This window comes from Chionomys nivalis, unplaced genomic scaffold (genome assembly GCF_950005125.1).
Source record: "Chionomys nivalis unplaced genomic scaffold, mChiNiv1.1 scaffold_28, whole genome shotgun sequence".
NCBI lineage: Eukaryota > Metazoa > Chordata > Mammalia > Rodentia > Cricetidae > Chionomys > Chionomys nivalis.
In genome coordinates, this window is record NW_026646922.1 from 7003205 (window position 1) to 7075293 (window position 72089).

Below are 72089 nucleotides of genomic sequence, written 5' to 3' on the forward strand. Positions count from 1 at the left end.
TCGGGTTACTTACAGGAAAATTGGTGAGCGAGCACTTACAGTAGAAATGACTCAATAGCAGTTGGTACAACAAAGCCCACCCCAGCATGGTTAATAGTTCAGTAAGGCTGAGAACCTGAAATTCACTGTGCAGCCTTGAGGCAGATCAATGATCTGAAGAGTGTTTTTTTTTTTAATCTTTGGCTCAGTTGATCTGAGCCTCATGTAAGCATCTCTATTTGTCTGTGATGATTGCTCGGTTATATATTTACTGCCAATATACTGTTTGGAGGACGTTGCCTTGTGAATCTGCTCAGGTTATCAAACTCTCTATAGCTAATTTGAGTTGTTTGCTTCCTATCTAAGTAGCTTTCCTGCAGGATAGAATCTATCAACCAAAACTACATATTGGCATTAAAGAACTTTATATGTGGAGATGGAAGGGTCAGAGTCAGATAAGAAAGTAAAATTATGGGTTCACACAGGAGAGATAAAAGAAAAGGAGAGGGAGCATGAGAGCACTACCCTGTAGGATTTCAAAATGGAAGAGGAGACCTGAGCTAAGTAGGAAACAGCCACAGCGTTTTCCATAGTCACTACTCCTGTTTAGGCCACAAAATCTCCAAGCAGCTTGCCCAAGCATTGGAAGTTTCTACTCTGAGAGGGCCAGCTAGAGTGTGGCACAGATGACCTTTTTCCCTGGAGTTATCCTCACCATTGGCAGAAGGAGGCATATCTCTCTAGAGTCTCAACAAAAAGTCTCACTGATGTAACAAATGGCTTATGAAGGACACTTGGGGAAGATTCAAAACTAACATAATTGGGAAAAAATGCATCTTCCATGATGTTATGATGTCAGTCTACACTGTCACATCTGCCTTTCTTCTGATCATATGAACAGGATGCTTGCTGCTTGGGGAAGCATCTCATCTGGCATTGTAATACCAGGGCATCAAAATGTCCTCTTTGCTCGTCTTCTCCCCCAGAGGAGTCTCTATCTCAGGTACAGTGCATTGAACCACTTGCAGGAATAATAAAAACAGATAGAGCATCCAGCTTGAGATATGACATACATGGCCACAATCACATTGGCAGCAACAAGAAACAGATGAAGAATTCTGAGCATCAATGGAAGCTGAGGACATAATACCAAAGCTAAGACATGTAACACCATGGGGAGTTGCAGAGTTCCAGAGAATATATTCAGTTACATTCTGGAAGAAGCTAAGACTGCAAAAGATGGCTTTCCTAATCAGAAAGTAGAAAAACTGAGACTATGCGAAATATAGGCAGTGATGAGACAAAGGTGGTAACTGAAAATGAAGAACCCCATTTCCCAATTCGAGGAAGATAATGAAAGCATTTTTAAAGGTTAATGAGCCACAAATCCTGGCAGTCAAAGCTCAGGAGATGGAATGCCATTTCAATCCCATGTAATGAATCTCTGCCTTAAGCATCTAAAATGATGTATCTCTGCCTTGAGCATCTGGAGCAATATTTCTTTGCCTTAAGCATCTATAACAATGCATCTCTGCCTTGAGCATCTGCTGTCATGCCCCTCTAATGAGCAGAAATTAACATCTGCTTTGAAATGCAATATACTACTGGGATAGACCAACCATAGCATGCTACTCTGGATGTACACTTTTATATATTTACAACCTAAATTTGATATCAAGACCTGAGCCCAAACAGACTTCACAGTTCGGCGTTTCCCCATGCTGTGATAATTCAGTAGCCCTCTGGACACATCCACCAGGAGTCTTGAGGGGAGGAAGCAAAGGCATTCATGTTTTAATGTCTCTCATCTCAATCTCCCCAACATTTTTTTAAGGTCACACCATTCCCTTTTCTGATTCAGAATATTAACTCAGAGCTCAATACTTTTTAACCAACTGTCTTGTTCTTCAGCCATGGCTCAGTCAGTAAGGTGCTTTCCATACAAATGAAGAACATAAGCATCTTCAACAAATTGTGCTGGCAAAACTGGAAGTCAATCTGTAGAAGAATGAAAATAGATCCATATCTATCACCATGCACAAAACTCAAGTCCAAATGGATTAAAGACCTCAATATCTGTCCAAACACACTGAACCTGATAGAAGAGAAAGTGGTAAGTACTCTACAACACATGGGCACAGGAGAACACTTCCTATGTATAACCCCAGCAGCACAAACACTAAGGACATCATTGAATAAATGGGACCTCCTGAGACTGAGAAGCTTCTGTAAAGCAAAGGACCCTGTCACTAAGACAGAAAGGCAACCCACTGACTGGGAGAAGACCTTCACCAACCCCGCAACTGACAAAGGTCTGATATCCAAAATATACAAAGCACTCAAGAAATTAGACCATAAAAGGTTAATCAATCCAATTATAAAATGGGGCACTGAGCTGAACAGAGACTTTTCAACAAAAGAAGTTCAAATGGCCAAAAGACACTTAAAATCGTGCTCAACTTCCTTAGCAATCAGAGAAATGCAAATCAAGACAACCTTAAGATAGCATCTTACACCTGTCAGAACGGCTAAAATCAAAAACACCATTGATAGTCTCTGCTGGAGAGGGTGTGGAGAAAGGGGCACTCTCATCCATTGCTGGTGGGAATGCAAACTTGTGCAACCACTTTGGAAAGCAGTGTGGTGGTTTCTCAGGAAAGTCGGGTTCAACCTACCTCTCGACCCAGCAATACCACTATTGGGAATATACCCAAAAGATGCCCAAACATACAACAAAAGTATATGCTCAACTATGTTCATAGCAGCATTGTTTGTAATAGCCAGAACATGGAAACAACCTAGATGTCCTTCAATGGAAGAATGGATGAAGAAAGTATGGAATATATACATATTAGAGTACTACTCAGCAGTAAAAAACAATGACTTCTTGAATTTTGCATACAAATGGACGGAAATAGAAAACACTATCCTGAGTGAGGTAAGCCAGACCCAAAAAGAGGAACATGGGATGTACTCACTCATATTTGGTTTCTAGCCATAAATAAAGGACATTGAGACTATAATTTGTGATTCTAGAGAAGCTAAATAAGAAGGTGAACCCAAAGAAAAACATATAAGCATCCCCCTGAATATTAACCTTCATCAGGCGATGAAAGAAGACGGAGACAGAGACCAACATTGGAGCACTGGACTGAAGTCTCACGATCCAAAGGAGGAGCAGAAGGAGAGTGAGCATGAGCAAGGAACTCAGGACCGCGAGGGGTGCACCCACACACTGAGGAAATGGGGATGTTCTATCGGGAAGTCACCAAGGCCAGCTGGCCGGGGACTGAAAAAGCATGGGACAAAACCGGTCTCGCTGAACATAATGGACAATGAGGACTACTGAGAACTGAAGAACAATGGCAAGGGGTTCTTGATCCTATTGCACGTAATGGATTTGTGGGAGCCCAGATAGTTTGGATGCTCTCCTTAATAGACCTGGATGGAGGTGGGTGGCCCTTGCACCTCCCACAGGGCAGAGAAAACTGCTTGATCTTTGGGCTGAGGAGGAAGGAAGACTTGATTGGGGAGGGGGAGGGAATGGGAGATGGTGGCGGGGAAGAGGCAGAAATCTTTAATAATTAAATAAATAAATTAATAAAAACATAAAAAAAATTGATCCCTTCAACTTGTGCAAGAATCTCAGAATTAAAGATAAAAACGCACCACTCAGTTCTGAGGAGAGAGCCCCACCTGGGTCTCTGAGTCTCACTCTTTGGTCAAGGGGAATTGGTCAGCTCCAGGTTCAAAGAAATGATGTATCTTAAACATGACAGAGAGTAACTAAGAAAGACACCCATGGTTAATTCTGGCCTCTGCATGCATGCATACACATTTCCATAAAATGTTACACTCATCTTTTTAAACAACTGTGTTTCCAATTTATATTATACACATTTCAGTGGCATAGCTTTGACCTTAACTTTGACTGCTCTTTGGTGTTATAGGAATAGCCAGCTGCATCCTGCCACCTGTCTCCAGCTCTGGCTAGCTTTTCCAGAAATAATTTTACAGAAACTGTATTCTTTTAAATACTGCTTGACCCATTATTTCTAGCCTCTTATTAGCTAATTCTCACATCTTGATAGAGCCCTTTCAAATAATCTGTGTAGCACCATGATCTGCTGGCTTACCAGGGAGATTCTTAAGCTGCTTCTGTCTCAGAGAGGGGTGGCATGGCATCTGTCTTACTCAGCTTCTTTCTCCCAGCATTCTGTTCTGTTTACTCTGCCTATCTAACCTGCTTTCCTATCAAAAGGGCCAAGGCAGTTTCTTTATAAACCTATAGACATACAGCCCTACTCCATCACTTTGGCCTGCCTCACACAATGACATTAGAAGAAATCTTTCTATAAGAACCCTGTCCACTATCTCATTTGGCCTTTTGAATCCTGTCTCCTCTCTTCCTAAGACATAAGGAAGCTAGGCTTAGACATGTTACACAGTCTAACAATGTTCCAACAGAAAGGAAGGATGGAATCAAGATCTGAATTTATTGCCAAAGTCTAAAATCTTAACCAAGGAACTAAGTGCATGACCATACTTTTCTTTCCACTGAGAATGAACCCACACTCTGAGGAGCTGAAAGGCAAATTCATACTGCATCTATCCCACATTGGTCCTTGACAGATGTGAAGAGCATTATGATGGCCCCTGATACAATGACATTTTATTCCTCTGGAGTTGACTGGCCAGTTGGCCACCTACCTTACTCAATATTTCCTTCTGTGATTGGATTTCCAGAATCCTCCATCCCTTCACATCATTGCTAAGTCACACACTTCCCAATGCCGCTTTCAGATTTTACATAGAAAGACTTTGCCACCAGAGTGATGGGATGAACTGTAGTATGTGTCCCATTATTTTATAAAAGAGGGGCCCTGAATAATAACCTTTCTATATTCCTGCAAAATCTAAACCAGAAAATCAGCATGTAAATGTGATATCCCTGCACCCCCACAAGGAGTTAAACTGGTGGTGTAGATTGCAGTGAACAGGATTGACATTCCAATGAAGGGGCATCTCTGCCCGACTTAAGAAAAGTCTCATAGGAAGTGAAGTAGATCTGTGGCCATACAACCTTGGAGGATTTTATGAGGTAGAAATACAGATTTCTATATGAATAGACAATATATTCATAATGATGGGATGGCTATTCTTAGTTGTCAACTTGACTACATTTAGAGTTAATAAGTATTTTAATGACTGGGCATATTTATGGAGGGGTATTTCTTCTTAATTTCAATTTTGAAGTGGTAAGACACACTCCTAATCTGGATCTTTGAGATAGGACTCTTTTGAGGTGGGAAGAGGCATTTTTGTCTGGGCCACACCATCTTCTGGCAGCTTATATAAAGGAGATGGAAGGAGGAATCTCTTTCTCTGCCTGCTTGTTCTCAAAGGCAAGGCTATTCCCTCACCAGCATTAACACAGAATTCTTTATAATTCTGGTGTGTACCAAAGACTAGCTGACACATTCAGAGTCTCAGACTGAATACCTACTTTGCTTTTGGACATTCCTTTCATAGTGGGATTAACAAGGCCACAACCTATAAACCATTGTGTTAAAACTTTTTCTATGAGTTCTGTTACTCTAGAAAACTATGGCTAATAGAAATGTTACTGAATTAAATAATAGTAACATTAATTAACTCATGGGCCAGGAAGTTGGCACAGTAGGCAAAACACTTGCCATGAAAGTGAAAGGCACTGTGACTGAATTCTCAGAATCTACTTAAAATCAGGATGTGTACAAGTATCTGCAAGTCCAGTTCTCTTAAGATGAATTGGGAGGTGGAGACAGGAGACTCTTTAGAAGCTTGCTAGTGAACTAGCCTTGAATAAGCAACAAAAACAACAAAGACACCATATCAAACAAAATGGAAAGAAACCACTGATATGCTGGGTTGTCCTCCCCTCTACTCAAGCCCACATGCTTACTGTGGCAATGCCCACTTGCACTCACATTCATGAATACACACACACATATATACACACACACAAAGAATGAAACAGCTTCCATATGTATGAAGGCACACATACACATCCTTAGGCGCTTCTGGGCCAAGTCTGGCAGTAAGCTACCTCTCTTTGATCTAGAGTCAACCATATCCATACTAATACACCAATTAGACCACCTGTTCTGGAAAAATCAGTAACCATCTGGTTCAATGAGATAACCTGTCTCAAATATATGGCTGTGTGTGTTTCCATGTGTGAAGATATGCATTGTCAGTCTGTCTCATATGTACCTATCTCCTAAACTCAGGTTTTTCTTGACTCCTAATATGGAAGCCCTTACTTTGTTTAATTTTATACCTAACGAGCACAAGGATTGCCAGGAGTTCTAAGGCAAGGCCATATTATAAGTATTAAACCAGCCCAGACCCAGAAAACAAAGACCCAGAGAGTGGAAGGAAGAACATGAGTCTAGACAGCTGTCTTGTAACCTCCACATTAACAGATGAATAATATAAGTTGGAAAAGCCTAAGACCAGGTCTCATTTCACCTCTCAAAAGAAGCAGATGAGATGTGAAGAGCAGGATCTTTGGGTGAATTTAATTATCCTACACTATCTGAGCCAATTGGAACTGGGAGCTCTCTGATTGATTAAAATATAGAACCTGTTTTCTCTGCAGTTTCTGTAAGAAGAGCAATGAGCAACCAATATGCAAAGAAAAAGGGGGCAACATAAATACTAATTTTTAAGATTCTTGACAGAAAGTAAGGACAATGAAATTTCCAGAAGTTTCTGAAAGAAATTGGAGTCAAAATATTGATCACAAATGAAGAGAATTGTTTAGAAGTATCCCATGTCCAGATATCTCAAATGCAATATGGGTGTTACTTTGCTGGTATTCAAATTAAGCCAGAATGTGCATGATGAGACTTTTTATTTTAATAGTCTTTTATTTTAATGTATATTAATAAAATTTTAACTCATCAAGCTCGTGTGTTTTATTATCTTACATTGACCCCAAATTAGTTTTAAGCCAAAGTAAAGAGGGTTTAATGGTTTGAGACTTCACCCAGATAATGCAGACAGCTGCTGCAGGAAAGTAGGGTACATAAAGAAAGCTGACTCAGTAAATAATTCAACTAGGCATCGCCAGTGGGTAAAACCTGCAATGATATATTGGTTGCCAAAATAAAGGAAGCAGCCCACTTAAGAGAAAGACAGAGAGGAAGGAAGAAGAGGGAAAAGGGAAGAGATCATTTGTTGAGACCAAAAACCAGCAAAGGAAACAAAAGCTTCTTTGTTGACAATAATCTCCTCTTCTGTAAGGTCATCTCCATTGCTTCAAATGACAGACATTCAGACAGAACATGCATGAGAGAGAAGTGTGAACATGGTGAAGGTGAAGGGAGAGAAAAAGAAAGAAAACATTCTGGAGATTTAAAGACAGATAGAATGAAACACCAGACATGAGTGTTTCTCTGGTACCTTCACAAAATCCTTATCAGGCCACCAGCATTCCAGATACTCCAAGACATCCAACACAAAATTTTCTTCTTGAACCCTATGACGTTTCCAGGGAGGATGGTGTTGTTCAAGAGTTCTGTGTCCTAAGCAAGAGAGAAAAGGGCACAAGATAGCAAGCAGGTGACAAGAGTGAGAAGGGGAGGGAGGGCGACTGAGTGAGTCACCCACCACCTGGACTCCTGTTAGGACTACAAAATATCCTCCAAAGGTTTTGGTGGTTAGGCCTGTTAGTAATTAGGCCTTCCCCTGAAAGGGAACTATCATTCTTGCATGAGAGAGATGGCTCAGCATTTAAGGTCACTTGCTTGTCTACCAGAGGACAGGGTTTCAATTCCTCCCACTCATACAAACATCTGTAACTCCAGTTATAAAACATCTGACCCTGGCCAACACAAGCACTGAATGCACATGGTGAACACACTAATGTGCAGATAAACTCACACTCATAAAAAGAAATTTAATCATTTTTATTAAAAATAGTAGTCACTCTTTTACTTCAAACAAGCAGGGAACTATATTCAAGAGCACAATGCTCTTACAATGGAATTATTCAGTTCTGAGGTAGCATGACTCCCAGTTTCATGAAAAACTGCCACATTGATTTCCCAAGTAGTTGCACTAGTCTGCATTCCTGACAACAAGGGATGGGTGTTTCTCTACTCTACATCCATTTCAGCATAGTCTATCATTGGTGTTTTTGATTTTAGCCATTCTGACAGTTGTAACATGGTATAGCAGAGATGTTCTGATTTGCATTTCCCTGATTGCTAAAAAGGCTAAGCATGACATTGTCTTTTGCCCATTTGAAAGTCTTCTGTTGAGAATTCTGTGTTTAGTTAAGTACCCCTTTTTAATTGTAGTAATTTAAGTGTTAATGTCTAGTTTCTGGATTTCTTTACATATTTGGAGATCAGAATTTTGATTACGGACTGGTGAAGATTTTTCACATTCAAAGGGATGCCTTTTTGTCTTAGTGACAATGTCTTTTGCATTACAGAAGCTTCTCACTTTCAGGAGGTGTCACATTTATTCCTTTTTGGTCTCATTGTCTATGCTACTCAGGTTCAACACTGGAAGTAGTCTCCTGGGTCCATGTATTGCAGATTCATTTCAACTTCTCGTCTATCAAGTTCAATGTGGTCAGATTAATATTGAGTCTTTAATCCATTTGTAGTTGCACTTTGTGCATGCTGAACAATATGGATCTATTTTTCTTCTTCTACAAGTTGACAACCATTTATGCTGTCCATCTTCACAAGTCTTTCTCCATGCTTTAAAGGAAACAAATTCTTCCCATTACAGCTCCTGTCATGTTCACCTGCTGTATTTCTCATATAGTTCATTCTTCTCTCCCTCTTACTTCCAGGTCTCATAACGATAATGTGAATTTTTCAACTAATGTACTACACACCTGATGAGCTGGCTTCTTTTCCCAACCACTCCAAAGCAGCTCCAATATATTTAACAGCCAGTAGCAGTGACACTCTTTGAGACCTTATGGAGATGTTAATAGATGGAGTTCTTAAAATGGGATGGGACCCTGGTAGCTGGAAGATTCCAGAAAGTTGATTGGGGTGAAGATAATTAAGCCACCCAATAGCAAAAATCTCATTATTCCCATTGGAAGGGGCACTGTTCAATCATCTAATCTTGCACAAATGACTGACATTGACACAAAAATAATGCCAATTGTATTAACCAATTAGCATTTGTACATCTGCAGTTATATGGTTTGGAAGGTTATTTGGTGGCTTTTCCTGTGTGTGTGTGTGTGTGCTTGTGTGTCTCTGTGTGTGATTTGACCAAAGGACAACTTCAGTGGTCATTCCTCAGAAATCATCTACCATGCTTATTTAGACAGTATCACTTACAGGGACCTAGGATATTCTGCATAGAAGATGCAGTTTGGCCAGTCAGTACCAGAATCCACAGTGTCTGCCTCTCAAGCAGTGACATTACAAGCACACACTACCATGCTGGGAAGCTTTGAATAAGGTCTCTGGAGTCTGAACTCAGGCCTGTATACACACAGCTGATTTATCACTGACAAAGAAAATCTCTTTTCAGTATGTTAGTCTTAACTTTAGACTCATATAGAAAGTGATTGCTCATTTATGAATTCACAGCACAGTGACTACAGAATTCCAATGGTGTTCTAATTAAGAAAACAATATCACAAAGTTAAACAGAGTACTGATTATAAATAAGCACTTGTATACCCCATCTGCCACATGGACCTTCCTGCCCCTTCCCTTTAGTTCTCTCTGAAACTCTCCTCCAAATCCATGCATGGGTGGCTTTTCCTGCCTTGCCGTGGCAAACTGTTGGACACTGTATGTTCTATCTTCCTCATTTAGCTATATCAGTCATTTTATGGCATAAAGTTTTTGTTAGAGTTACCTCAACTGACCACTTTAGGCTTTGGAAAAACTCAAATGACCTTAAAACAGCCAGGGAAAACATCTTAACATTGTGTCCATTATAATGTCAGTACAAAAAATTAGAAATCAAGACCTGCATCCTGGTCAAGACTTTTTAATCACCATTCCAGTTCCATCTGAGGTTACTCACTGTCTTTTGATGCCTAGATGAATTTTTGCTTTAACTAAACTTTGGCTTTCCCTAAAGCCAGTTTGAATTGTGTTTTATCACTTGGAACTGAAAAGTCTCCTGCGAGACTAGGGGATATGATGGGCTCTGGAGAATGAAGCCAGCTTATGCATCCCTTTATGTCCTACGGGAGCTGTTAAAGAGACACTGACATTTCTACCAGCTTGAGTTTCAAGTGCAAGGATAAGTATCCTATAGCAAATCAAGGCTGTCCCTGACTCACAACCCTGTTGTATGTTTCTCAGTGTCGCTGTTTCCGTGTTTCCTCTCTTCCTGCAGTTGCTTAGATTTCTGCTCCTTACCATCATCCATGTATATCTATCACTCCCTTCTCTCAGCAAATTGAAAAAGAAATTGCCATGATCAACATCACAGCACTATCATCCACTGCCGAAGATGCACGGAAATCATCTGTCGGGGGAAATAACTCTTCATCTCCTGATCTGGGAAGGGCTAGACTTCACACTAATGTGGGCAGACAGTCTTTCAGAAGTGTATTTCTATGAGTGTTCAACTGAATGATACCACAATAGATGGCTGGGGAAGATAAGTAGAAAGAAGAGTGTATGTCCTTTGAAAGCAACAAAGAAGCTGACAAATACCATGGATCACAATTATTCCAAATGCACATGGGACCCTTTTTTCAAGAATGCAGAATCTGGCCTTTTTAAGCAGAAGGAAACAGAGAACTCAGTGACATTTACCCTAAGATCTCTCCTTGTCTCCAGAGCTACAGTGCTCTTAAACATTGTCATCTTACGTTCACAGGAATGCCTATAGTGTAGACACTACCCAATGGGTGCAGCTGGAGATTTGTCAATATCTCATCACAGTTGGATCTGCTTGGCATACTGTGTGAGATCTGAGTCTAGGTTCAGCAAATGTTAAATCCTTCTACTAAGAGTAGTTTGTCAAGCAGAATTAAGGTCAATAATTTAATACCATTGTTGTCAGAGGCTTTGGTTAACAGAAAGATCTTGATCAAAATCTTATGGGCAAAACACAGGGAAGAGTGGATGGTGGGAACTTTAAAAGGTTATGACTTAATACTGGGAAATAACCGACATGAAAATTGACAAGCACATAGAGAGATTGTAGATAGATAAAAAGTTATATAGATGGAAAATAGATAGAGAATAGATAGATTAATGGACAGAAAGAATTATATAAATGGACATTGATTAATATAATAATCAACATACAGATATATACAGATAGATTGATTGATACATCAATAGAATAATATAGAAACATAGAGGAAACATGTACAGAGGAATAATTATACATATCTTAGAGATACAGAGATAAATACATAGAAAGACTAATAGATACATAGATACACCTAATAGATTGAAAGTGTGATTAAATAGGAGTTAACATAGGTAGATAAGTAGATAGATGGATAGATATATGACTGATAGAGTAACAAATATACACATATGTGACAGATAAATTATAGCGCGATGGTAAATAATAATTGATCATCCAAATATAAATGATTAATAGATATGTGGTGGTTTGAATAAAAATGATACTCTATCAGCCTATGGGGAGTGACATTATTGGGAGGTGTGGCCTTGTTGGAGAAAGAGTGTCACCAGAGATACTCTTTGATGTCTGAAGCTCAACATAGGTCCAGTGTTTTATTCTTCCTTCCTGCTCCCCAAGGGTCTGGATGTAGATCTCTTCCCTTCTCCTGCGCCATATCTCCCTGAAGTCTGGTATAATTCTGCCATGATGTTAATGGTCAGAACCCAATTAAATGGTTTCCTTTATAAGACTGATGGTGGTCATGTTATCTCTTCACAGCAGTAGAAACCATAACTAAGAAAAGATAAATAGAAAGATAGATAGACAGAGAGACTGGTGTTAGATATTTGGTAAACAAATGAGGAATAAATGGATAGATGGAAGGATGGATGGATAGATGAATAATGAGAGAGATGATATTAATAGATTAAAAGAAATATAATTAATACATTATTGAAAGTCTCATGGCTTCTAGGACCCAGGAAAAGACAGAGAAGATTCCTTCAGCTGCCTAGTTCTTGATATGCGGAATGAGTAATGTGCCTCCAATGCACAATACTACTAACAGTAGCTGTAAGTAACTTCCTGACACATTGATTATAACTTCTCAGAATAAAGATTCAAACTTACTCTATACACACACACTGAGCCCTGTTTAGATTGTGTCTTTCACAGTCTAGTAGGTGATTTAGCAATAAAACCATATCAGGATACTGAGGAATGAGAGCAACAGCTTTTCCACTAGAAAAGTGAGTGTTAAAATGGAAAGGAGATGCAATGGGAACTCTAAGCACGAAGTAGATCAGGGAGAACAAGTGAGAAAACTCATGTGCTGACCTATAGGTGTTCACGTGTATACAGTAGTGAGTGTATGTGCGTTTATATAAAAGGCTTTTCCTGATGTTAGTTCTCTGAAAGGCCACAGATGCAAACATCAGACTCATTCAGTATTCATCATTCCAAGTGCTGGGGTTTAACTTCTGATATCATTCCCCGAAGAAGAAGATAACAGCACTCCATGGAGAAATGGTGGATTGATAGGCAGAGGGAAGCAGAAGGCAGAAGCCTAAAATATCTCATGCATCCAGGGAGTAACTAAGTTCTCAAACAACACAAATGTCAAAAGGAAAACATGAGATGGCATGAAGGCTTGTTGGTTGCTGACCAGGGACAATTTAACATCGCAGAAAACAATATTAGCTGCCATTTTAAATCTTTGGAAGAAAATGTTTCTTAATCCCAACTGCTTTTATTAAAAAAACAGTGGAGGAGAAAACTGGGTCCTTGGGGTGGCATTCCAACTCATAAACACAAAGGAATCATGAAATTAGAACCCCACCACCTGGCAGCCACCATATATGCCTTAATTGGCTCAGGTAAGAATTGTTAATGGATTCTGCCGGTGACTGGAAGTAAAAGAAAATGGCTATTTGCAAAGTGTCAGCATCTTGATGCAGAAGAAACAACTTTGAAATGAAGCAACTGCAGCTCATCCTGATGATCAAAGAAACCATCACTTGTGAAGAAACAGCCTGGATATTTAAAAGGACCCATTGGAAGTACAAACAGAACTTGGAACAAGGACATGAAATAATACCAGCCAGAGGTTGTTCAACAAAGAGAAAATGAATTGTATAAGCGTGTCACAGTCTGAACAAAAAGTGTGGGAATGTGCTATGGAATAGGGACAGGTCACATACAGTGTCTTAGACTAAGGCCTCAGTTGGAAAACAGTAATTTGGCTGCAATGAACACAATCAGACAAATAATAAAATGATTAGAAAGCATGGAGTTGAAGTAATCATTTGTAGAAATCTCTCTTTGTACAATTGAGAACCCCAGTGAATCCCTGTGGATAAGTTTTCAGGATAAAATCACAACAGAAAAACAACAACAATAATAAAAGTAACGTCAATAACAATAGTAATAATAGTAATAATAATAATAATGTCATTTGTTTGTCTTGAGAAAGAACACTAACCATTGTGGGAATTCTGGAGGAGAAATTTGAGACAGGAATTTTTTCAGAATCATGAAAGCAATCCAAAGACCAATAGAGCACAGCAAGGAGAAATAATCAATCAGGACTTGAGCTTGAAGTGCCTGATGAATATAAGTAAACACAGATAATGCTTTCTTAAATATTAGATAAGCAGCAGTTAATATGACAAGTGACATCTGTCATTTATTGAAATCTGATCTAAGAGGAAGTGATGAGGCATGTAAGCCATCAAGCAGGCAATAAAGAAGGAAGGGCAGAGATGAGAATTGGGGGCTTCTGAGTCCTTGCTTGTATATGACACCTTCCTCCTCCTCATATGCCAGGATGCACCATGCCCCAGCAAAGAATCACCACTTTTGGCTCCTAGTGTTTCCAGTGGGTTTCTGTCACTTGCTGCTCATCACAGTTTGCTTTACCTTTAAACTAGCTATTAACCTTGAGTCATATGGAAAGATGGAACCGTGGCTATCTGAATGGAATAAGTGAATGTCTATGGGGCTATTACTGCTAATTGATACAGAACAGTTATACCACTGTGGGTGTTACCATAGTGCATCCAGAAGCAAGTTGGCCTAGGCAGTATAAGATATTGCCTGGAAAGCACATCCTCCATGGCAGCTTCAACTGTCAGTAGTCTATAAGTAAAGTGATAGAGAATAATGCACTTCATTGATTTCAGATTCAGCTGTCAGTACCTCCCCAATAAATGTCTGGGCCTCTTCTGGCAGTGGTGTTTTTCTTTCTTTTTTTTCTTTTTAGGACGATCTCATTTTACATACCCGAGTTAAATCAATCCGCTGTCCTTCCACTCCTGCCAACTTCTCCCTTCCCCATCCTCCATCCACTACTCCAATAAGAACTCAGTGTTTGATAAGTCCAGGAAAACATATCTGATGGCAGTTTCAATTGCTAATAGCTCCCCAATAAGAGCTAAGGCCTAGAGCACCTTTCCTCGATGGCCACTTCAACGGGAAAAAGTTCTTCGCTTGGGCATAAGGCCACATATGGTGCCAACAACTTCAAAAGAAACAGGAGGGCTGGAAGAGCATCAAACTCATGATAGCTTCATTTGCCAGCTGTCCCAAGTAAGCATATGACCTAAAAGATACTTTCCTAAGACAGAATTGCCAGTCTTACTACCATTAGCTCATAAGTAAGGGAGAAAACCTGGAGAGTTACCCACAGTAACTCCTCCTGTCAGCAACCCTTCAGTAAGAAAAAAATCATGGAAGTGTACCACACTCTTTGAATCTTTTTCTCCCAGTAGCTCCCCTGGTTGATGAGAGTCTGTTGCTTTGCACAAGAGGCAGAATGGGCTCTCCTAAGAGTTTCTGGTACCACAAAGTCACACCACACATGGTCCAGCCTCTCAAAGGCCATTGGCCAAAGGAGTTTCCACATCACCTCCCCTTTTACCTAATAAGAATGTTCAAAACCAATACAGGACTACATATAATAAGAACAGATATCAAGTATAAAAGTTAGATTAATAGCCAGTATAGGCAATATTTTTTCCATTTTTTTAATTCTTTTTAATTAAAATTCCCAACTGCCCCCCGTTTCCCATTTCCCTCCCTCTCCTCCCATATATTGTCCCCTCCCCCTGGTATCCTCCCCCTATCCCCACTCCTCTTGTCCTCCCCCCAGTCAATTCACCCTCCCTCTCGATACTGAAGAGCAGTCAAAATTCCCTGCCCTACAGGAAGACCAAGGTCCTCCCACTTCTATCTAGGTCCAGGAAGGTGAGCATCCAAACAGGCTAAGCTCCCACAAAGCCAGTTAATGTATTAGGATTGAAACCTAGTGCCATTGTCCTTGGCTTCTCATCAGCCTTCATTGTCCGCCATGTTCAGAGAGTCCAGTTTCAACCCATGCTTATTCAGTCCCAGTCCAGCTGGCCTTGGAGAGCTCCCAATAGATCAGTTCCACTGTCACAGTGGGTGGGTGCATGCCTCGTGGTCCTGATTTCCTTGCTCATGTTCTCCCTCCTTCTGCTCCTCATTTGGACCTTAAGAGCTCAGACCGTTGCTCCAAATTGGGTCTCTGTCTCTCTCTCGATCCATCGCCAGATGAAGGTTCCCATGCCATTCTCCTTGGCCTCTCGTCAGCTCTCATTGTCTGCCACATTCAAAGAGTCCGGTTTCTTCCCATGTTTTTTCAGTAGCAGTTCAGCTGACCTTGGTGAGCTCCCAATAGATCGGCCCCACTGTCTTAGTGGTTGGGTGCACCCCTCATGGTCCTGACTTCCTTGTTCATGTTCTCCCTCCTTCTGCTCCTCATTATAACCTTGGGAGCTCCGTCTGGTGCTGCAGTGTGGGTCTCTGTCTCTATCTCCATCCATCGCTAGATGAAGGTTCTATGGCGATATGCAAGATATTCATCAGTATGATTATAGGATAGGTTCATTTCAGGTTCCCTATCCTCAGGTGCCCCAATGAACTACTTGGGGACATTGCCCTGGGCATCTGGTAGCCATTCCAAGTTCAAGTCTCTTGCCAACCCTTAGGTGGCTCCCTTAACTAAGGTATGAGTTTCTCTGCTCCCCTATCCCAACTCGATATCCCGAATCACCCCGATTTCCACAGTTCCCCTCATCCTCTCCTTCACACTTTCCTCTCCCCATCTCCCCTCATCCCCATCCCACCCCACCCCCAAGATTCCAATTTTTTGCCCATCAGTCATGACTATTTCCCATAGCTGGGAGGATATCTATATGTTTTTCCTTGGGTTTACCCTCTTGTTTAGCTTCTTTAGGATCAGAAATTACAGACTCAGTGGCCACTATCCATGGCTAGAAATCAATTATGAGTGAGTACATCCTATGATCTTCGTTTCGGGTCTGGGTTACCTCACTCCGGATCGTATTTTCTATTTCCATCCATTTGCATGCAAAATTCGAGAAGTCATTGTTTTTTACCGCAGAGTAGTACACTAATGTGTATATATTCCACATTTTCTTCATCCATTCTTCAATTGAAGGGCATCTAGGTTGCTTCCAGGTTCTGGCTATTACAAATAATGCTGCTATGAACATAGTTGAACAAATGCTTTTGTCATATGATAGGACATCTCTTGGGTATATTCCCAAGAGTGGTAATGCTGGGTCCAGGGGTAGGTTGATCCCAATTTTTCTGAGAAACCGCCACACTGATTTCCAAAGTGGTTGCAAAAGTTTGAGTCCCACCAGCAATGGATGAGGGTACCCCTTTCTCCACAACCTCTCCAGCAAATGCTATCCTTGGTGTTTTTGATTTTAGCCATTCTGATAGGTATAAGATGATATCTCCAAATTGTTTTGATTTGCATTTCTCTGATCGCTAAGGAGGTGGAGCATGACCTTAAGTATCTTTTGGCCATTTGAACTTCAATTGTTGAGAATTCTCTGTTTAGTTCGGTGCCCCTTTTTTTAATTGGCTTAATTATCCTTTTAAAGTCTAGTTTCTTGAGTTCTTTATATATTTTGGAGATCAGACCTTTGTCTGTTGCAGGGTTGGTGAAGATCTTCTAACAGTCAGTAGGCTGCCTTTTTGTCTTAATGACAGTGTCCTTTGCTTTACAGAAGCTTCTCAGTTTCAGGAGGTCCCATTTATTCAATGTTGCCCTTAATGTCTGTGATGCTGGGGTTATTCATAGGAAGCGATCTCCTGTGCCCACATGTTGTAGGGTACTTCCCATATTCTCTTCTATCAGGTTAGTGTGTTCAGATTGATATTGAGGTCTTTGATCCATTTGGACTTGAGTTTTGTGCATGGTGATAGATATGGGTCTATTTTTATTCTTCTACAGGTTGACATCCAATTGTGACATCACCATTTGTTGAAGATGCTTTCTTTCTTCCATTGTATACTTTTAGGTCCTTTATCAAAAATCAGTTGTTCATAGGTTTGTGGGTTAAAATCCGGGTCTTCTATAAGATTCCATTGGTCGACTTCTCTGTTTTTATGCCAGTACCACTCTGTTTTCATTACTGTAGCTCTGTAATAGGATTAGAAGTCATGGATGGTAATGCCTCCAGAAGATCCTTTATTGTATAAGATTGTTTTGGCTATCCTGTGTTTTTTGTTTCTCCATATAAAGTTGATTATTGTCCTCTCAAGATCTGTGAAGAATTTTGATGGGATTTTAATGGGGATTGCATTGAATATATAAATTGCCTTTGGTAGAATTGCCATTTTTACTATGTTGATCCTCCCATTCCAAGAGCAAGGGAGATCCTTCCATTTTCTTGTATCCTCTTCAATTTCTTTCTTCAATGCCTTAAATTTCTTGTCAAACACTTCCTTGGTTAGAGTTACCCCAAGATATTTTATGCTTTTTGTGGCTATCGTGAAAGGTGATGATTCTCTTATTTCCCTCTCTGCTTCCATATCCTTTGTGTATAAGAGGGTGCCTGAATTTTGGAGTTGATCTTGTATCCTGCCACATTACTAAAGGCGTTTATCAGCTGTAGGAGTTCTTTGGTGGAGTTTTTGGGGTTGCTCATGTACACTATCATATCATCTGCAAATAATGCAAGTTTATCTTCTTCCTTTCCAATTTGAATCCCCTTTATTCCCTTATGTTGTCTTATTGCTATTGCTAAAACTTTGAGAACTATATTGAAGAGGTATGGAGAGAGTGGACAGCCTTGGCGTGTTCCTGATTTTAGTGGGATGGCTTTAAGTTTCTCTCCATTTAATTTGATATTAGCTGTCGGCTTGCTGTATATAGCTTTAATTAAATTTAGGTATGACCCTTGTATCCCTAATCTCTCCAAGACTTTTATCATAAAGGGATGTTGAATTTTGTCAAATGCTTTTTCAGCATCGAATGAAATGATAATATGGTTTTTTCTTTCAGTTTATTTATATGATGGATTACATTGATAGATTTGCGTATGTTAAACCAGCCCTGCCTCTCTGATGTGAAGCCTACTTGATCATAATGGATAATTTTTCTAATGTGTTCTTGGATTCGGTTTGCCAGTATTTTGTTGAGGATTTTTGCGTCGATGTTCATGAGTGAGATTGGCCTGTAATTCTCTATCTTTGTTATGTCCTTGTGTGGTTTTGGTATCAGAGTTACTGTAGCTTCATAAAAGGAATTTGGCAATGACTCTTCTGTTTCTATATTGTGAAATACATTACGGAGTATAGGTATTAGCTCTGCTTGGAAGTTTTTGTAGAATTCCGCATTGAAAGCATCTGGTCCTGGACTTGTTTTGGAAGGTAAGTTTTTGATAACAGCTTCTAATTCTTCACAACTAACAGGTCTATTTAGGTTGTTCACCTGGTCCTGGTTTAACTTTGGTATGTGGTATTTATCTAAAAAAGTGTCCATTTCTTTTACATTTTTCAGTTTTGTGGCATACAGGCTTTTGTAGTAAGATCTAAAGATTTTCTGAATTTCCTCTGTGTCTGTGGTTATGTCCTCCTTTTCATTTCTGAACTTATTAATTTGCAAATTCTCTCTCTGCCGTTTGATTAGTTTGGATAGGGGTTTATCAATCTTGTTGATTTTCTCCAGGAACCAGCTTTTTGATTCATTGATTCTTTCAATTGTTTTCTGTGTTTCTATTTTGTTTATTTCAGCCCTCAGTTTGATTATTTCCAGTCTTCTACCCCTTCTAGGTGAATCTGCTTCTTTTTTTTCTTGAGCTTTCAGGTGGGCTGTTAAGTCTCCAAAGTGTGCTTTCTCTGTTTTCTCTAAGTGGGCAGTTAGTACTATGAACTTTCCTCTAAGGACTGCTTTTATAGTGTCCCATAGGTTAGAGTATGTTGTTTCTTTATTTTCATTGTCTTCAAGGAAGACTTTAATTTCTTTCTTTATTTCTTCCTTAATCCAGGTATGGTTCAGTAGTTGACTATTCAGTTTCCATGAGTTTGTAGGCTTTCTGGGGGTAGCATTGTTGCTGAATTATAGTTTTAATCCATGGTGATATGATAGGATACAGGTGGTTATTTATATTTTTTTGTAACTGTTGATGTTTGCTTTGTTCCTGAGTATGTGGTCGATTTTTGAGAAGGTTCCATGAGCTGCAGAGAAGAAGGTATATTCTTTCCTATTTGGGTGGAATATTCTATAGATGTCTGTTAAGTCCATTTGATTTATTACCTCCATTAATTCTCTTATTTCTCTGTTAGGTTTCTGTCTATTTGACCTGTCCATTGGTGAGAGTGTAGTATTAAAGTCTCCGACTATTAATGTGTGCGGTTTGATGGCTGCCTTGAGTTTTAACAATGTTTCTTTTTCGTATGTGGGTGCTTTTATATTAGGGGCAGAGATATTCAGGATTGAGACTTCATCCTGCTGAATTGTTCCTGTTATGAGTAGAAAATGTCCCTCTCCATCTCTTCTGATTGATTTAAGTTTGAAGTCAACTTTGTTAGAAATTAGTATGGCCACACCTGCTTGTTTCTAAGGTCCATTTACTTCATAAGCCTTATCCCAACTCTTTAATCTGAGTAGGTGCCTGTCTTTGTGGTTGAGGTGTGTTTCTTGTAAACAGCAGAATGTTGGATCCTGTTTTCGTATCCAATCTCTTAGTCTGTGCCTTTTTATAGGTGAGTTGAGTCCATTGACATTAAGTGATATTAATGACCAATGGTTGTTAACTCCGGTCACTTTTTTAGTAGTAGATTTTGTGTGTTTCCCTTCTTTGAATTGCGCTGGTAAAGGGTCTCTAGATATCTGAGTTATTGTGGTCATTGTTGGACTCCTTGATTAGTGATTTTCCTTCTATTCCTTTCTGTAAGGCTGGATTTGTGGCTATTTATTGTTTAAATTTGTTTTTATCCTGGAAAATTTTGTTTTCTCCATTTATAGTGAACGAAAGCTTGGCTGGGTATAGTAGTCTGGGCTTGCATCCATGGTCTCTTAGTTTCTGCAGTACATCTATCCAGGACCTTCTGGCTTTCATGGTTTCCATAGAGAAGTCAGGTGTAAGTCTGATAGGTTTACCTTTATAAGTAACTTGGCCTTTTTCCTTTGCTGCTCTTAGTATTCTTTCTTTATTCTGTATGCTTTGTTATTTGATTATTATATGGCGAGAGGATGGTTTTTTTTTTGATCCAGCCTATTCGGTGTTCTGTATGCTTCTTAAACCTTCATAGGTATATCTTTCTTTAGGTTGGGAAAGTTTTCTTCTATAATTTTATTAAATATATTTTCTGGACCGTTGAGCTGCACTTCTTCTCCTTCTTCTATTCCTATTATTCATAGGTTTGGTCTTTTTATTGTGTCCCATATTTCCTGAATGTTTTCTGATGAGAATTTGTTGGCCTTGCTGTTTTGTTTGATCAGCATGTTCATTTTCTCTATAGTATCTTCAGAATCTGAGATTCTTTCTTCTATCTCTTGTATTCTATTGGTTATGCTTACTTCTGTAGTCTCTATTCGTTTACCTAGATTTTCCCTGTCCAGCTGGCCTTCTATTTGTGTTTTCTTCTTTGCCTCCATTTCAGTTTTTATGTCTTGAACTGTTTCCATTATTTGTTTGATTGTTTTTCCTTGGTTTCCTAGGGTGTCATTCACTGATTTACTCAATTCTTCAAACTTTCTGTTATACTTCTCATCCATTTCTATAAGGGCATTTTTTACATGCTGTTTAAGGGTGTCAATCACTTTCATAAAGTAAATTTTATCTACTTCTTCATCATGATTAAGGTGTTCATGTCCTCCTGTTGTGAGGTCGCTGGGTTCTGGTGGTTTCATATAGTTTTTCAGATTGTTGGGTGAATTCTTGCATTGGCACCTGCCCATCTCTTTCTCCGAATGCTACCGTATGGGTCTTCTTTTACCGGATCAGGTCTCCTTGCCTACTTATGTACCTTCCCATTGATGGCACTCTGCAGTGATAGCTCTCCTGGTGCTCCAGTGATGTCTCTCCTGGTACCAATATCATATCTCCGTGCCCAAAGACGGCTTTCCTGGTACCGAGATTAGCTCTCCCACTGATGGCTCTCCTGGTGCCAAGATCAAATCCATGCAGGTTGGGTAGTTTGTAAACAAAGGCCTTACCTTGCTAGTTGCAGGCATGCCAGTGAAACAAGGGAAGTCTCGTCTGCCTACTTGCCCTGAAGATTTGCCCCCAGTGCCAGACAGACTGAGCTGGATGGTGTTATGTGCCCAAAGAGGAAAGGGGGCAGAAGGAAGAAGGGTTCTGGATGCAAGCTGGGTGTGACAAGAAGTGAGAGGCAGTATGCGGGGTGTAGAGCCCATGAAGGGAGCCCAGGGAGTATAAGGTGGGGGTGAGGAACTTCAGAGTTCCCTCTCCAGGGCTGTTTCCGTCCCCGTTCACAAACTCACCCCACTGCTGTCTCTCCTGGTGCCCAGATCAGATATCCATCCCGGTTGGGTAGATCGTAAACAAAGCCCCTACCTTGCTGGTGCAGGCAGGCCAGTGAAACAAAGGAAGTCTCGCCTGCCTACTTGCCCTGAGGATTTGCCCCCTGTGCCAGACAGACTGAGCTGGATGGTGTTATGTGCCCAAACAGGAAAGGGGGCAGAAGGAAGAAGGGTTCTGGATGCAAGTTGGGTGGGACAAGAAGAGAGAGGCAGTATTCGGGGTGTAGAGCCCCTGCAGGGACCCCAGGGAGTATAGGGTGGGGGATGAGGAACTTCAGAGTTCCCTGTCCACGACTGCTTCCTCCGCCATTCACAAACTCACCCCACTGCTGTCTCTCCTGGTGCCGAGATCAGATCTCCGTACAGGTTGGGTAGTTCGTAAACAAAGCACCTACCTTGCTTGGTGCAGGCAGGCCAGTGAAACAAAGGAAGTCTCGCCTGCCTACTTGCCCTGAGGATTTGCCCCCAGCACCAGACAGACTGAGCTGGATGGTGTTATGTGCCCAAATAAGAAAAGGGGCAGAAGGGAGAAGGGTTCTGGATGCAAGCTGGGTGGGACAAGAAGAGAGAGGCAGTATGTGGGGTGTAGAGCCCCTGCAGGGAGCCCAGGGAGTATCCAGTATAGGCAATATTGAACAAGAAATATATGCTCAAAGTTTCAATGATTATTTTATTCCTAGGAGTCTTAGACTTGTATTAGAAATGGGTTGGCTAAACCATAAGAGGAAGTTATCTACAACTATCAAGTCTTCCACCTCCATCAAGGCCTGAGAATTGAGATAGAATATTACTTGAGTAGCCAATAAATGCATTAAAGCTGTTTCCAAAATATCCAGTAGATTAGAAAGACATATGTCTACCTGGGAAATCACCCAGTGTCTCATTTGCCATGTTGAAGCAAACCACTTTGGCTAAGTCCTAGAGTAACTGACAGACCTTTTATAGAGGCAGGAAGATTTTGAAAACAATCTTACCCTATTTTGGCAAGGTTTGACAGTCATTTTTCTTGTATCTTGCTTGTCCAGTCCAGACACCATGCATTTTATCAGTCAAACAAGTGCAATTCCTTCACCAAAGCCCAGTTTTCCAAAGAATAGTACAAACTCCAAGTACAGTGTCTCTGATGCTCAACATTCTTTCAGGAATAGATCAGTGCTGCAAAGAGCCATTGTGTCTCACATCAACAAAACCCTAAGTTATTTAAATACCAGTTTCTGCAGTTCCTTTAAGTGTTTGATGATTACCTATCTGTACAGAATACAGTCTCTATGTATCATAAGAACCTGATTAGTGTAAATATATGCTTGGAAGACATGGGTGAATATTAACCTATAATACTTACTGCTTTAATATATAACATAAAGACTATTACTTCATATTACAATATTAAACAATCTTTGAACATATGTGCAACAAATGATGACAACAGCCTCAAAATGGAAGCAGCTTATAGATACCTTGACAGAAGTAGAGATGTATGATACAGTATAATAGAGGAGTCAACCAACCTTGGAATCCAGTAATTTCAATTTTGCGGAATATATCCAGAGATACCCAATCATACTACAAAAGCATTTGTTCAACTATGTTCATACCAGCACTATTTGTTATAGCCAGAACCTGGAAACAACCTAGGTGCCCCTCAATAGAAGAATGGATAAAGAAGGTGTGGCATATATTCACTTTAGAGATGCACTCAGTGCAATATTACAATGACATTTTGAATTTTGCATTCAAAGAATGGAAATAGAAAACATTTTACTGAGATAACCTAGATACAAAAAGATGAATAAGTTATGAACTCAATCAGAAGTGGATTCAAGCCATAAGCAACGGACATTGGGCCTATAATTCATGATCCTACAGAAGAAAACAAGAAGGAGAACCCAAAGAAAAACATATATTTATCCTCCTAGATACTGGATGTAGACAAGATTGCCAGGTGAAAGTTGGGATCATGGGGGTGGCAGTGGGGAGAGAGAAGGGAGAATGGGAGGATTGGGAATAGGGATGAATGAGATTGAGGAAAGATGGATATCGGAGCAGAAAAGAAGATATCACAAGGAAGGGAACCATTTTAGGGTTGGAGAAAGACTTGGCTCTAGAGGGGGTCCCAGGTGCCCTGGAAGATGTGCCTAGCTCTTTCATCTTGCAGCAGATGAGGGTGTCCCTGAACTGGCCTTATTCCATAGCCCTACTGATAAATATCTTGCACATCACCTTAGAACCTTCATCTAGCAATGTATGGAGATAGAGACACTGACACACATTGGAGCACTGGACTTAGTTCCCAATGTTCAGATGAAGATCATAAGGAGAGAGAACATGAGTAGGGGAGTTAGGACCTCAAGAATTGCTTTGACAAACAGAGACTACGGGACATATATAATAGAAGCTCAGCAAGTCCAGCTGGACTAATACTGAATGAGTATGTGATCAAACAAGATTCTCTGAATGTGCCTGACACTGAAAACTGACTGAGAAGCCAATGATAATGGTACTGGGTTTTTTTTTTTTTTTATTATATATTTTTTTTTATTCTTTTTTAATTAAAATTTCCAACTGCTCCCCGTTTCCCATTTCCCTCCCCTCCTCCCACACATTGCCCCCTCCCCCCTCTCCCCTCCCCTATCCCCACTCCTCTTCTCCTCCCCCCAGTCCATTCCCCCTCCCTCTCGCTACTGAAGAGCAGTCCAAATTCCCTGCCCTACAGGAAGACCAAGGTCCTCCCACTTCCATCCAGGCCCAGGAAGGTGAGCATCAAAACAGGCTAAGCTCCCACAAAGCCAGTTCATGTATTAGGATCGAAACCTAGTGCCATTGTCCTTGGCTTCTCATCAGCCTTCATTGTCCGCCATGTTCAGAGAGTCCAGTTTCAACCCATGCTTATTCAGTCCCAGTCCAGCTGGCCTTGGAGAGCTCCCAATAGATCAGTTCCACTGTCACTGTGGGTGGGTGCACGCCTCGTGGTCCTGATTTCCTTGCTCATGTTCTCCCTCCTTCTGCTCTTCATTTGGACCTTAAGAGCTCAGACGGTTGATCCAAATTGGGTCTCTGTCTCTCTCTCGATCCATCGCCAGATGAGAGTTCCTGTGCCATTCTCCTTGGCCTCTCGTCAGCTCTCATTGTCTGCCACATTCCGAGAGTCCGGTTTTATCCCATGTTTTTTTCAGTAGCAGTCCAGCTGACCTTGGTGAGCTCCCAATAGATCGGCCCCACTGTCTCAGTGGTTGGGTGCACCCCTCATGGTCCTGACTTCCTTGTTCATGTTCTCTCTCCTTCTGCTCCTCATTATAACCTTGGGAGCTCAGTCCGGTGCTCCAGTGTGGGTCTCTGTCTCTATCTCCATCCATCGCTAGCTGAAGGTTCTATGGCGATATGCAAGATATTCATCAGTAAGATTATAGGATAGGTTCATTTCAGGTTCCCTATCCTCAGGTGCCCCAATGAACTAACTGGGGACATTGCCCTGGGCATCTGGTAGCCATTCCAAGTTCAAGTCTCTTGTCACCCCTTAGGTGGCTCCCTTACCTAAGGTATGAGTTTCCCTGCTCCCCTATCCAACCTTTCTTTATCCCCATTCACCCCGATTCCCCCAGTTCCCCTCATCCTCTCCTTCACACATTTCTCTCCCCATCACCCCTCATCCCCATCCCACCCCACCCCCAAGATTCCAATTTTTTGCCCATCAGTCATGACTATTTCCCATAGCTGGGAGGATATCTATATGTTTTCCCTTGGGTTTACCCTCTTGTTTAGCTTCTTTAGGATCACAAATTATAGACTCAGTGGCCCCTATCCATGGCTAGAAACCAATTATGAGTGAGTACATCCCATGTTCTTCTTTTTGGGTCTGGGTTACCTCACTAAGGATCGTATTTTCTATTTCCATCCATTTGCATGCAAAATTCGAGAAGTCATTGTTTTTTACCGCAGAGTAGTACTCTAATGTGTATATATTCCACACTTTCTTCATCCATTCTTCCATTGAAGGGCATCTAGGTTGTTTCCAGGTTCTGGCTATTACAAATAATGCTGCTATGAACATAGTTGGACAAATGCTTTTGTCATATGATAGGGCATCTCTTGGGTATATTCCCAAGAGTGGTATTGCTGGGTCCAGGGGTAGGTTGATCCCAATTTTTCTGAGAAACCGCCACACTGATTTCCAAAGTGGTTGCACAAGTTTGCAGTCCCACCAGCAATGGATGAGGGTACCCCTTTCTCCACAACCTCTCCAGCAAAGGCTATCCTTGGTGTTTTTGATTTTAGCCATTCTGACAGGTGTAAGATGATATCTCAAAGTTGTTTTGATTTGCATTTCTCTGATCGCTAAGGAGGTTGAGCATGACCTTAAGTATCTTTTGGCCATTTTAACTTCTTCTGTTGAGAATTCTCTGTTCAGTTCAGTGCCCCATTTTTTAATTGGGTTAATTATCCTTTTAAAGTCTAGTTTCTTGAGTTCTTTATATATTTTGGAGATCAGACCTTTGTCTGTTGCGGGGTTGGTGAAGATCTTCTCCCAGTCAGTAGGCTGCCTTTTTGTCTTAATGACAGTGTCCTTTGCTTTACAGAAGCTTCTCAGTTTCAGGAGGTCCCATTTATTCAATGTTGTCCTTAATGTCTGTGCTGCTGGGGTTATACATAGGAAGCGATCTCCAGTGCCCATATGTTGTAGGGTACTTCCCATTTTCTCTTCTATCAGGTTCAGTGTGTTCAGATTGATATTGAGGTCTTTGATCCATTTGGACTTGAGTTTTGTGCATGGTGATAGATATGGGTCTATTTTCATTCTTCTACAGGTTGACATCCAATTGTGCCAGCACCATTTGTTGAAGATGCTTTCTTTCTTCCATTGTATACTTTTAGCTCCTTTATCAAAAATCAGTTGTTCATAGGTTTGTGGGTTAAAATCCGGGTCTTCTATACGATTCCATTGGTCGACTTCTCTGTTTTTATGCCAGTACCACGCTGTTTTCATTACTGTAGCTCTGTAATAGAGTTTGAAGTCAGGGATGGTAATGCCTCCAGAAGTTCCTTTATTGTATAAGATTGTTTTGGCTATCCTGGGTTTTTTGTTTCTCCATATAAAGTTGATTATTGTCCTTTCAAGATCTGTGAAGAATTTTGATGGGATTTTAATGGGGATTGCATTGAATCTATAAATTGCTCTTGGTAGAATTGCCATTTTTACTATGTTGATTCTCCCAATCCAAGAGCAAGGGAGATCCTTCCATTTTCTGGTATCCTCTTCAATTTCTTTCTTCAATGCCTTAAAGTTTTTGTCAAATAGATCTTTCACTTCCTTGGTTAGAGTTACCCCAAGATATTTTATGCTGTTTGTGGCTATCGTGAAAGGTGATGATTCTCTTATTTCTCTCTCTGCTTCCAGATCCTTTGTGTATAAGAGGGCGACTGATTTTTTGGAGTTGATCTTGTATCCTGCCACATTACTAAAGGCGTTTATCAGCTGTAGGAGTTCTTTGGAGGAGTTTTTGGGGTCGCTCATGTACACTATCATATCATCTGCAAATAATGCAAGTTTAACTTCTTCTTTTCCAATTTGAATCCCCTTTATCCCCTTATGTTGTCTTATTGCTATTGCTAAAACTTCGAGAACTATATTGAAGAGGTATGGAGAGAGTGGACAGCCTTGGCGTGTTCCTGATTTTAGTGGGATGGCTTTAAGTTTCTCTCCATTTAATTTGATATTAGCTGTCGGCTTGCTGTATATAGCTTTAATTAAATTTAGGTATGACCCTTGTATCCCTAATCTCTCCAAGACTTTTATCATAAAGGGATGTTGAATTTTGTCAAATGCTTTTTCAGCATCTAATGAGACGATCATATGGTTTTTTTCTTTCAGTTTATTTATATGATGGATTACATTGATAGATTTGCGTATGTTAAACCAGCCCTGCATCTCTGGTATGAAGCCTACTTGATCATAATGGATAATTTTTCTAATGTGTTCTTGGATTCGGTTTGCCAGAATTTTGTTGAGGATTTTTGCGTCGATGTTCATGAGTGAGATTGGCCTGTAATTCTCTTTCTTGGTTGTGTCTTTGTGTGGTTTTGGTATCAGAGTTGCTGTAGCTTCATAAAAGGAATTTGGCAATGACTCTTCTGTTTCTATATTGTGAAATACATTAAGGAGAATAGGTATTAGGTCTTCTTGGAAGTTCTGGTAGAATTCTGCATTGAAACCATCTGGTCCTGGACTTTTTTTGGAAGGGAGGTTTTTGATAACAGCTTCTAATTCTTCACGACTAACCGGTCTATTTAGGTTGTTCACCTGGTCCTGGTTTAACTTTGGTAAATGGTATTTATCTAAAAAAGCGTCCATTTCTTTTACATTTTCCAGTTTTGTGGCATACAGGCCTTTGTAGTAAGATCTAATGATTCTCTGAATTTCCTCTGTGTCTGTGGTTATGTCTCCCTTTTCATTTCTGATCTTATTAATTTGCAAATTCTCTCTCTGCCGTTTGATTAGTTTGGATAGGGGTTTATCAATCTTGTTGATTTTCTCCAGGAACCAGCTTTTTGATTCATTGATTCTTTCAATTGTTTTCTGTGTCTCTATTTTGTTGATTTCAGCCCTCAGTTTGATTATTTCCAGTCTTCTACCCCTTCTAGGTGAGTCTGCTTCTTTTTTTTCTAGAGCTTTCAGGTGGGCTGTTAAGTCTCCAATGTGTGCTTTCTCTGTTTTCTTTAAGTGGGCAGTTAGTGCTATGAACTTTCCTCTCAGAACTGCTTTCATAGTGTCCCATAGGTTTGAGTATGTTGTTTCTTTATTTTCATTGTCTTCAAGGAAGAGTTTAATTTCTTTCTTTATTTCTTCCATAATCCAGAATGGTTCAGTAGTTGACTATTCAGTTTCCATGAGTTTGTAGGCTTTCTGGGGGTAGCATTGTTGCAGAATTCTAGCTTTAATCCATGGTGATCTGATAAGATACAGGTGGTTATTAATATTTTTTTGTAACTGTGGATGTTTGCTTTGTTACCGAGTATGTGGTCGATTTTTGAGAAGGTTCCATGAGCTGCAGAGAAGAAGGTATATTCTTTCCTATTTGGGTGGAATATTCTATAGATGTCTGTTAAGTCCATTTGATTCATTACCTCCATTAATTCTCTTATTTCTCTGTTAGGTTTCTGTCTACTTGACCTGTCCATTGGTGAGAGAGGAGTATTAAAGTCTCCTACTATTAATGTGTGCGGTTTGATGGCTGCCTTGAGTTTTAACAATGTTTCTTTTACGTACGTGGGTGCTTTTATATTAGGGGCATAGATATTCAGGATTGAGACTTCATCCTGATGAATTGTTCCTGTTATGAGTAGAAAATGTCCCTCTCCATCTCTCCTGATTGATTTAAGTTTGAAGTCAACTTTGTTAGAAATTAGTATGGCCACCCCTGCTTGTTTCTTAGGTCCATTTACTTGATAAGCCTTATCCCAACCCTTTATTCTGAGTAGGTGCCTGTCTTTGTGGTTGAGGTGTGTTTCTTGTAAACAGCAGAATGTTGGATCCTGTTTTCGTATCCAATCTCTTAGTCTGTGCCTTTTTATAGGAGAGTTGAGTCCATTGACATTAAGTGATATTAATGACCAGTGGTTGTTAACTCCGGTCATTTTTTAAGTTGGAAATTTTGTGTGTTCCCCTTCTTTGTGTTGCGCTGGTGAAGGGTCTCTAGTTGTCTGAGATATTGTGGTCATTGTTGGACTCCTTGGTTAGTGATTTTCCTTCTATTACTTTCTGTAAGGCTGGATTTGTGGCTACGTATTGTTTAAATTTGTTTTTATCCTGGAAAATTTTGTTTTCTCCATTTATAGTGAACGAAAGCTTGACTGGGTATAGTAGTCTGGGCTTGCATCCATGGTCTCTTAGTTTCTGCAGTACATCTATCCAGGACCTTCTGGCTTTCATGGTTTCCATAGAGATGTCAGGTGTAAGTCTGATAGGTTTACCTTTATAAGTAACTTGGCCTTTTTCCTTTGCTGCTCTTAGTATTCTTTCTTTATTCTGTATGCTTTGTGTTTTGATTATTATATGGCGAGAGGATGTTTTTTTTTGATCCAGCCTATTCGGTGTTCTGTATGCTTCTTGAATCTTCATAGGTATATCTTTCTTTAGGTTGGGAAAGTTTTCTTCTATAATTTTATTAAATATATTTTCTGGACCGTTGAGCTGCGCTTCTTCTCCTTCTTCTATTCCTATTATTCTTAGGTTTGGTCTTTTTATTGTGTCCCATATTTCCTGAATGTTTTGTGATGAGAATTTGTTGGCCTTGCTGTTTTCTTTGATCAGCGTGTTTATTTTCTCTATGGTATCTTCCGAATCTGAGATTCTTTCTTCTATCTCTTGTATTCTGTTGGTTATGCTTGCTTCTGTAGTCTCTATTCGTTTACCTAGATTTTCCCTGTCCAGCTGACCTTCTGTTTGTGTTTTCTTCTTTGCCTCCATTTCAGTTTTTAAGTCTTGAACTGTTTCCATTATCTGTTTGATTGTTTTTCCTTGGTTTCCTAGGGTATCATTCACTGATTTACTCAATTCTTCAAACTTTCTGTTATACTTCTCATCCATTTCTATAAGGGCATTTTTTACATGTTGTTTAAGGGCATCAATCACTTTCAGAAAGTCAATTTTATCTACTTCTTCATGATTAAGGTGTTCATGTCCACCTGTTGGGAGGTCGCTGGGTTCTGGTGGTTTCATATAGTTTTTCAGATTGTTAGGTGAATTCTTGCATTGGCGCCTGCCCATCTCTTTCTCCGAATGCTCCCCTCTGGATTACGGGATGATAGTGGAAGAGATGATAGAAGAAAAGATGAGAGAGAATCAGATGATAGAGAAGTGTTAGTGGAAATCATAATGGAGGAAATATGATAGAGGAAGAGATGATAGAGAAAGACATAGTAGAGAAATAGAAGACAGAGAAAGAGGTGGCAGAGAAATAATAGAATAAGAGAAGATAGAGAGATGGTAGAATAGGAGAAGATAGACTGGAGAATGAAATGATGGCAGAAAGAGGTAATTAAGAAATGAATAATAGATGATCGAGAACAAGATGATAGAGTAAGTGATGACAGAGGTATTAGAGAAACTGATGATAGATAATAGACTACAGAAAGAGATGATAAAGAAAATGTTATCATAGTAAGATACGATAGTAAATGCAATGATAGAGGAAGAGATGATGAGAAAGAGATGAAAGAGGAAGTGATGATAGACAAAGACATGGAGGAAAAAGTGATGATACAGGAAGTGATGATTGAGCCATGATAGAGAAATAGAAGAGATGATACATGGGATAGAGAAAGGGATGGAAGAGAGACAAGAAAAATAAATGCTGGAGGATAGACATAGAGACAATAGAGAGATGATAGAAAATGAGATGATAATGAGATGACAGAGTGATGATAGAGATGATAAAGAGATGACAAAGAGATTATAGAGAAATGATAGACAATGAGATGAACTAGAGATAATACAGGAAAAGATGATAGTATAGAAAAAGAAATAATGGAGTATAGAGATGATAGAGAGATGGTGAAAGGTATATGGAAAAAATCGTGAAATACATACAGAAAGAAGAGCAAATTGTAGATACAGATAGCCCTTTCATTGCTTGGTCACGGAGACCCAAGTTTTCACACAGAAACTACATTAATTACAACCTTGTTTGTCCAGTAGCTCACACATATGCCTAGCTAGCTCTTATAACTTAAATTAACCCATAGGTCTTATCTAAGATTAGCCTTGTGGTTTGGTAGCTTACTCAGTGCAGCATTCACATCTTGTTTCCAATACATCTGGATGGAGATTGCAGAATGAATATTTTCCTCTTCCCAGGATTCTCCTAGTCTGTTTACCCTGCCTATACTACCTGCCTGGATTCTGGCCAATGAACATTTTATTGAACCAACACAAATAACAAATATATACAGGATATAAGAGCATTATTCCACAGTAGTAAACAAAATGTCCCAACACTTCAAGATAACTGAGTTCAAACCTGGCCACTTTTACAATATGGAGCCTTACCCTGGAATTCTGGTCTACTAAGTTACACTGTATCACGACGCTTTTCCACAAGGTCAGGGCAATCCTTCAAACTATAAGAGGCACAGAGGTAAACTAACTTGGGAGTTCCCTCACTATATACATGAGTCAGCAGAAGCCATAGAAACAAATTACTTGATACAGAGTCATTCTAGGTCTAAGCAAATGACTCTAAATATTCTGCTAGAAAATTTTTAGATGACCAATATGTGCAGGACTATCAGCTGTTAGCATGACGAGGGCTCAAGGCTGATGCATAGAGTGTATATATAGGACTGAAATTTCAAAACCCATCTATTCATAATTTGGTCTTCTATACTTCGAGACAAAAAGGATGCTTTTCTTTTAATTTCAGAAAGTTTGGCCAAGCTCTCAAACTCTCCAATCTCTGCCAAACTCCAGATAAAGGAACACATTAAATATGAATATTCAACTTCCTTGTGACTAACATGATATGCCTTCTCATTGGCTAAGGCCATTCACACCTATAGACTGCAACTTCTACCTTCAATATATATACTAAAGCTAAACAAATGAATAAAACAGAGCTCTTTCTTTCAAAGAAAAAAAAAGGGGAACTACTGTGGGATAACATTCTTGTAGACTATAAAGATTAGTCACTGGAAAGGTACAGACTTTCCTGTAACTAGGCAGGTAATACAGTTGAGGCTACTACACTAAGTGAAATATGGGAAGGGGATGGCAGAGTGACTTATCAGCTAGAGGCAGAAAAAAATAATGAGAATGACTTATTGAGAAAAGGTAATAAGCCATGTTTCTAAACATAGATAAGAATTAAGTGTTAATATAAAATGTAACAGCTAGCCAATAATAAGTGTGAGCTAATCGGCCAAATAGTTCATAATTAATATAAGCCTCTGTGTGCTCGTTAGAAGTAAGTCACTCTGGGAATAGGCAGGATAAACTCATCTGTCAACAAGAAGGTAATATGGAGGATCTTAAATGATGCATGCATGGATAGCCCTGGGAAGTAGAAACAGAAAAGAGCACCTGAAAAAATTGGGAACAGTGGAGGAGGAAAGGTGGGAGGAAGAGGATGGAGATGGAAGAAGGGGAAGGCAAGGAGAAATGAAAGAATGGGATGGTTGAGATTCAAGAAGGACAGAGATTGAGAAAAATGAAGAAAATATCTCTTATTTATTTATTTCTATGTTTGTTAAAGATTTCTGCCTCCACCCCACCACCACCTACCATTTCCCTCCCCCAATCAAGTCCCCATCCCTTAGCAGCCCTAATAGCAATCAGGGTTCCCTGCCCTGTGGGAAGTCCAAAGACCATCCACCTCCATCCCATCTAGTAGGAGGAGTATCCAAACTGCCTAGGCTCCCACAAAGCCAGTATGCGCAGTAGGATCAAAAACCCATTGCCATTGTTCTTGAGTTCTCAGTAGTCCTCATTGTCCGCTATGTTCAGTGAGTCTGGTTTTATCCCATGCTTTTTCTGACCCAGGCCAGCTGGCCTAGGTGAGTTCCCAATAGAACATCCCCATTATCTCAGTGCACCCCTCATGGTCCTGAGTTCCTTGCTCGTGCTCTCTTTCCTTCTGCTCCTGATTTGGACCTTGAGATTTCAGTCTGGTGCTCCACTGTGGGTCTTTGTATCTGTCTCCTTTGATCGTGTGATGAAGGTTACTGTTCAGGAGGATGCCTATATGTTTTTCACTGTGTTCACCTTCTTATTTAGCTTCTCGAGAATCACAAATTCTAGGCTCAATGTCCTTTATTTATGGTTAGAAACCAAATATGAGTGAGTACATCCCATGTTCCTCTTTTTGGGGCTGGCTTACCTCACTCAGGATACTGTTTTCTATATTTGTCCATTTGCATGTAAAATTCAAGAAGTCATTGTTTTTTACTGCTGGGTAGGACTCTAATATGTATATATTCCATATTTCTTCATCCATTCTTCAATTGAAGGGCATCAAGGTTGTTTCCAGGTTCTGGTTATTATAAACAATGCTGCTATGCACATAGTTGAGCATATATTGTTGTATGATAAGGCATCTCTTGGGTATATTCCCAAGAGTGGTATTGCTGGGTCCAGAGGTAGGTTGATCCCAAATTTCCTGTGGAACCACCACACTGCTTTCCAAAGTGGTTGCACAAGTTTGCATTCCCACCACCAATGGATGAGTGTACCCCTTTCTCCACAACCTCTCCAGCAAAGGATATAATTGGTGCTTTTGATTTTAGCCAATCTGACAGGTGTAAGATGGTATCTTAAAGTTGTCTTGATTTGCATTTCCCTGATCGCTAAGGAAGTTGAGCATGACCTTAAGTGTTTTTTGGCCATTTAAAATTCTTCTGTTGGGAATTCTCTGCTCAGCTCAGTGCCAGATTTTATAATTGGGTAATTGGGTTGATTAGCCTTTTACGGTCTTAGTTTCTTGAGTTTTTTATATATTTTGGAGATCAGACCTTTGTCAGTTGCAGGGTTGGTGAAGATTTTCTCACAGTCAGTGGGTTCCCTTTTTGTCTAGTGACAGTGTCCTTTGCTTTACAGAAGCTTCTAAATCTCAGGAGTTCCCATTTAATCAATGATGCCCTTAATGTCTGTGCTGTTGTCGTTGTATGTAGGAAGTGGTCTCTTGTGCCCATGTGTTGTAGAGTACTTCCCACTTTATCTTCTATCAGGTTCAGTGTGTTCCGACTGTTAGTGAGGTCTTTAATCCATTTGGACTTAAGTTTGGTGCATGTTGATAGACATGGATCTATTTTCATTCTTCTACAGATTGACATCCAGTTTTGCCAGCACAAAATTTGTTGAAGATGCTCTCTTTTTCCATTGTATACTTTTAGCTCCTTTGTCAAAATCAGGTGTTCATAGGTTTATGGGTTAAAGTTAGGGGCTTCTATTAGATTTCATTGGTCAACTCTGTTTTTATGCCAGTACCAAGCTTTTTTCAATACTGTAGCTCTATAATAGAGTTTAAAGTCAGAGACGGTAATGCCTTCAGACAGTCCTTTATTGTATAAGATTGTTTTGGCTATCCTGGGTTTTTTGCTTTTCCATATAAAGTTGATTATTGTCTTCTCCAGATCTGTGAAGAATTTTGATGGGATTTTGATGGGGATTGCATTGAATCTAAAGATTGCTTTGGGTAAAATTGCCATTTTTACTATGTTGATCCTCCCAATCCAAGAGCAAGGGAGATCCTTCCATTTTCTGGTGTCCTCTTCAATTTTTTTCTTCAAAGACTTGAAGTTCTTGTCAAATAGATCTTTCACTTCCTTGGTCAGAGTTACCCCAAGATATTTTATGCTATTTGTGGCTATCGTGAAGGGTGATGCTTCACTGATTTCCTTCTCTGCTTCTTTATCCTTAGTGTATAGGAAGGCAACTGATTTTTTTGAGTTGATTTTGTATCCTGCAACATTACTAAAGGTATTTATCAGCTGTAGGATTTCTTTGGTAGAATTTTTGGGGTCGCTTATGTATACTATCATATCATCAGCAAATAATGAATGCTTAACTTCTTCCTTTCCAATACAAATCACCTTGATCCCCTTATGTTGTCTTACTGCTATTGCTAGAACTTCTAGCACTATATTGAAGAGATACGGAGAGAGTGGACATCCTTGTCCTGTTCCTGATCTTAGTGGGATGGCTTTGAGTTTTTCTCCATTTAATTTAATGTTAGCTGTTGGCTTGATTTAAATAGCTTTTATTATATTTAGGTATGAACCTTGTATTCCTAATCTCTCCAAGACCTTTATCATAAAGGGGTGTTGAATTTTGTCGAATGCTTTTTCAGTATCTAATGAAATGATCATATGGTTTTTTTCTTTCAGTTTATTTATATGGTGGATTACATTGATAGATTTGCATATGTTGAACCAGCCCTGCATCTCTGGGATGAAGCCTACTTGATAATAATGGATAATTTTTCTAATGTGTTCTTGGATTTGGTTTGCCAGTATTTTATTGAGAATTTTTGCGTCAAGGTTCATGAATGAGATAGGCCTATAATTCCCTTTCTTGGCTATGCCTTTTGTGGTTTTGTTATCAGAGTAACTGTAGATTCATAAAAAGAATTAGGCAATGACTCTTTTGTTTCTATATTGTTAAATACATTAAGGAGTATAGGTATTTGCTCTTCTTGGAAGTTCAAGTAGAATTCAGCATTGAAGTCATCTGCTCCTGGACTTTTTTAGGAAGGACTATTTTTTATAACAATTTCTAATTCTTCGCGACTAACAGGTCTACTAGATCTTTTACCTGTTCTTGGTTTAGCTTTGGTATGTGGTACTTATCTAAAAAAAATGTCCATTTCTTTGCATTTTCCAGTTTTGTGGCATATAGGCTTTTGTAGTAAGATCTAATGATTCTCTGAATTTCCTCTGTGTCTGTGGTTATGTCCCCCTTTTCATTTCTGATCTTTTTATTTGCATGTTCTCTCTCTGTCGTTTAATTAGTTTGGATAGGGGTTTGTCAATCTTGTTGATTTTCTCCAAGAACCAACTTTTTGTTTCATTGATTCTTTGGACTGTTTTCTGTGTTTCTATTTTGTTGATTTCTACCCTCAGTTTGATCATTTCCAGTCTTTTACTCCTCCTGAGCAAGTCTGCTTCTTTTCTTTCTAGAGCTTTCCAGTGTGCTGTTAAGTCCCCAATGTATGCTTTCTCCGTTTTCTTTAAGTGGGCACTTAGTGCTATGAACTTTCCTCTTAGCACTGCTTTCATCGTGTCCCATAGGTTTGAGTATGTTGTCTCTTTATTTTCATTAAATTCAAGGAAGACTTTAATTTCTTTCTTAATTTCTTCCTTGACCCAGGTGTGGTTCAGTAGATGACTGTTCAGTTTCCATGAGTTTGTTGTCTTTCTTGGGGTAGCATTGTTGTTGCCTTCTAACTTTAATCCATGGTGATCTGATAAGACACAGGTGGACACTGATTTTTTTTTTGTATCTGTGGAGGTTTCCTTTGTTTCCGAGTATGTGGTCAATTTTTGAGAAGGTTCCATGAGCTGCAGAGAAGAAGGTATATTCTTTCCTATTTGGGTGGAGTGTTCTATAGATGTCTGTTAAGCCTTTACCTCCAACAATTCCCTTAATTCTCTATTAGGTTTCTGTCTGATTGACCTGTCCCTTGGTGAGAGAGGTTTGTTGAAGTCTCCTACTACTAGTGTGTGTGGTTTGATGTCTGCCTTAAATTTTAGTAATATTTCTTTTAGATACATGGGTGCTTTTAAATTAGGAGCATAGATATTCAGAGTTGAGACTTCACCCTGATGAATTGTTCCTGTTATGATTATAACATGTCCATCTCGATCTCTTCTGATTGATTTTAGTTTGAAGTCTGTTTTGTTAGAAATTAGTATGGCCACACCTGATTTTTTTTAGAACCATTTGCTTGAAAAAGATTTTCCCAACCCTTTACTCTAAGGAGGTGCCTGTTTTTGTGGTTGAGATGTGTTTCTTGCAAAACAGCAGAATGTTGGATCCTGTTTTTGTCTCCAACATCTAAGTCTGTGCCTTTTTATAGGTGAATTGAGACCATTCATATTAAGTGATATTAATGACCAGTGGTTGTTTGCTCCAGTTATTCTTATTGTTTTTGGTAGTAGAGTTTGTGTGTCTCCTTTCTTTGAGTTGTGCTGTTGAAGGGTTGCTAGATGCCTGAGTTATTGTAGGCAGTGTTAGCAATGTTGGATTCCTTGGGTTGTGATTTTCCTTCTATTACTTTCTGCAGGGCTGGATTTGTGGCTACGTATTGTTTAAATTTGTTCTTACCTAGAATGTCTTGTATTCTCCATTGATAGTGAATGATAGCTTGGCTGGGTCTAGTAGTTTGGGTTGGCATCCGTGGTCTCTTAGTTTCTGCAGTTCCTCTATCCAGGACCTTCTGGCTTTCATGGTTTCCATAGAGAAGTCAGGTGTAAGTCTGATTGGATTACCTTTATAAGTTACTTGACCTTTTTCCTTTGCAGCTCTTAATATTCTTTATTTAATCACTATATTTTGTGTTTTGAATATTATATTGTGAAGGGATGTTTTTCTTTGATCCAGTCTGTTTGGTGTTTTGGATGCTCCTTGAATATTCAAAGGAATATCTTTCTTTAGGGACTCTATTGCTTTCATAAAGTCAATTTTTCCACTACTTCTGTTTTAGGGTGTTCAAGTCCTTCTGATGTAAGTCATTGGGTTCTGGAAAGTTTTCTTCCAGAATTTTTTTAAAAATATGTTCTGTGCCTTTGAGTTGTGACTCTTCTCCTTCTTCTATACCTATTATTCTTAGGTTTGGTCTTTTTATTGTGTCCCATAATTCCTGAATGTTTTGTGATGAGAATTTGTTGACTTTGCTGTTTACTTTGATCAGTGCATTTACTTTCTCTATGATGTCCTCAAAATCTGAGATTCTTTCTTCATCTCTTGTATTCTATTGATTATGCTTGATATTTTAGTCTCTGCTGGTTGACCTAGATTTTCCATACCGAGCTGGTCTTCAGTTTGTGTTTTCTTCCTTGCTTCCATTTCAGTTTTCAATTCTTGAACTGTTTCCATTACTTGTTTGATCGTTTTTTCTTGGTTTCCCAGTGTATCATTTACGTATTTACCCATTTCTTCAAACCTTTTGTTATATTTCTCATCCATTTCTATAAGGGCATTTTTCATGTAGTTTAAAGGACTCTATTGTTTCATAAAGTCAATTTTTCCACTACTTCTGTTTTAGGGTGTTCAAGTCCTTCTGATGTAAGATCATTGGGTTCTGGTGTTTTCATGTTGTTTTCAGATTGTTGGGTGAATTCTTTCCTTGTACCTGTCCATCTCCTCCTATCAATGTGATCTAATGGGTCTTTTAGGGCAGGATCAGGTTCCCTGCTGGGCCAGTGGCCTCGCTTACAAAATGCCCTTGCTTCGTTTCCTGTCTCCCACCACGGGCAAAGATCCTTCTCACCACTCAGAAGGGTCTTCAGGAACAGGGCCAGGCTCCCCGTTTGCCAGGGATCTCACCAAAAAAAGGCCTACCACTCTGTGGGCTAGCCACCAAAACAGAGAATCTCCCACTGCCCTTTGTCCTGAGCGCCTGACCCAGAGCCCAAATAGGCTAAACTGGGTGATCCCATGGCCCTGCGTAAGGGAGGGAGAGTGATGGCGTCCCCTGGGCGCAAGCTGGGCCAGGTGGAGAGAGGTCACAGCAGAGGAAGAGCAGCCCCAGCAGAGGGTACCAGCCCTCACACACTAACTGAGGGGTCAAGGGGGTCTGGGAATGCCCCTGCTACATTTCCTGTGGCCCGCCGTGGGCCAAGAACACTCTCCCCACCCAGGAGTGTCTTCAGGGCAGGCCAGTGGATCTCGCCAATACAAGGCCTCCCAATCTGTAGGTTAGGCACCAAGAAATCTACTTGATTTAATAGTAGTGGGGCGATCTGCTCTCAGTGTGGGCTTCACTGTTTCATGCTTAGACTATCCCACCTCTGCCGGTCTCCGCCGCATCTGCGCACCTGTCACTGCCGCTTCTGCCCGCAGGTCTCCACCATGTCTGTGTGCCAGTCTCCTGCCGCGTCTGCATGCCTGTCTCTGCCGCTTCTGCCCGCTGCTCTCCACCCACAGCGTGCGTCTGCCCACTGGTCTCCCCCGGCACGTGCGTCTGCCCTGAAAATATCTTGATATAGAAAGCAATACTAGGCTTAGAGAGAAAACTGCTGCCAGAAAAATTCTCAGTAATCCATAAAAACAGTCCCAGATAAAAATTCTAGTACTAGTGGAGAGGGTTTTGAACTGGCCTGCATCTGTAATCACATTCTTGACCACTCTAATATCATCATAGAAGTTTTATTCAACTACTGATGGAAAAAGATGCTAAGATCCATAGCTAAACAGTGAGCGAAGCTACTGAGGTCCAGTTGAAGAGAGGCAGAAGAGAGTATACAGGCAATGGAGTCAAGACATTGGTGGGGTAACCCACAGAGACAGCTTACCTGAGCTAGTGGAAGCTCACTGACTCAGGGATGACATCTGGGAATACCACATTGAACAAAACTAGGTTGTCTGAATGTGACTGACATGTATATGGCTTGGGCAGACTGTGGGTCCACTGGCAGTAAGACTGGTATGTAATCCTATTTCTTGAATTCGTTTTTTCAACCCCATTTACTTTGGAGGGATGGCTATCATGCTCACACTAGATAAGGGGAGAGGGACTTGATCCTGCATCAAAGTGATGTATCAGACTTTGCTGACTTTCCATGAGAAGACTTTCCATCTCTGAGCAGTGGATGGGAGTTTGGGAGGGTATAAGTTGGGGGGAGTGTACGAAACAGAGGAAGTAAGAACTGGGACTAGTATATAAAATAGATTGTTTTAAAGTAATAAATAAATTAAAAATTTGTTTTTCCCTTACATGAGATCTCGGTCTGGCATATGCAGTGTTATTTTTGTGTAGTGCATGTACACCAAATGAAAAATTTGGGTACAAATTTTAGTGATCTTGATACTTAGTGTAAAGCATTTTCTTATAATCTTCTTTCACAGTTATGTGCTCAAGAGTTAAGGTTACATTTCTCTGCATCCCGTTCTGCCCTATCCATAATTTTATGCTTTGTATTGAGTATGCTTCAACATAGAAATGCTTCTCTGCCTTTTAGTTGTCAATTCAAGGCTCACTAGAGTGTACTGATATGTTCCAATCAAATGACAATAGAGAACAAGTCTGAATTCATGTAATGAATGACCCTTGCCAAATCAAGCAAGTCACATTATTGTATATTCTTTCATATGCCTTGTTATTTAGATAGGAAAATAAATAAAGTCAGGAGGTGAGGGCAGCCAGGAAGGAATTTTGTTTGTTTCACTGATCTTCAAGCAGCAAGCTAGTCCTCTTATCTGTGAGTTCCCTGAACAGAAGGTGGTCCTGATTCTGAAGAGTAGATCCATCAGCAAGTTGAGTGTGTTCCTGAATGGTTGGCCGATGCTATTAATGGAGCACAGACACCCCCAAACGCCCTAAACTTTGAGGTCATTCTGCAGGAACTTCTCTCCCCAGTTACTGCCTCTCTTATCCGATTCCATTCCAGCTTGCTCCCAGGAACACATTCCCTTCTGTGAGACCATAAAATACCCCTGCTCAGACTGTTTGAGGGCTGAGGCTCTGGGATGGTGTGGTGAGTGCAACCGGGCAGGATTTTCTTTGTTTAACTCAGTTTGGAAAAAGCAAGCTTGTCCATTTTTCTGAGATGTCCCTGGCCAGCAAGTGGCTCTGATTCTGTACCAGAAGATCCATCAGAAGGCAATGGAAGGAAGAAATGAGAAGACAACTTCCTCCACCAACCTGAAAAGCATGATTACACCAGAATCCAATAAACGTACAACAGGAAGACTGGAACACACTTATGCAGAAGAAATAGAAAAAATAGACATTATGAAAATGATAGAGTCCCTTAAACAGGATGAGAAAAACTCCATTAAAGAAATGGATGAGAAGAATAACAAAAAGTTTGAAAAAATGATTCCGAAAAGATACCCTAGGAAACCAAGAAAAAACAATCAAACAGATAATGGAAACAGTTCAAGACTTGAAAACTGAAATGAAGGTAATGAAGAAAACAAGAAACAAGGGCCATCTGGATATGGAAAATCTAGGTAAACAAACAGAGATTACAGAGAAAAGCAAGCATAACCAACAGAATACAAAAGATAGAAGAAACTATCTCAGATGCTGAAGACACTATAGAGAAAATAAACACACTGTTCAACGAAAACAGCATATCTAAAAATATCTCATCACAAATCATCCAGGAAATCAGGGACACAATAAAGAGACCCAACATAAAAATAATAGGGTTAGAAGAAGAAGATAAATTGCAGCTCAAAGGCCCAAAAATATATTCAATGAACTTCAAAAAAGGATATTCTTATAATAGTTCAAGAAGCATAGAGAATACCGAATAGAATGAGTCAAAAAAAAAACCCTCACATTATAATAATCAAACACAATACATAGAATATAAAGAAAGAATATTAAGAGCTACAAAGGTAACTCTCAAGTAAATTATAAATATAAACCTTTTAGAATTCATCTGACATGTCTATAGAAAAAATGAAAGCCAGGAGTTTTTGGATAGATTGCTACAGAAAGTAAGAGACCATGGATTCAAGGCCAGACTACTATACCCAGCCAAGGTTTAGTTCACCATCAATGTAAAGTCAAACATTCCAGGACAAAAACAAATTTAAATAATATGTAGCCATAAAGACGGCATAACTAAAAGAAATGGAGGGAATATCACAACCGAAGAAATCCAACAACGCCCAAATAACTCAGACATCTAGCAAATCTTTACAAATACAACACAAAAAGGGGTAACAAAATACTCTAACACCAAAATGAAAAAAAAAATAACCAGAGTTAACAACCACTGGTCTTTAATATCACTTATATCAATGTATTCAATTCACCTATATAAAAGACAGAGGCAAAGTGATTGGATGCAAAGACAGGAACCAACAATCTGCTGTTTACAAGAAGCACACCTTAACCACAAAGACAGACATCTACTCAGAGTAAAGGGTTGGGAAAGGTTTTTCATTCTAATGAACCTAAGAAACAAACAGGTGTGGCTATACTAATATCTAACAAAACAGACAAAAAACTAAAGTCAATCAGATGGGATGGTGATGGAGACTTTTTACTCATAACAGGAACAATTCATCAGGATGAAGTCACAATCCTAAATGTCTATGTCCCTAATAAAAAAGCACCCACATCTTTAGAAAAAAAATTACTAGATCTAAAGGCAGACATCAAAACCCAGAACTAATAGAAGGGATTTCAACACTCCTGTCTTACCAGTGGACAGATCAATGAGACAGAAAACAAATCGCGAAAAAATAGAATTAAAGGAGGTAATGAAAAAAATGGCCTTAACAGACATTTATAGAACATTCAACCTAAAGGGGAAAGAATATACCTAATTCTGAACATCTCATGTTATCTTCCTTAGAACTGACCACATACTATGTAACAAAGCAAACTTCCTTAGATATAAAAAAAATTAGTATCCTCCTGTGTCTTATCAGATCACCATGGAGTAAAGTAAGAATTTAAACATGGTTCTACCCCAAGAAAGCCTAAAACTTATTGAAGCTGAACAGTCAAATATTGACCACAACAGGGTCAGGGAAGAAATAAAGAAAGAAATTAAGTCTTCCTTAAATTCAATGAAAATTAAGACACACCATAAACAATCCTATGGGAAGCAATGAAAGCAGTGCTAAGAAGAATGTTCATAGCTTTTATTGCACACATTAAAAAATGGAGAAAGCTCACATTAGAGCCTTAACAACACAGCTGAAAACTCTAGAAAAAAAGAAGCACACTCACCCAGGAGTAGTAGAAGACCAGAAATAATCAACCAGAAGGCTAAAATCAAAAAAATAGGAACACAGTGAACAATTCGAGGAATCAATGAAACAATGAGCAGGTTCTTTTAGAAAGTCAACACGATCGACAAACTATTTTTCAAACTAAACAAAAGGTACAGATATAATACACAAATTAACAAGATCAGGAATGAAAAGGGAGACTTAACAACAGACACTGAGGAAATTCAGAGAATCATTAGGTCATTTTACAAAAGCTTGTATGCCATAAAGTTGGAAAAATAAAAGAAATTGACATACTTTTTGATAAGTACCATTTACCAAAGTTAGATCAAGAACAGGTGAACAATTAAATAGACCTATAAGTCATGAGGAAATAGAAGCGGTCATAAAAAAGCTCCCTAGCTAATAAAGCTCAGGAGCAGATGATTTCAATTTTATCAGAACTTCTGGGAAAAGCTGATACCTATACTCCTTAATGTGTTGCACATAATAGAATCAGAGAGTCATTCCCAAACTCTTCTTTTGAATTGACAGTCACTCTGATTCCAAAACCACACAATGACCAAAACAGGAAAGAGAATTACCGACCAATATCACTCATTAACATTGATGCAAAAATTCTCAATAAAATTTTGCCATACAGAATCCAAGAACACATTTAAAAAATTATGCTTTACAATCAAGTAGGCTTGTTTCCTTTTTTTGCCTGCTCATGGGTTACCAGGCATCCCTGTTTAGGTACTGAGGAGTTCCTTCTGGATGGGTTAGGGTGTGCAATTTAGGTGCTGACTCTCCTGGAAGAGAGCACAAATCACCCTCCCCCAGCTCCTGCTGCAGGGCCCCTTTTCTTACACGTGACCCATCCCCCATCTACCCCCTGAAGCCTGCCTTGCTGTCTCTTAAGTTCTCTCTTCAAGAACAGTTTTCCCATTTCTACACTAAGGTTACCCAACCAGAGCAGTGAGTGCCTGCCTACCAGGCAGGCCAGAAGGTTCCAAACAAGGGACCACAGGAACATTCAGCTTGGGGCTGCAGGGTCTCCTGTGCTCTATTGAGCACCACCCTCTCTGTCACATTCTCCCTATTGTCCCTGGCTCATTGGGCTACCAGGCATCCCTGTATAGGTGTTGAGGAATTCCATCTGGACGGGTGAGTGTGTGCTATCCAGGGGCTGACTGTCCTGGAATAGAGCACAAACCCCCTCCCCCAGCTCGTGCTGCAGGACTTTCTTTCCTACCCACGATCATCCCCAAGCCTGCCTTGTCTGCAAGGTCCTTTGCTGAGGAAGAGTTTCATGCTCCTACACTAAGTCTACCCACTCAGAGTGGTGAGTGCCTGCCTGCCAGACAGGCCTCAAGGACCCCCGAAGGGAGCAAATGAACCTTCAGCTTTGGCTGCAGGGTCTCCTGTGTTCTACTCGATACCACACTACACCCCACATTCGCCATTTTGTCCTCGGGTCATTGGACTATAAGGTGTCCATGTTTTGGTGCTGAGGAATCCATCTGGAAAGGAACGGCTCCTGCTCCTACACTGAGGTGATACACCCAGGGAGTCAGTCACAGCAAAGACTGGACCAAGACACCACGCCTCTCCAGGCTCCATCTGAAGGAAGAGATGGGCAGGCACCAATGCAAGAATTCCTCAAAACATCCTGAAAGGCAACATGACATTGCCAGAATCCAGGAACCCTAAAATAAGAAGAATTGTATACCCTACTCCAGAAGAATTAGAAGAATTTGACTCAAAATTGAATTATATGAAAATAATAGAGGACCTTAAACAAGAGGTGAAAAACTGCCATAAAAAATTAGAGATTACAAACAAAAATGTAGAGGAAATAAATAAATTTCTCAAAGATACCCAAGAAAACCAAGAGAAACAAGAAAAAGCAATCAAAGAGGTAAGGGAAACGGTTCAAGACTTGAAGAATGAAATGGAAGTATAGAAGAAAAAACAAGGTAAGTATGGAGATGGAAAGTCTGGGTGAACAAACAGGAACTACAGAGACAAGTACTACGAACAGATTACAAGAGATTGAAGAAAGAATCTCAGACACTAAAGACACCATAGAGGAAATAAACACACTGATCAAGCAAAACCAACAAATTCTCATCACAAAACATTCAGGAAATATGGGACACAATAAAAAGACCAAACCTAAGAGTAATAAGGATAGAAGAAGGAGAAGAGTACAGCTCAATGGTCGACAAAATATATTTAATAAAATTAAAAAGAAAACTTTCCCTTCCTTAAGAAAGATATTCTTTGAATGTCCAAGAAGCATACAGAACACCAAATAGACTGGATAAAAAAAAAGTCTCCTCATCATATAACAATCAAAACACAGAACATAGAGAATAAGGAGTGAATATTAAGAGCTGCAAATGAAAAAAGTCAATTTACTTATAAAGTAAACATATCAGAATTACACCTGACTTCTCTATAGAAACCATGAAAGCCAGAAGGTCCTGGATAGATGCACTGCAGAAACTAAGAGACCATGGATGCAAGCCCAGACTGACATACCCATCCAAACTTTCATAGAATATAAAGGGAGAAAACAAAATTTTCCAGGATAAAAACAAATTTAAACAATACATAGCCACAAATCCAGACTTACAGAAAGTAATTGAAGGAAAATCACAACCCAAGGAGTCCAACAATGCCCACAATAACTCAGATATCTAATGACCCTTCACCAGCACAACTCAAAGACGGGTAAAAAAAAGAAAGAAAGAAAGAAAAAATGGCCAGAGTTAACAACCACTGGTCATTAATATCACTTAATATTAATGGCCTCAACTAACCTATAAAGAGACACAGGCTAAGATATTGGATATGAAAACAGGGTCCAACATTCCTCTGCTTACAAGAAACACACCCCAACCTCAAAGACAGACATCTACTCAGGGTAAAGGGCTGGGAAAATGATTATCAAGAAAATGGACCTAGGAAACAAGCAGTTGTGGCTATACTAAATCCTAACAAAGTTGACTTCAAACTAAAATCAATCAGAAGAGATAGAGACGGTCATTTTTTACTCATAACAGGAACAATTTATCAGGACAAAGTCTCAATCCTGAATATCTATGCCCCTAATATAAAAGGACCCACTCATGTAAAAGAAACATAACTGAATCTCAAGGCAGTCATTAAACCATAGACACTAATGTAGGAGATTTTAACACTCCTCTCTCACCAATGGACAGGTCAATCAGACAGAAACCTAACAGAGAAATAAGAGGATTAAACTAGGTAATTAATCAAATGGACTTAATGGACATCTATAGAACATTGCATCCAAATAGGAAAGAATATACCTACTTCTCTGCAGCTCATAGAACCGAAAATTGACCACATACTCAGTAATAAAGCAAACATCCACAGTTACAAAAAAATATTAGCAACCACCTGTATCTTATAGATCACCTTGGATTAAAGTTAGAATTCAACAACAATGCTACCTCCAGAAAGACTACGAACTCATGGAAACTGGAAAGTCAACTACTGAACAACTCCTGGATCAAGGAAGAAATAAATAAATTAAAGTCCTTCTTGAGTTCAATGAAAATGAAAACTCAACATACTCAAACCTATGGGACAGTATGAAAGCAGTGCTAAGAGGAAAGTTCATAGAACTAAGTGCCAACTTAAAGAAAATGGAGAAAGCACACATTGGAGAATTAATAGGAGGAGTAGAAGTCTGGAAATAATCAAACTGGGGGCTGAAATTAACAAAATAGAAAAACATAACACAATCAAAAGAATCAATGAAACAAAAGCTTGTTCTTGGAGAAAATCAACAAGATTGACAAACCCCTATCCAAACTAATCAAATGTCAGAGAGAGAATACGAAAATTAACAACATCAGAAATGAAAAGGAAGACATAACCACAGACACAGAGGAAATAAAGAGAATCATTAAATCTTACTGCAAAAGCCTATTTGCCACAAATTTGGAAAAGGTAAAAGAAATGGACAATTTTTAGATAAGTACCATATACCAGAGTTAAAATATTACCAGGTGAACAATCTAAATAGACCTGTTAGTCGTGAAAAATTAGAAGATGATATAAAAATCCTCCCAACCAAAAAAGCCCAGGTCCAGATGGCTTCATGTCAGAATTCTACCAGAACTTCAAAGAAGACCTATTACCTATACTCCTTAATGTAATGTATTTCACAATATAGAAACAGAGAAATCATTGCCAAACTCCTTTTATGAAGCTGCAGTTACTCTGATACCAAAACCACACAAACACCCAACCAAGAAAGAGAACTACAGGCCAATCTCACTCATGAACATCGATGCAAAAATCCTCAATAAAATACTGGTAAACCAAATCCAAGAACACATTAGAAAAATTATCCATTATGATCAAGTAGGCTTCATGCACGGATGCAGGGCTCATTCCACATATGAAAATCTATCAATGTAATCCATCATGTAAAGAAACTGAAAGAAAAAAACCACATGATCATTTCACTGGATGATGAAAAAGCATTTGACAAAATTCAACATCACTTTATGATAAAGGTCTTAGAGAGATTAGAGATACAAGGGTCGTACCTAACTATAATAAAAGCTATTCATAGCAAGCCGACAGCTAACATCTAATTAAATGGAGAGAAACTCAATGTCATCCCAGTAAAATCAGGAACACAACAAGGTTGCCCACTCTCTCCATTCCTCTTACATATAGTGCTTGAAGTTCTAGAAATAGCAATAAGAAAACATAAGGGGATCAAAGGGATTCAAATTGGAAAGGAAGAATTTAAACTTTCATTATTTTCAGATGATATGATAGTGTGCATATGCAACCCCCAAAACACCTCCAAAAAACTCCTACAGCTGATAAACACCTTAAGTAGAGTGGCAGTATACAAGATCAAATACAATAAATCAGTTGCCCTCCTATACACGAAGGATAAGGAAGCAGAGAGGAAAATCAGAGAAGCGTCACCTTTGACGATAGCCACAGATAGCATAGAATACCTTGGGGTAAATCTAACCAAGGAAGTGAAGGATTTATTTGACAAGAACTTTAAGTCTTTGAAGAAAGAAATTGGGGAGGATACCAGAAAATGGAAGGATCTCCCTTGCTCTTGGATTGGGAGGATCAACATAGTGAAAATGGCAATTCTACCAAGGGCAATTCCTAGATTTAATGCAATCCCCATCAAAATCCCATCAAAATTCTTCACAAACATTGAGAGAACATTATTCAACTTTGTATGGAAAAACAAAAGACCCAGGTTAGCCAAAACAATTGTATTCAATAAAGGAACTTCTGGAGGCATTACCGTCCCTGACTTCAAACTCTATTAAAGAGCTTCAGTATTGAAAACAGCTTGGTATTGGCATCAAAACAGAGAAGTCGACCAATGGAATCAAGTAGAAGACACTGATATTAACCCACAAACCTATGAAAACTGATCTTTGATGAAGTAGCTAAAAGTATTCAATGGAATAAAGAAAGCACCTTCAACAAATGGTGTTGTCAGAACTGGTTGTCAACGTGTAGAAGAATGAAAATAGATCCATATCTATCACCATGCACAAAACTCAAGTCCAAATGGATTAAAGACCTCAATATCAGTCTGAACACACTGAACCTGATAATAGAAAATGTGGGAAGTACTCTACAACACATGGGCACAGGAGAACACTTCTTACGTATAACCGCAGCAGCACAAACACTAAGGACATCATTGAATAAATGGGACCTCCTGACACTGAGAAGCTTCTGTAAAGCAAAGGAAACTGTCACTAAGACAGAAAGGCAACCCACTAATTGGGAGAAGATATTCACCAATCCGCAACTGACAAAGGTCTGATCTCCAAAATATATATAGAAATCAAGAAATTAGACCGTAAAAGGTTATTCAATCCAATTATAAAATGGGGCACTGAGCTGAACGAAGACTTTTCAATAGAAGAATTTCAAATGGCCAAAACACACTTAAGATCATGCCCAAGTTCCTTAGCAATCAGGGAAATGCAAATCAAGACAACCTTAAAATAGCATCTTACACCTGTCAGAATGGCTAAAATAAAAAACACCAATGATAGCCTCTGCTGGAGAGCTTGTGCAAAAAGGGGCACACTCATCCATTGCTGGTGGGAATGCAAACTTGTGCAACCACTTTGGAAAGCAGTGTGGCGGTTTCTCAGGAAAGTCGGGTTCAACCTACCTCTCGACCCAGCAATACCACTTTTGGGAATATACCTAAGAGATGCCCTAACATACAACAAAAGTATATGCTCAACTATGTTCATAGCAGCATTGTTTGTAATAGCCAGAACCTGGAAACAACCTAGATGCCCTTCAATGGAACAATGGATTAAGAAGTATGGAATATATACATATTAGAGTATATATATGTATATATTTTTTACTCAGCAGTAAAAAACAATGACTTCTTAAATTTTCATACAAATGGACGGAAATTGAAAACACTATCCTGAGTGAGTTAAGCTAGACTCAAAAAGAGGAACATGGGATGTACTCACTCATATTTGGTTTCTAGCCATAAATAAAGGACATTGAGACTATAATTTGTGATTCTAGAGAAGCTAAATAAGAAGGAGAACCCAAAGAAAAATATATAAGCATCCTCCTGAATATTAACCTTCATCAGGCAATGAAAGAAGACAGAGACAGAGACCAACATTGGAGCACTGGACTGAAGTCTCACGATCCAAAGGAGGAGCAGAAGGAGAGAGAGTACAGGCAAGGAACTCAGGACTGTGAGGGCAATGGGAATGTTCTATCGGAAACACACCAAGGCCAGCTGGGCGGGGTCTGAAAAAGCATGGGACAAAACTGGACTCGCTGAACATAGCGGACAATGAGGACTACTGAGAACTGAAGAACAATGGCAATGGGATTTAATCCTATTGCACATAATGGCTTTGTGGGAGCCTAGGTACTTTGGATGCTCACCTTAATAGACCTGGATGGAGGTGGGTGGTCCTTGGACCTCCCACAGGGCAGGGAAAACTGATTGCTCTTTGGGCTGAGGAGGGAGGAAGACTTGATTGGAAGAGTGGGGGGAAATGGGAGGTGGTGGCGGGGAATAGGCAGAAATCTTTAATAATTTATTTAATTAATTAATTAAATAATTAAATAAAAGATATATAACTTAAAAAAAAGACCAAACCTAAGAATAATAGGGATATAAGGAGAAGAGCCACAGCTCAAAGGCCCAGAACATATTTTAACAAAATTATGGAAGAAAATTTTCCCAACATAAAGAAAGATATTCCTTTGAATATTAAAGAAGCATACAGAACACCAAATAGTCTGGATCAAAAAAAAATCCCCTCACCATATAAAAATCAAAACACAAAACATACATATTAAAGAAATAATAGTAAGAGCTGCAAATGAAAAAGGGCAAGTTACTTATAAAGGTAAACCAATCAGACTTACACCTGACTTCTCTGTGGAAACCATGAAAGCAAGAAGGTCCTGGATAGAGGTACTACAGAAAGTAAGAGACCGTGAATGCAAGCCCAAGCTACAATACCCAGACAAGCTATTGTTCACTATCAATGGAAAAAACAAACATGTCAGCATAAGAACAAATTCAAACAATACGTAGCCACAAATCCAGCCTTACAGTGTGTAATAGAAGGAAAATCACAACCCAAGGAATCCAACATTGCCAACACTGCCTACAAGGACTCAGGCATCTAGCAAGCCTTCACCAGCCCACTCAAAGAAGGGAGACATACAAACTCTACTAACAAAAGCAATAAGTATAACTGGAGTAAACAGCTACTGGTAATTAATATCACTTACTATTAATGGATTCAATTCACATATAAAAAGGCACAGGCTGCAAATTGAGAATCTGTCTCTACCTCGATCCATCGCCAGATGAAGGTTCTAAGGTGATATGCAAGATATTCATCAGTATAGAATAGGGTCATTTCAGGTTCCCTCTTCTTAGTTGCCCAAGGTACCAGCTGGGGACATATTCCTGGACACCTGCGAACCCCTCTAGAGTCAAGTCTCTTGCCAACCCTAAGATGGCTCCCTTAGTTAGGATATATACTTCGCTGCTCCCGTATCCATCCTTCCTATATCCCAACCATCCCAATCCCCCGAGCTCCTCCCATCCTCCCCTTCTCATATTTCTCATCCCATTTCCCCTTTGCCCCATGCCACCTCACCCGCAAGTTCCCAGTTTTTGCCTTGCAATCTTGTCTACTTCCCCCTCTCCATGCGGATGACTATATGATTTTCTTTGGGTTCACTTTCTTATTGAACTTCTATAGGATCACACATTATATGCTTAATGTCTTTTATTTATGGCTAGAAACCGATTATGAGTGAGTACATCCCATGTTCCTCTTTTTGGGTCTGAGATACCTCACTCAGGATAGTGTTTTCTATTTCCATCCATTTGCACGCAAAATTCGAGAAGTCATTGTTTTTTACTTCTGAGTAGTACTCTAATATGTATATATTCCACACTTTCTTCATCCATTCCTCCATTGAAGGGCATCTAGGTTGTTTCCAGGTTTTGGCTATTACAAACAATGCTGCTATGAACATAGTTGAACAGATACTTTTGTCATTTGATGTGGCATCTCTTGGGTATATTCCCAATAGTGGTATTACTGGATCTTGGATCGAGGTAGAGACAGATTCTCAATTTGGAGCAACAGTCTGAGCTCTTAAGGTCCAAATGAGGAGCAGAATGAGGGAGAACAAGAGCAAAAAATCAGGACCACGAGGGATGCACCCACCCACTGTGACAGTGGAACTGATTTATTAGGAGCCCACCAAGGCCAGCTGGTCTGGGACTGAATAAGCATGGGTTGATTCCGGACTCTCTGAGCATGGCGGTCAATGAAGACTGATGAGAAGCCAAGGACAAGGGCACTAGGTTTCAATCCTAATACATGAACTGGCTTTGTGGGAGCTTAGCCTGTTTAGAAGCTCACCTTCCTGGACGTAGATAGAAGACCTTCGTCTTCCCGCAGGGCAGAGAATTTGGACTGCTCTTCAGTATCGAGAGGGAGGGGGAATGGTGTGGGGGTAGGAGAAGAGGAGTGGGGATAGGGGGAGAGGAGTGGGGGGAGGGGGCAATATTTGGGAGGAAGGGAGGGAAATGGGAAACGGGGAGCAGGTGGAAATTTTAATTAAAAAAGAATAAAAAATAAATAAAGAAAAAAAAAGAAAAAAAAGGCACAGGCTGAGATATTGGATACAAAAATAGGATCCAACATTCTGCTGTTTTACAAGAAACACATCTCAACCACAAAGACAGGCATCTACTCAGACTAGAGGGTTGGGAAAAAGTTTTTCAAGCAAACGGGCCTAAGAATCAAGCAGGAGTGGCCATACTAATTTCTAACAAAACTGACTTCAAACAAAATCAATCAGAAGAGGTTGAGACTTTTTATACTCATAACAGGAAAATTCATCAGGATGAAGTCTCAATCCTAAATATCTATGCCCATAATATAAAAGCACCCACTTATGTAAAAGAATTATTACTAAAACTCAAGGCAGACATCAAAACACACACACACTAGTTGTAGGAGACATCAACACACCTCTCTCATCAATGGACAGGTCAATCAGACAGAAACCTAATAGAGAATAAGAGAATTATTGGAGGTAATGAAGCAAATGGACTTAACAGACATCTCTAGATCACTCCACTCACATAGGAAAGACTACACCTTCTTCTCATGGAACCTTCTTGAAATTAAACAAATACTTGGTAACTAAGAAAACCTCCACAGATACAAAAGAAATCAGTGTCCACCCGTGTCTTATCAGATCAGCATGGATTAAAATTAGAAGGCAACAACAATGTTACCCCCAGAAAGCCGACCAACTCATGGAAACTGAATAGTCAACTACTGAAACACACCTGGGTCAAGAAAGAAATTAAGAAAAACATAAAAATCTTCCGTGAATTTAATAAAATTGAAGAGACAACATACTCAAATCTATGGGAAAGTATGAAAGCAGTGCTAAGAGGAAAGTTCATAGCACTAAGTGCCCACATAAGAAAACAGAGAAACCATACAATGGGGACTTAACAGCACACCTTAAAGCTCTAGAAAAAAAAAAGAAGCAGACGCACCCAGGAGGAGTAGAAGACTGGAAATAATCAAACTCAGGGCTGAAATCACCAAAATAGAAAGACAGAAAACAATCCAAAGAATCAATGAAGCAAAAAGTTGGTTCTTGGAGAAAATTAACAAGATCGACAAACCCTTATCCAAACTAACTAAACGACAGAGAGAGAACACTCAAATAAATAAGATCAAAAATGAAAAAGGGGACATAACCACAGACACACAGGAAATTCAGAGAATCATTAGATCTTACTACAAAAGCCTATATGCCAAAAAATTGGAAATGCAAAAGAAATGGACATTTTTTTTAGATAAGTACCATATACCAAAGCTAAACAAAGAACAGGCGAACAATCTCAATAGATCTGTTAGTCGCAAAATATTAGAAGCTGTTATCCAAAACCTCCCTTCCAAAAAAAGCCCAGGACCAGATGGTTTCAATGTGGAATTCTACAAGAACTTCCAAGAAGACCTAATACCTATACTCCTGAATGTATTTCACAATATAGAAACAGAAGAGTCACTGCCAAATTGCTTTTATGAAGCTACAGTCACCCTGATACCAAAACCTCACAAAGACTTAACCAAGAAAGAGAATTACAGGTCAATCTTACTCCTAAACAGTGATGCTAAAATTCTCAATAAAATACTGGCAAACCATATCCAAGAATACATGAAAAAAAAATTATCCATTATGATCAAGTAGGCTTCATTCCAGAGATACAGGGCTCGTTCAACATAGGGAAATCTATCAATGTAATCCATCATATAATAAACTGAAAGAAAAAAACCATATGATCATTTCATTAGATGCTGAAAAAGCATTCGACAAAATCCAACACCCCTTTATGATAAAGGTCCTGGAGAGATTAGGGATACAAGGGTCATACCTAAATATAATAAAAGCTATTTACAGCAAGCCAACAGCAAACATTAAATTAAAGTGAGAAAAACTCAAAGCCATCACACTAAAATCAGGAACACGACAAGGCTGTCCTTTCTCTCCATACCTCTTCAATATAGTGCTTGAAGTTCTAGCAATAGCAATAAGACAACATAAGGGGATCAAGAGGATTCATATTCGAAAGGAAGAAGTGAAAATTTGTTATTTGCAGATGATATGATAGTATACATAAGCGACCACAAAAACGCTACCAAAGAACTCCTATAGCAGATAAACACCTTTAGTAATGTGGCAGGATTCAAGATCAACTCCAAGAAAGAGATGCCTTCCTATACACTAAGGATAAGGAAGAAGAGAGGGAAATCAGAGAAGCATCACCTGTCACGATAGCCACAAATCTGTCACGATAGCCACAAATAGCATAAGATATCTTGGGGTAACTCTGATCAAGAAAGTGAAAGATCTCTTTGACAAGAACTTTAAGTCTTTTAAGAAAGAAATTGAAGAGGACACCAGAAAATGGAAGGATCTCACTTGTTCTTGGATTGGGAGGATCAACCTAGTAAAAATGGCAATTTTACCAAAAGCAATATATAGATTCAATGCAATCCCCATCGAAATCCCATCAAAATTCTTCACAGCCCTTGAGAAGACAATAATGAACTTTATATGGAAAAATAAAAAACTCAGGATAGCCCAAACAATCTTATACAATAAAGGATTGTCTGGAGGCATTACCATCCCTGACTTCAAACTCTATTACAGAGCTACAGTATTGAAAACAGCTTGGTATTGACATAAAAACAGAGAAGTCAACCAACGGAATGTAAAGAAGACCCGGACTTTAACCCACAAACCTATGAACACCTGATTTTCGATAAAGGAGCTAAAAGCATACAATGGATAAAAAAGATCATCTTCAACAAATTATGCTGGCAAAACTGGATGTCAATCTGTAGAAGAATGAAAATAGATCCATGTCTATCACCATGCACAAAACTTAAGTCCAAATGGATTAAAGACCTCAATAAGAGTCAGAACACACTGAACCTGATAGAAGAGAAAGTGGGAAGTACTCTACAACAGGTGGGCACAGGAGACCACTTCCTACGTATAACCACAACAGCACAGTTATTAAGGGCCTCTTTGAAAATATGGGACCTCCTGAGACTGAGAAGCTTCTGTAAAGCAGAGGACACTGTCACTAAGACAGAAAGGCAACCAACATACTGGGAGAAGATCTTCACCAACCCCACAATTGACAAAGGTTTGATCTTCAATATATATAAAGAACTCAATAAATTAGACCGTAAAAGGCTAATCAACCCAATTATAAAATGGGGCAATGAACTGAACAGAGAATTCTCAACAGAAGAAGTTCATATGGCCAAAAGACACTTAAGGTCATGCTCAACTTCCTTAGAGATAAGGAGAATCCAAATCAAGACAACTTTATGATGTCATCTAACACCTGTCAGAATGGCTAAAATCAAAAACACCAGAGATAGCCTTTGCTGGAAAAGTTGTAGAAAAAGGGGTATTCTCATCCATTGCTGTTGGAAACGCAAACTTGTGCAACCACTTTGGAATGCAGTGTGGCACTTTCTCAGGAAATTCGGGATCAACATACTCCTGACCCAGCAATATCACTCTTGGGAATATACCCAAGAGATGCCCTATCATACAACAAAAGTATATGCTCAACTATTTTCATAGCAGCATTGTGTGTAATAGCCAGAACCTGGAAACAATCGAAATGCCTTTCAATGGAAGAATGGATGAAGAAAGTATGGAATATATCCATATTAGAATACTATTCAGCAGTAAAAACAATGACTTCTTGAATTTTGCATTCAAATGGACAGAAATAGAAATACTATCCCGAGTGAGGTTAGCCAGACCCCCCAAAAAAGAGGAACATGGGATGTACTCACTCATATTTGGTTTCTAGCCATAAATAAAGGACATTGACTCTATAATTTATGACCCTAGAAGAGTCCCACATTGGAGCACCAGACTACAACCCCAAACCAGGAGCAGAAGGAGAGAGAGCATGAACAAGGAACTCAGGACTACGAGGGGTGCACCCACATACTGAGACAAAGGGGATGTTCTTTTGGAAACTCACCATGGCCAGGTGGACTGGGTCTCAAAAAACATGGGATAGTACTGGACTCAATAAACATAGCAGACAATGAGGACTGCTGAGAAGTCAAGAACAATGGCACTGGGTGTTGATCCTACTGCACATACTGGCTTTGTGGGAGCCTAGGCTGTTTGGATGTTCACCTTAATAGACCTGGAAGAAGGTGGGATGTCCTTGAACTTCCCACAGGGCAGGAAACCCCAATTGCTCTTAGGACTGATGGGGGAGGGGGAAGGTTATGGGAGGCAGTGCCGGGGAAGAGACAGAAATCTTTAATAAAGAAATAAATTAATAAAAAAAAACTGAAAAAAAGTCAACTGTGATATTGATGGTGAGTAATTTTGATAACATCAATGCATTGGAAAAACACCTATAACATAAAAGAAAGCCTATCCGGTATTCATTTAAAGATTTACCTTTCATGGACATCCATTACTGCTCTGAAAAGTTGTTAGGAAACATATGGCAGAATTTGTCACTGCCTTGTCACATATATCCTGTCCCTAGATACACCCCTACTTGGGACTGAATCTTACATGTGTGTGACTAAGTTGAACTTGGCAGTTTGTTTCAATTAATTCCAATAAAGCTGATAGTTCCACCCACTAACTAATTACACTTACATTAAATAACAAAATGTATTTGAATCACTTAATTCCCAGGGAGCACATGTACAGCAGACAATAATTGTATCCATGGAAGTCATAGGTACCAGCAACCAGATCTGCCCAGGTCTCTGTCTAGAGAAGGAGAGCAACAGGTATTCAAATCATGTAATGGGTGGGAAGGACGTGAATTTGCACAACTCCTCAGAGATGCTGGAAGTATGTAGGTTCAAGATGGCTCATTCCAAGATTGCCTAGATAAAGGTAGAAGTAGTGCCAGGATGCTTATTCTTAATTAGACATGCCAAAGGCAAAAATTAAAATATGCTCTAATTGATATTGAAAGTTTAATGTGTTGCGGGAGGTCCTTCTGCTCTTCCAGCCAATAGCCGCCGAGATACCAGCCCATTGGGCCGTGGTCTGTTTCCCTTTAAAAACAAAGTGGCTACTTCCCTCCTCTCTCTCTTTATTTTCTGCTCCAGTTCCGGCGACTAGACTTCTTCCTAATTGCGTGCACAGAGGGCTGTTGTCTGGGACAGTGATCTGTAAGTTTATTCCCCTTTAAATAAATACCACCCTAATAATCACAATTCCAAACTGGTGTGGGATTGTTTATGAATTGCGCCTTCATCTGGCACCCAAAGTTTGGTTTTAGGACCCCTCCTCCCCCCCCCCCGCTCGGCTGCCGGCCGCCAGTTCGGCCACGGCCTGTTCCTTGCGGCCTGTGCCTTGTGCGTGGAGCCAGCAGTTTAACATAAATCATCATGCAGTGGCTTTTCTTGCTGCAGTTTTTTATATTTTCCCTATAGACACCTCAGATTGACTTCAAGTCCCGACGTAGCCTATCGTTTGCCTCGCTATGTGGATTTAAATTCCACAGGCCCGCATAGTCTTTGCCCACGTGGTATGCTCTTTTCTGAATCATTTTCAAATCTCCCTTGCAAGCGCAGCTCTTAAGCGGAATGAACCAGAGCACGCGGTTACCGGTTGTGGAAAGCTGCAACCCCTTGGGACAACTCTGTCACGTGGAGGCATACACGGCTTCCGGGTTACTCTTCTCTACCCCTGGATTCTGGGTTTATGGTTCCGTGTACGGAATTGATTTAATTACATTTACTTTGTTGAGCAACTTACATTTCCCAGTTTTTAACAAATACTAGGCGGACACTGAAACAGGACCCTGTTTTCGTCGCGACTTGGGAACAGCGCCACCTGCTGGATAATAGGTAATATGAAAGTTTTCATTTCCAACATGAATTTTACTGTTTTGACTACCAAAACAATAGGTTTTTTCATGCAAGGTTTATATCACTATGGAGATAACTTAATTTACTGGTTACTAGATTTCAGTATTCTTTTGAATATTCTATTATTTAGGAAAAATATGGTCCTAAGAACCATACAATCTTTAACAGAAACTAATACATGTCAGGAGATTCAGGATTCAAAAGCTTTGAAATCACAGGTGCAGAATGCGGACAAAAAAATTGATACCTCAGTGAAATCACTAGAAACACATGTAGCTCAGGAGATTCAGGATTTAAGAGAGAAAATGATAAAAAGACTTGAAATGATTGAAGAAATTAATGGAGCTGGTGAACAGAGTGAGAAGGCACAAGGACAGGATACAATGCCACCACCAGCTATTAGATCTGGCTTACCCAGGGTTTTAGCGACATACCCTGTAATTCATTCTGACAAAGCGTCAACTTCTAAAGGCTCAAAGGGAGTCAGAGATGCTAGATGGATGCCAATAGCAATGAATAATCTAAAAGAAATTAAGCAAGTTATTGTTACCTTTGGCTTGCACTCTGCATATATTAAGGAAATGATAAGGACTTGGGCTTCTAATGCTAGAGCTACCCCCCACGATTTCCATCAGTTAGTGTCTGCAGTTTTAGATAATGGACCTTCCTTGATGTTTGGAATCTTTTTCAGAGAAGAATCTAAACATATGGAACAGCAAGGAAGAGCAAAAGGTGTGGAGGTTTCCCAAGATCAAATTCTTGGTGTAGGACAATATGCTGATCCACAGATCCAAGCTCTTTATGATGATGAAGTACTGTGTTTATGTCACCAAGCAGCTTTAAATGCTTGGAATAGGCTACAAGATCCAGCAAAAAGGTTGAATCATATACCAGAATTAGGCAGGGACAGAGAGAACCCTTTATTGACTTTTTGCAAAGATTAATTAAGGCTCTGGACATAGGGCTAACAGACCCAGAAGCTAGACGACTACTTCTTGAACCTCTAGTTTCTGAGAATGCAAACATAGAATACAAAAAGATAATTGGGACTTTAAATTTAGATCAGCACCTATGGATGAATGGATTCAGAATGTTGAGACGTTTAGCTATAATGATGAATCTTGGGTAGGAGAAGTGATTTCCCAAGCAATGAGGAGACATCAAACTGCCAGGTGTTTTAATTGTGGTAAATTAGGACATCTGAAAAGGGATTGCAGGCAAAGGATTTCTAGGAATAATATCCCTTCTGGGAATGACAAAAATAGGAGACCTCGGCCTTCAGGTATATGTAGGAGATGCGGTAAAGGCCGACATTGGTCCAACGAATGCAGGTCAACAACAGACAGACAAGACAACCCGATACCATTGGGAAACTCCTTGAGGGGCCTCTCGCAGGCCCCCAAGCCAACAGTGGCCCAGTCATTCCCAGTCACAGTAGAGAACGTGCCTCACCAAGAAAATTAAAAGCTCCAATTTCTGCCCTAAAAAATATTACTGGTCTAAATGATGAATTACGCATGGAGGATGAGTAAAAATAACCCAGTAGGACAGAGTAAACGCATATTTTGGCAGACTTCTATTAATGATCAAAGACCAAAGCTAAGAGTCTGTATAAATGGCACTTTTATTGAAGTCTTATTAGACACAGGTGTGTATGTAAGTATCATTACTCCAGAATCTTGGCATCCGAATTGGCCTCTTCAAGAGGTAGATGTTCAGTTCCTGGGAATTGGGACCCTATCTCGTGTAAAACAAAGCACAAGATGGGTTGAATGCATAGGGCCTGAAGGGCAAATAGGAAGACTAAGGCCATATATTGCCAATATCGCAATAAATTTCTGGGGCCGCGACCTGCTACAGCAATGGAATACCCAGATTAACATTCCTGTAGTTCCAGGAACTCATAATTCTGGGAAGGACATGATGAGATATTATGGGAAAACGTCACCAGCCATTCAGGCTGTACAAGAACATACAGCAAATACCGAACCTTTAGAGGTACCAACAGCCCTACCTTTAAAATGGCTAACTGAGAAGCCAATATGGATCAAACAGTGGTCTCTAGCTGAAGATAAATTACAGGCATTGGAACAGCTGGTGCAAGAGCAACTAGATGCTCACCATATTGAAGAATCAACCAGCCCTTGGAATTCTCCTGTGTTTGCTGTAAAAAAGAAATCCGGTAAATGGAGAATGGTGACAGATTTAAGAGCTGTCAACAAGGTAATTCAACCTATGGGCCCACTACAATCTGGAATTTCTTTGCCTTCTCTATTACCAAAAGGATGGCCTCTTATAGTTATTGATTTGAAAGATTGTTTTTTCACCATACCATTACAAGAAAATGATAGAGAAAAAATTGCCTTCACAGTGCCTACTTATAATAATTCTTAGCCTAATAGGAGATATCAATGGACTGTCCTTCCACAGGGTATGCTCAATAGTCCTACATTGTGCCAATATTTTGTAAGTAAGCCATTGGAAATAATTCGTAAACAATTCCCCAAGTCCGTAATTTACCATTACATGGATGACATCTTGTTATCTGATTCAAATAAAGATACTTTAGAAAGGATGTTTGAAGAAGTAAAGAAAGTCTTGCCTAGGTGGGGATTACAAATTGCCCCTGAAAAGATTCAAAGAGGAAATTCTATTAATTACCTAGGTTACAGAATAGGGTTAGAGAAAATTAAAACGCAAAAGGCACAAATTAGGAGAGACCGGTTAAAGACTCTTAATGACTTCCAAAGATTGTTAGGAGACATTTCCAGTCTACGACCAGCTGTTGGCATAACACCTCATCTAATAGTTCATTTAAACAAAACCTTAGATGGTGATAAAGATTTGAATAGTCCAAGAAAACTGACAGCTGAAACAGAAAAGGAACTGACAATGATTGAGGAAAAATTACAGGAGGCACATGTGGATAGGATGAACCCAAATCTTAGCTGCATCCTAGTCATATTACCTTCCAGAATTTCTCCTACAGGGATTCTAATGCAGAGGGAAGATATTATTTTAGAGTGGATATTTATACCTAATAAACCAAGTAAAAAATTAAAAACTTATGTGGAAAAAGTCTCTGAATTAATTATAAAAGGTAAACTGAGACTTCGTCAACTAGCAGGTATAGACCCAGCAGAAATTATAGTGCCTTTTACTACTGAAGAAATAAAAAAGTTATGGGAAGACAATGAACCATGGCAAAGAGCTTGTGCTAATTTTTTGGGAGAAATTAATAGCAACTATCCCAAAAGTGGTAGAATTAACCTCATAAAGAGAACTTCTTGGATTCTTCCTAGAATTGTACGTGATGCTCCAATAACTGGAGCCTGTACGTTCTATACTGATGCAAATAAATCAGGGAAAGCAGGTTATAAGTCAGATGAATTGAGTAAGGTGGAACAAAGCCCTTATAATTCTGTCCAGAAGGCAGAATTATATGCCATTCTTATGGTGCTAAGGGATTTTAAAGAACCTCTTAGTATAGTTACAGATTCACAATATGCAGAAAGAGTTATCTTGCATATTGAAACCACTGAATTTATACCAGATGACACAGAGTTGACTTCATTGTTTATCCAGGTACAAGACATAATCAGGAACAGGCTTTGTCCAATGTACATAACACACATCCGGTCCCATACAGGTCTGCCTGGTCCTCTAACACAAGGCAACGCTGAGATTGATCAATTATTGATTGGAAGCGTGTTGCAGGCCTCAGAATTTCATAAGAAGCATCATGTCAATAGTAAAGGCCTAAAGAAAGAATTTTCCATTACATGGCAACAAGCTAAGGACATTATAAAGAGATGTCCTACTTGTTCTTTCTATAATCAAACACCGTTGCCTGCAGGGAGTAACCCAAAGGGTACTAAGAGAAATGAAATCTGGCAGATGGATGTGTTCCACTTTATGGAATTTGGTAAATTAAAATATGTACACCACACCATAGACACGTATTCAGGTTTTCAATGGGCTACTGCCCTGAGCTCAGAAAAGGCTGATTCAGTAATCACACATCTATTGGAAGTTATGGCCATCATGGGAATACCTGCACAAATAAAGACAGATAATGGTCCAGCATATGTATCTAAGAAAATGAAATGCTTTTTTGCTTATTATAATATAAAACACATTACAGGTATACCACATAATCCCACAGGTCAGGCAGTTATAGAAAGATCAAATTGTACTATAAAGGATATGCTGAACAAACAGAAAGGGACCAAAAATACTCCCAGAAATAGATTACATAATGCTTTATTGACCTTGAATTTTCTTAACGCTAATGAAAAAGGAACGACAGCAGCAGAAAGACATTGGATAATGGAAAAGTCTGCTGAACTAAATCAACCAATTTACTTCAAAGATGTCCTGACCTCTCAATGAAAGCCAGGAGATGTGCTACGTTGGAGAAGGGGTTTTGCTCTGGTTTCCACAGGAGAAGAAAAATTGTGGGTACCATCAAAATTAATAAAGGTTTGATTTGAAGAGGAGAAACCTCTTGGAAATGAGAAATGACAACTCATCCACAATGATGATATTCCTACAGGTGGTAAGAAAAACATATAGAATGGGGGCAGAGTTCTGTTCTTATCTCCACAGGAAAACACTCATCTTTGAAAAATTCAAGGGATCCTGGCTGTTTGGATACTGACAGATGGAAAAATACCTGCCCAATAGGAACTATCAAGAAAACTGAATAAGTTGTGTAAGTAAAATATACTAAACCATATTTCTAAATTTATAGAGCTGGTTTTGAAGGTGGACTCTGGCTCAGTCCCTCTCCAATTCCAAGCCTATTGGTAAGAGAAAAACCCAGAGTTTCTGGAGTTTCTGTCTATTGTCAAGAGCCATGATAGGTGATAGAAAGAAATATGAGTTTAGAAAACATCTTTGCTTTTCTTCATATCTATCATACTTTTCATTGAATATATCTATCATTCCTTTCATTGAATATATGTGTGTGTGTGTGTGTGTGTATGTCTATATGATTAATGTTTAAGTTTTTCACAATGAACAATGAGTTTTTCCTGAAGTGACATTTAAAGTTTCCAGGAAGAAGATGGGGCCCCATAACAACGACTACACCTGGTTGATATGACGTCATGATACTGATAGAGCTACTACAAGACCTGTTTTGGGTCCCAGCTGCACAAGATGATCCCAACTTGGTTAGCTGAAATGGTGCACCTCTTATACAACATTCTGGCCAGACTTGCACAATATGTCAGAGACTACTTGCAATTTTAAAAGACATCGATCTTGAAATTTAACCATCATTTTACGTTCACAGGATCCCCCAGAAAGAACGTCGCCCCCATGACAGCTGGAAGTAACTCTAGAGGACGACGTCCCCTCTCCCAGTAAAGTTTGCCCTTGGGTTTAGGGACATCATTTAGGGGTTGATTATAAATTGGTATATGGTTGAGGGTTGGGGAAAAAATTTTATAAGCTCGGGGATCATTTGGGATAAAAAAGAGGGATAATAGATTGGTACTTGTTGGTACTTGTGAGTTATTGTTTTGAGACAAATGTATTGGTATCGATTCTTATATATTGATACAAAGTGAAATTATATTGACTATTGTATGCATGCATGTTTCTACCTCTGTTTAAAAACATTTTTTATGTATTGACATATATTGTATTGATATATATTGTATATATTTACCATATTGCAGTGTACATTTCTACCTCTGATTAAGATACTTACATTTTGCTTGTGTATTGATATATATTTACCATACTGCAATGTATATTTGTACATTGCTTATATTTGGAGGTCATTATCCTCATTTGTTTCACAGTTGTTTATTGTCTTAGTCTTTAAGTTAGATAGGTATTGATAATTATATAGATCAATAGTATTCTAAGTTTGTCATTTATAATTAGACTAATCAGGTTCTTTAGATACATAGAGATTATACTCAGTATAGATAGATAATCTTCAACCTCTTCAAAGAGCTGTAGAAAATGTCTTTTAATCTAACTCAGAGTTTTGTGGTAGTGAGACACAATTGCTCCTGGCAACACCGCTCTATTCCCGAGAGAATGTTGAGCACCAAAGACACTCCACCTGGAGCCTTTCTTCTTGGCTGAACTGGCCTTTGGGTAAAGAAATGCTCATACCTCAACCACTGACAGAAATACAGAGTATCTGTGAATGGAAAAAACAGGACTGTCATATCCTGCCAAGACAGGGTAAGATAGTTTTGACAAGTTTCTTGACTTTGAAAATGGTGTGTCAGTTGCTAGGCCTTAGCCAAAGTTGGTTGCTTCAACACTGCAAACGTGACCTTGGGTGATTGCCCAGGTAGCTAGTTGTCTCTGTGATTTGTTGCATGTTTTGGAAGGTGTTTGATTGCACTTTCTAATTACTCAGGAAACATTATTTCCCTTCACAGATATTCGATGGGGTTGAAGACTATATAAATGTTGTTCTTTCGACTCATGACTTAGCCCAGCTATTTATTATATAAGACCTAAGCTAGTTAGAATCGGATATTTTTACTTATTGTATATAATTTCATAGTAGGTTTAGAACTCTCTTACTTAAACAAAAGGGGGAGGTGTTGTGGGACGTCCTTCTGCTCCTCCAGCCAATAGCCACCGAGATACCAGCCCATTGGGGCGTGGTCTCTTTCCCGTTAAAATAACAAGTGGCTACTTCCCTCCTCTCTCTCTTTACTTCCTGCTCTGGTTCTGGCGACTAGACTTCTTCCTAATTGCGTGCGCAGAGGGCTGTTGTCTGGGATGGTGATCTGTAAGTTTATTCCCCTTTAAATAAATACCACCCTATTAATCACAATTCCAAACTGGTGTGGGATTGTTTATGACTTGCGCCTTCAGTAATGACGTTTCAGAAAAAAAAGATTGAGAATACACAGTGTATATGCCTGAACAATATATCACACATCTCCAACACGAAATGAAACAAAAAATTTCCAAAGTACCAGCAAAATGACCAAGAGCCAAACTGCCTGACAACTTTTTCTTAGCTGTGTGGCTCCTGGCAATGATGGAAAAGAAGGAAATTTGTGCCCAGAAATAGACAAAGAGTGGGGCTTTATTATATAGTATTTTTTTGTGTGAAGCATTGTACATTAAAAGAGGAAAAGAAATGGCTTTGTCTCTTTGATTTTTTAGAATTCTCTCTATGTTCTTTCAAGTCAAATTGAAAGAGGCAGGTTTATTTGGGTTTCTATGATGTCAAAATACAATGGAAATAATAGTTGCTCATTCCAGAATTCATCCTTGTCCTGTCAAATCCCCCTCTCCCTGTCTGTTACACCTGGCCTGTTCCCACTGCTTGAGGGATGATGTCAACTCGTGTGTCTCTCTGAGGAGCCCTCTCAGAACACACTTGACTTCCATTTAATCTACTCTGGAAGCCCAAATTCTTAGGGAGACTTCGATCAAACAGCCTACTGTGCTGGCACACACTGATCCAATAAAGCTGCTACTGTGGGGCTTGTGCTCATTTCCCATTGAGCTTCACTGACCAGCTCCTCAAACAGCTGATCAAGCTAGAGAACATTTTGTCCTTTTCCCTGTAATTCAACTTGTTGCCTCTTCTTCTCCCACAGACCAGCTTCTTCAAAGAAGGATCCTTACATGGGGTTAAAAGACTTTAAAGTATTAATATTGATTAGACTTTCAAGGTTGCATTTTTATGAATCTACCTGATGCCTATATATTGTGCATGTAATTATGACAGCTTAAAGTTACAGGAGCCATCTTTAGGTTGTGCATGAGTTAATATTTATCTCTCCCTGAGTATGAGAAGCTGCCCATCATGGGTGATAATAGTTTTCACTGGTTATTTCTGGAAGCTACTGTCATAGAACTTATTGTGGTTTGAGTGAGAAATGTCCCCCATAAGCTCCCATATTTGAACATTTTATCGGCAACATGTGCTGCTCTTTAAAGAGGTTGCAAAACCTTTAGGAGGCATAGAATTCCTGGAGGAAGTATGCCACTGAAGATAGGCTCTAAGAATCTATAGAATCACCCAACTTCCTCTTCTCTCTCTGCCTCCTAACTGTTTAGGCAATGTGGCCAGTCAGCCTCACACTCCTGTTGCTATGCTATTCCCAAAGCTATTGAACCAATCCCTCTGAAATGGTGAACCAAATTAAACCTTTTCTCTCCATTAAGTTGTTTTTCTCATGATGCTTTTTGATTGCTTGTTTGTCACGATGCTTTGTCACAGCAAACGGAATGAAACCATGACATTTTGCAAGTACACACCTGAAATTAACACAAAACCAACCCTCAGAAAGAAAAATGACCAAGGATTAAGGCATATTTAAGATATTGAAATAGCATTTCATTTCCTTTCTCTCAAATACATTAAAGATACTATTTAACAAAGGAAAAACAAATCACACAGGGTTAAGTAAAATGTAGTGCCTCTTGCCAAGTAACATAGTCTTTGTAATGAGAACATGTGAATACACAGTAGAGTAGGGAACCAGGACATAAAAGAGATATACCCAAGTCCTAGTTCCCACTAAGAGCATCATCTTTCTCGTAGCCACAAACAGCATAAAATATCTTGGGGTAACTCTAACAAAAGAAAGTGAAAGGTCTCTTTGACAAGAACTTTAAGAAATTGAAGGAAGAAATTGAAGAGGATACCAAAATGGAAGGACCTCCCTTGGTCTTTGATTGGGAGCATCAACATAGTAAAAATGGCAATTCTAGCAAAGGCAATTTCTTTTTTTTTTTTTTTTTTTGGTTTTTCGAGACAGGGTTTCTCTGTGGCTTTGGAGCCGGTCCTGGAACTAGCTCTGTAGACCAGGTTGGTCTCGAACTCACAGAGATCTGCCTGCCTCTGCCTCCCAAGTGCTGGGATTAAAGGCATGCGCCACCATCGCCCGGCCCATCAAAATTCTTGACAGATATTGAGAGGACATTAATCAAATTTATATGGAAAAACAAAAAATCCTGGATAGCCAAAATAATCTTATACAATAAAAAAAATGTCTGGAGGCATTACCATTCCTGACTTCAAACTCTATTACAGAACTACAGTAATAAAAACAGCATGGTATTGGCATAAAATCATAGAATTCGACCAATTGAATCATATAGAAGATACTGATTTTAACCCACAAACGTCTGAACACCTCATTTTCTATAAAGTGGCTAAAAGTATACAATGGAAGAAAGAAAGCATGTTCAACAAATGGTACTGGCAGAACTCGATGTCAACCTGTAGAAGAATGAAAATAAATGCATATCTATCACCATGCACAAAACTCAAGTCCAAATGGATCAAAGACCTCAATATCAATCTGAACACACTAAACCTGAGAAGAGAAAGTGGGAAGTACCCTACAACATATGGGCACAGTAGATTGCTTTATATGTATAACCCCAGCAACACAGATGATAAAGGCAACATTGAATAATTGGGAACTACTTAAACTGATAAGCTTCTGTAAACAAAGGACACTGTCACTAAGACAAAATGGCAACCCACTGACTGGGAGAAGATCTTCACCAACCCTGCAACAGACAAAGGTCTGATCTCCAAAATATATAAAGAAATCAAAAAACTAGACTTTAAAATGCTAATTAACTCAATTAAAACATGGGGCACTGAACTAACAGGGAATTCTCAACAGAAGAAGTTTAATTGGCCAAAAGACACTTAAGGTCATGCTCAAACTCATTAGCAATCAGGGAAATGCAAATCAAAACAATTTTGAGATATCATCTTACACCTGTCAAAATGGCTAAAATCAAAAACACTAATGATAGCCTTTGCTGGAGAGGTTGTGGAGGAAGGGGTACCCTCATCAAATTCTGGTCAGAATGCAAACTTGTCCAACCACATTGGAAATCAGTGTGGCGGTTTCTCAGGAAATTTGGGATCAACCTAACCAAGGACCAAGCAATACCACACTGGGGAATATACCCAAGAGATTCCCTATCATATTACAAAATCATTTGTTCAACTATGTTCATAGCAGCATTATTTGTAATAGCCAGAATCTGGACATGACCTAGATGCCCTTCCATGTAAGAATGGATGAACAAAGTGTGGAAAATATACAAAGTAGTGCACTACTCAGTGGTAAAAAACAATGACTTCTTGAATTTTGCATGCAAATGCATGGAAATAGAAAACACTTTTCTGAGTGAGGTGTCCCAGACACGAAAAGATGAAAATGGGATGTACTCAGTCATAATTGGTTTCTAGCTATAAACAAAGACCATTGCATCTATAATTTGTGATCCCAAAGAAGCTATATAAGAAGGTGAACCCAAAGAAAAACATATAGTTATTCTCCTGGATATGAAAGGTAGACCAGATTCTCAAGCAAAAATTTGGGATCTGGGGGGTGGGGTGGGATAGGATAAGAGGGGATGGGTGGAGAAAAGTAAGAAGGAGAGGATGGGGGAACTTGGGGAATTGGGATGATTGGGAAAAAGTAAGTATGAATATGGGAGCAGGGAAGCATATATCTTAATTAAGGTAGCCATCTGAGTGATTTTATTTAAAAAAAGAACTTGGTAAATAGAAGCCTAAGATTCTCAAAATTGGTCATTTCAGGTTAGGATGGTCTTTAAATTCAATGGCAAACCCCTATATCAAAAGAGTCACACAGGAAAACAGTGGTGTGCTCATAAAATAATGAAGACATTAAGAGAAGTGATACAAAATGACGAATATCAAAAGCCAAATTTCCTAGCCCATCTTGAGGAAGTAGGTTCCCCACCAACACATTAATTCCAGATCGTGAGAATAAACATCAACCTCTTTCAAGTACTTCATTTAATAATAAATTTTTATACCAGTTCTTGGAATTTATACATTGGACAAAGGGTTGGTTTGGGAAGTCCTTCTGTCTATGTTTGTTTTTATTGGTTAATGAATAACATTATTTCAGCCAGTAGCTTAGCAGAATAGACCTAGGTGGTAAAAGTAAACAATGTTGGGAGAAAGGAGGTGGGGTCAGTGAGAAGCCACCTAGACACCACCAGGGAAAAACACCTACTCTGGAGCTACAAAAATTTGTTGGTAAGACATGAACTAGTGGTGATACAGATAAATACAAATGGGTTAGTTTAGAATGAGGGAGGAATCTAGAAATATGGTTAAGCTATTGGCCAAAGACTATTGTGAATAATATAGGTTTTATGTGATTATTTCAAATCAACGTGGTCAGAAAACTAACTAATGAGTGGCCTCCACAAACAAATCAGCTTGTTGAACTGAAGAGTGATTTTTTTTTTTAAATCTGTTTGCACACTTGATCTGGGCTTCATCTAAGCATGTCTATTTGTCTGTGATGATTGCTCGGTTATATATTTACTGCCAATATATTGTTTGGAGGAAGGGGTCTATTGAATCTGCTCAGTTTAATGGACTCTCTATAATTAATTTGAGTTGGTTACTTTCTATCTTATGTAGTTTCCCTGCAGGATAGTGTTTATCAACCAGGACTACATGTTGGCATTAAAGATCTATAAATGGGGAGGTTGAGGGTCAGAGTCAGATAAGAAGTTGCAATTGTGGACGCCGACAGGAGAGAGAAAAGAGAAGGAAAGGGAGTATGAGATCACTACCCTATAGTCTTTCAAAATGGAGGAGGGGACCTGAGCTAAGAAGGAAACAGCCACAGCTCTTTCCACAGTCACTATTCCTGTCTAGGCCACAATATCTCCAAGCAGCTAGCACAAGCATTGGAAGTTTCTCTTCTGAGAGGGGCAGCCAGAGTGTGCCACATATGACCATTTTCCCTGGAGTTATCCTCATCATGGACAGAAGGAGGCATGTCTCCCTAGAATCTCAACAACAATCTCACAGATGAAAATAAAAAGGCTTATTAAGGACACTTGGAGAAGCATTATAACTAACAGAGTTGGGAGATAATACATCTTCTAGGATGTGATGATGTCAATCTACACAGGCACATCTGCCAGTCTTCTGATCATATGAACAGAACGCCTGCTGGTTTGGGAAGCATCTCATCTGGGATTGTAATACCAGGGCATTAAAATGTCCTCGTTGCTTGTCTTCTACCTCAGAGTGTTCTCTCTCTCAGGTACATTGGGATGAACCCTTTGCAGGAATAACAGAAAAATAGGTAGAGTATCCAGAATGAGGTATAACATACATGGCCACAATTACATATGCAGCAACAAGGAAACAGATGAAGAATTCTGAGCATCAATGGAAGTTGAGGACCTAATACCAAAGCTAAGTCATGTAACACCATGGGTAGTTTCAGAGTTTCAGAGAGTAAATTCAGTTACATTCTGGAAAAAGCTAAGACTGCAAAAGATGGCTTTCATAATCAGAAAGTAGAAAAATTGGGACTGCAAAAAGGAGGCAGTGAGGGAGTCAAGGGTGGTCACTGAGCAATGAAGAACCCCAAGTCCCTATCCCAACATGATACTGATATCATTTTTAAAAGTTATTGAGCCACAAATCTTGGCAGTCAGAGCTCAGGAGCTGAAATTACATCTCAATCCCATGTAATGAATCTCTCCCTTGAGCATCTACAATGATGCATTTCTGTCTTGAGCATCTGGAGCAATATTTCTTTTCCTTAAGCATCTATAGCAATGCACCTCGGCCTTGAGCATCTGCTGTCATACCCCTCTAAAATGATTATCTACAGAAATTAACATCTGCTTGAAAAAGCGATATACTACTGGGATAGACCTACCATTGCATGTTTCCTTTGGATGTACACTTTTATATAACTACACCCTAAATTTGATATCAAGACCTGAGCACAAACAGATTTCACAGTTCACAGTTTCCCCATGCTGTGATAATTCAGTAGGCCTCTGGACACATCCACCAGGAGACTTGAGGGGAGGAAACAAAGGCATTCACGTTTGAATGTCTCTCATCTCAATCTCCACAGCACTTCTTTTAAAGTTATACGATTCCCTTTTGTGATCCAGAATATTTTCTCACAGCTCAATATTTTTTAACCAACTGTCTTGTTCTTCAGCCATGGCACAGTCAGTAAGGTGCATTCCATACAGATGGAGACCATAAATTTGATCCCTTCAAACTTGTGCAAAAATCTCGTCATTAAAGATATCAACTCATCACTCAGTGCTGAGGAGACAGCCACACCTGGGTCTCTAAGACTCGCTGTTTGGTCAAGGGGAATTGGTCAGCTCCAGGTTCAAAGAGATGATGTATCTTAATCATGACAGAGAGTAATTAAGGAAGACACCCAGGGTTAATTCTGGCCTTTGCATGCATGTATACACATCTCCATAAAAAGTTACACTCATATATTAAACAACTGTCTTTTGAATTTCTAAATATACACATTTCTGTGGTGAAGTTTTGAGCTTAATTTTGACAGCTCGTTTGAGTTGTAGGAACAGCTGAATGTTTTCTGCCACCAGGTTCCCACACTGGCTTTCTTTACCCAAAATAATTACATAGAAACTGTATTATTTTAAATAATAGTTTGCCCATTAGGACTAGCCTGTTAGTTGCTAATTCTCACATCTTGATTAACCCATTTCAAATAATCTGTGAAGCACCATGAGCTTATGAGAATCATAAGCTGCTTCTGTCTCGGGGGGAGAGGGCATGGCGTCTGTTGACTAGGCTTCTTTCTCCCAGCATTCTGTGTTTTCTCTGCATATCTAACCTGCTGTCCTATCAAAAGGGCCAAGGCAGTTTCTTTATTAACCTATAGACATTTAACCCTCATCCATCACTTTGGCCTTCCTCATACAATGA